This window comes from Hemitrygon akajei, chromosome 4 (assembly GCF_048418815.1).
Source record: "Hemitrygon akajei chromosome 4, sHemAka1.3, whole genome shotgun sequence".
Taxonomy (NCBI): domain Eukaryota; kingdom Metazoa; phylum Chordata; class Chondrichthyes; order Myliobatiformes; family Dasyatidae; genus Hemitrygon; species Hemitrygon akajei.
In genome coordinates, this window is record NC_133127.1 from 192239762 (window position 1) to 192311850 (window position 72089).

The following is a 72089-nucleotide window of genomic DNA, read 5'->3' on the forward strand; positions in this document are numbered from 1 at the left end:
AAGGTTGTCATAGCCGGAGGTAGTGGGGGTGAGCTCCCACTACCTATTAAATACTCCCAATGGCGTGCACCTCAAATAGCATGTAACAACCAAGACCAACTCGTGGCCATCATGTAAGACTTAGCTACTAAGCCCAGCAGAACCATTTCTACTGACAAGAGAGGATCAAAGCTGGGTTACTGGTGCTTTAAAACCAGTCGCTTCAGGCAGATGGGGGTCATCAGCTGTGAATGGCAGCTCATCTAGAAGAAGGAAAATTCTGATCTCAAACTTCCCCTGCCTTGCGGTTATACCCAATCACGGTGAAGGCTTCAGGAGTAGACCCCGAGAAAAAATCCGGAGCTAGGGTCTCTAAGGCAGTCCTACGTCAAATTCAACGCTCACTGGTAACTCCTGCGACACCACCGGTGCCAAATTGTATCAGTCTCTGCCGATCCTTTGGATTCACCAACTGTGTGGAGAAGGGAAGCCTGCTACATGGACAACAGCTTGCTCTCCATGTCGTAATGCCTTGGCTTGCATATGACAGCTAGGACGCCACGTCCATGGTCGACCCAGACCAATGGAGGGCCTCATCGTTGTGAAGAGCTCAGAACACTGTTGAGCACAGGGAAGATGCTACAGAGACATAGGTTCACCCCATCATATCCTTATCCATTTCAGCAGATCTCCTAATCTCTGTGGCTTGTTCCTTCAATTTAAGCTTCTCAAAAGAAACAACTAACATATAAAGTGCTGGTGTCTAGCATCCAATGTAATGGGATAGCTTCGTCTGAGACAGTGTTAAAAGAATTTTCAACAATAACACACAAGCTGAGAGGTTTAAAGATCAAAGTCTTTTATCAGTTAATGATACCCAGATTATCTCAGGTCAGCTGCTTGGTTGCAGTTTAACCTGGACAGTTAATTGTTTGATAGATCATTAAAGTAATAGTTAGCAGAGGAGATTTAAGAGGTGTCCAGATTTATGGAGGGTTCTCACTGAGTAAAAGAGGAGAAACTGTTTCCACTGGTAACTTTAGGATGAAGTTTTTGGTTAATAAATCACAAGAGCAGACATAACATGAGAATTCTTATTACATAGTGAGCTGTGATGCAGAGCAGATGCAATGAAAGACCAGTGGAAGCCAATTCAATAGAAACATTAGTAAGGGCATTAATAAACCTTATAGATTTGGAGAGTTGTGCAGCAGAGACATGGGAGCCTTAGGTGCCACACCACCAGGTTCAGGAATAGTTATTACCCTACAGCCATCAGGCTTCTGACCCAGCGTGGATAGCTTCACTCACCTCTATGCTGAACGGTTTCCACCAGAACAAGAGATTCAGCAGATGATAGAAATCCAGAGTAACACACATGAGAGGTCTCAGCACAAAACGTTGACTGTTCATTCCTCTCCACAGACGATGAGCTCCTCCATTATCCAGCATTTTGTGTCTGATTCCACAACCCACACACTCACTTTCAAGCACTCTACAACTCATATTTTCAGTATTATTTATATCGCTATATACATTACTGTGCAAAAGTCTTAAGCACATATACTATATATAGCTAGGGTGCCTAAGACTTTTACACAGTACTGTAATAATTTTATGTATTGCACTGTACTGCTGCCACAAATAAAAACAAACTTCATGACATATGTGAGTGATGATAAGTCTCTATTGTGGACTGAGAGAGGGAAGAGAGCAGGGAGAGGGAATCATGGTTGGGAAAAGAGGAAGGGAGAGGGGAGGGAGCAGGGAGCACCAGGGAGATGTTCTGTAATGATCAATAATCCAGTTGTTTGGAATCAGATCTTGCTTAATGGGCTGGGTCTATCTGCACTTGTACTCATTTCCCACTCCGCCTCTGGCAATCCTTCTCTGCCACCTGTCCCACATCCCTCAGATGGTGCTCCTCGCTCGCCATTCCCGCCAGATTTACAAACTCGCTCTCCACATTGACGAATACAGTACTGTGCAAATGTTTTACGCACCCTAGCTGTATATATGTGACTAAGACTTTTGTCAATCACACACTCCTTTTTTCATAGTAGAGCCCAAAGCACATGGAAAATTGTTATGCATAAAAAACTAAAAATTCAAGAACTGAAATGTCGGTAGTTCAAAAGTATTCACCCCTTTGCTCCATACTTAGTTGTACCACCTCACGCAGCTGTTACTGCCAGTAATCTTTTTGGATAAGTCTATTAGCTTTGCACAATGTGATGGAGCAAGATTTGCCCATTCCTCCTTGCAAAATTGCTCAAGCTGTGTCTGTTTTGTTGGAAAGTGGCAGTGGACAGCAATCTTGAGGTTTTGCCAGGGATGCTTGAACGGGTTAAGATTAGGATTCTGACTGGGCCACTCAAGAACATCAATTTTCTTCATTTGAAGCCATTCCATATATGCTCTGGCAGTGTGCTTTGGGTCATTATCCTGCTGAAAGATTAACTTCCTCCCCACTTGAAGCTTTCTGGCAGGGGCTAGAAGGTTTTAATCCAGGATCTCTCTGAATTTAGCAGCATTCACCTTTCCATCAATCCTAACTAGATGTCTAGTCCCTGCTTCTGAAAAGCCATGCCATAGCATGATGCTACCTCCACCATACTTTACGGTAGAGATGGTGTTACCTGGCTGATGTGCAATATTAGATTTAAACCACACATGCTGCTTATTGTTGAGGCCAAAAGGTTCCACTTCAGAGTCAAGTTTAATATGGCATATGTTGTGAAATTTGTTAACTTTGTAGCTGCAGTATAATGCAATACACGATAATAGAGAAAAAACTGTGAATTAGAGTGTGGGTATATACAGTATATTAAATAGTTAAATAAGTCGTGAAAAAAAATAGTAATGAGGTAGTATTCAGGATTCAATGTTCATTCAGCAATTGGGTGGCAGATGGGAAGAACCTGTTCCTAAATTGTCTTATCCGACCACGAGACCTTCTTCCACATCTTTACAAGATCTTCTAAGTGATCTTCTCAGGGGGGCCTTCAACAGGTCCACTGGTTCCTGTTGCTGCCTTCAGAGAGGCTGCTGGTTCATGTCACTTCCCTCAAAGAGGCCTCACTTGGAGTATTTTGAGCAGTTTAGGGCCCTTTATCTTAGAAACCATGTGCTGAAATGGGAAAGGTTTCGAAGGAGGTTCACGAAAATGAATGGCTTGTCATATGAAGAGTGTTTAATGGCTCTGGGCCTGTATTCACTACAATTCAGAAGAATGAGGGATGACCTCATTGACACCTATCGAATGGTGAAAGGCCTCGATAGAGTGGATGTGGAGAGGATGTTTCTTGTGGTGGGAGAGTCCAAGACCAGTGGACACAGCCTCAGAATAGAGAGGCATCCTTTTAGAATGGAGGTGAAGAAGAATTTCTTTTGCCAGAGAGTGGTGAATCTGTGTAATTCTTTGCTAGAGGCACCTATGGAGACTAAGACTTTATGTATATTTAAAGGAGCAGTTGATAGATTTTTGACTAGTTAGGGCATGAGGGGAAATGGGGAGAAGTCAGGAGATTGGGGCTGAGAGGAAATGTGGATCAGCCTTGATGAAATGGCAAAGCAGCCTCGATGGGCCAAATAGCCTAATTCTGCTCCTATATCTTATGGTCTTATGGTGTCAGTTCCCTTGGAGGGGCCACTGGTTTGTGTCGCTCCCTCGGAGAGGCTGTTGGTTCATGTCGTTCCCTCAGAGGGGCCGCTGGTTCTTGTCGCTGCCCTCGGAGGGGCTGTTAGTTTGAGTCACTTCCTGATGCTCTTGGAGATGCTATCGAAGTTCTGAGATTTTTGGATTGGACTGTAGTTTATATTGGCTTCTTTCAGTTCTGTGTTTTCTCATGTTCTTGCCCAATCTTTCTTGTTGCAGATTGGTGGGTCAGGGGTTTGGGTCATCTGTTAGTTTTTGTGCGAGGGGAGGGGTTTGCAGGTTTTTATTTCTTTTTCATTTCATGTTGGGGGATTGATGTTTTTCTTTCTTTAAACTACTTCTATTGTTTTCTGTGGGGGAGGGGGTTTTGGGGGAATTGGTGACCACATTGTATTGTGTACAGTTCTGGTCACCGAATTATAGGAAAGATGTCAACAAAGTAGAGAGAGTGCTGAGGAGATTTACTAGAATGTTACCTGGGTTTCAGCACCTAAGTTACAGGGAAAGGTTGAGCAAGTTTGGTCTTTATTCTTTGGAGTGTAGAAGGTTGAGGCGGGACTTGATAGAGGTATTTAAAATTATGAGGGGGATAGATAGAGTTGACGTGGATAGGCTTTTTCCATTGAGAGTAGGGGAGATTCAAACAAGAGGACATGAGTTCAGAGTTAGGGGTCAAAAGTTTAGGGGTAACACGAGGAGGAATTTCTTTACTCAGAGAGTGGTAGCTGTGTGGAACGAGCTTCCAGTAGAAGTGGTAGAGGCAGGTTCGATATTGTCATTTAAAGTAAAATTGGATAGGTATATGGACAGGAAAGGAATGGAGGGTTATGGGCTGAGTGCAGGTCGGTGGGACTAGGTGAGAGTAAGCGTTCGGCACAGACTAGAAGGGCTGAGATGGCCTGTTTCCGTGCTGTAATTGCTATGTGGTTATATGGTTATATTGTTGCCGTTCTGTTTTTCTTGGTTTCGTGGTTATCTGGAGAAGATGAATCTCAGTTGTATACTTCGATAATAAATGAACCTTGGAATCCTTTCTTTTTCAAATACGTCTTCCCTTTCTCCCATTATCCTCTCCTCTCATATCAGATTCCTTCTTCTTCAGGCCTTGACCCTTTCCACCTCTCACCTCCTGGCATCTCACTTCATCTCCACTTCCCCACCGACCTACCTTTCCCCTTGTCTATTCTCACCTATCACCTGTCAGCTTGTACCTCTCCTCCTCCACCCCACTTCCTTATTCTGCGTTCTTCCCTCTTCCTTCAGCCCGACTCAACCATTCTGACCAAGCTAGTCCAATTCCCCTGCACTTGGCCCATATCCCTCTAGTAGAAATGCGATCACTCAAGTCAGCCTGATGCACAGACAGCCACTACATGGTCCTTAACAGATCGGGGCATGGAATGCAAGACAACTTCACTGCTGCAGCCTTCTCCCGTCTTCATGGTGTTGTGATATGTCATCATCTTCCACCAGCTCCACCACTGAGGTCCTGGTTGTCTGGAACCTCCCCTAGGTGACCCTACCTAGAGCTGAGTGCCAGATGGCCATTGCTGTCATCATCTTAGGAACTCACAAGCCTCCCCACTGTGACAAGGTGATGATCCGCAGAGAAGTACCCCTCTAAACCAGAGGTTCCCAACTTGTTTTTAATGCCATGGACCCATATCATTAAGCAAGGGGTCCAAGGACCCCAGGTTGGAAACGCCTGCTCTAAACCTTCCTGTCTACATAGTTTCAAATGTTGTTAATGTACCTGACTTAACCATTTCACTGGGCAGCTCATTCCAGATACTCACAGCCCTCTGTGTGATGTCCTGAGGAAGGGTCTCAGCCTGAAATGTCGACTATTTACTCCTCTCCATCGACGCTGCCTGACCTACTGAGTTCCGCCAGCATTTTGTGCTTGTTACCCTCTGTGTGAGGTTGCACCTCTGCTCTCTACAAAGTCTTTCCCACCTCACCTTAAACCAATCCCTTCCGGTTTTTGATTCTCTTTCACCAAAAAAAAGACAGTTTGCATTCAATTAGGATGATCCCCTCCTCCCAAAGATGAGCCCAGCCAACTTCCGATTGAACTATATAAGCAACACACACAGAATGGTGGAAGAACTCCGCAGGTCAGACAACATCTATGGAAATGAACAAATAATCCACATTTCAGGTTGAGACCCTTCATCAGGACTGGAAAGGAAGAGGTAAAATGCCAGATTAAGAGGTGGGGGAGGAGAAGGACTACAAACTAGAAGGTGAAGCCAGGTGGGTAGGGGAAGGTGGTGGGGGGGCTGAAGAAACAGGAATCTGATAGGAGAGGAGAGTGGGCCTTGGAAGAAAGGGAATGAGGAAGGGTGCAAGGGGGAGGTGATAGGCAGGTGAGTGGAAGAGGTAAGAGGCCAGAGTGGGGAATGAAGAAGAGGAGAGGGGGAGGGAGAGAAAACTTCTTCTATATCCTTCCTTCTGTAGAGAGACCAAAATTGTGCGCAGTACTCCAGGTGTGGCCTCCCCAACGCATTGTTCGGAGTAGTAAGGAGGGAGCGGGTAGGTTGCTGCGTGTTCGAACGCGAGAGGTACTCAGAGAGATCTCTCTGCTCCGTCCCGCTGTGTGAGTTTTCTTAAAAAAAAGTTTAGCGAGACTCTGACTATATGCACTAAATATTCCGACATAACTCGAAAATTTGAACGCAAGCTTTCCTAATATGGTTGAGATTCCGCATCGGCCGGACTCCGGAGATCTCGTTCCTAAATCTCCCCTTCCTCTCCAGTATAGTCAGTGAGATGGGATCTGCAGGCGCTCGGTGAAGGGAGAGGCGCCGACGCTAGTATTAAATGGGTCCACGGCGAGAGAGCTCCGAGAGTGGCGGGGACTTAGACAGACGTTAAAGATGTGAGACACTGTTTGTCCCCTCTCTCCGCCGAGTCCAACCACGATTCAGGTAACAGCCAAATTCTTGTCAAGGGGAAGCAAACTTTTCGGGCAGTTTATCTTTGCGCTTGTTAACTGTTGTTCAGTCGTCCGCTTCGCCTGCTGTTTATTTCCGTTTACCACTGTTTACAAGCTGTGGCGACAGTTTGGAAAAAATACATCTGAAAGTAATCTCGAGTGTTCACTTAAACGCAAGTCTGAAGATTTGCTACTGGAATGGTCCTATGTAACAAAAAGTACCAAAAGAAATGACGAGGGTGTGGACTTCTTCCTGATAAATATCAGCAGGTCGGGGTCAGAACACTGTACTGACTCGTCTGTAGCGCAAAATTCTGGTTGTAGAGTCACAGCCTTGCATTGGGGTAACTGTGCCGAGCGGGTCGGTCATAAATGAACCGATTTATGTCACCTTACTTTTAACTAACGTCTTTCTGACTTTTATTTTGATGTTTGCACTTTACCCCATTGTAAAGCACTTGGAACTACAACGTCTCCAAGAAAAGTGCTCTAAAATTATTGCGTTTTTTTTATTCAGCTCAAGCTGGTAAAACCTGAGATACGGACTTAGCCAAGCACATTATTATTATTATTATAACTATTAGTCCCATCTGCTCGTGTGCTCCCATAGACCACTGAACCTCTCCTATTCATGTATCTAGATGGGTTTTAAATGTGATTACTGTGCCTGCTTCAACCACTGTTCTGACAGCTCACCCTCTGCGCGAAGAAACTGCCCCTTGATGACCCTTTTAAATCCCCCCCTCTAATCTTAAAACTATGCCCTCTCGTTTATAGTGCCCCCTCCCTGGGAGAAAGACTTTGTGTCCTCACCCTGTCTGTGGTCCACGGCGAAGATTTAGTGCGTTTATTTAATATTTCCAACATTCCTTCTATACTTTTCGCGAGCGTTTCACTCGGGAACTTGCACCATGGACATCTGACTTAGCTCGCGTCGTCTGATTTTTCCCAAAGGGACCGCTGCCATATGGAAAACGGGAATTAGTATGCTTACTATTTTTTTGCATTTACACAGTTCGTCTCCTTCTGCACATTGGTTCTAAGTCTTTGCATGTCGTATTTCTGCGTTCTGCTGTGGATGTCGACAGGAAAATGAATCTCGGTATATATATTGATGTTTCTGTACTTTGATAATAATTACTTTGAACTTTGACAGGCGTTAGCGTTGGATCTGAGATTTCTACTGGTGTGTGTGTGTATGTGTGTGTGTGTAGGGTGGGTGTGTGTGTCTATATGTGTGTGTGTGTGTGGAGGGGGTGGGTGTGTGTGGAGGGTGTGTGTGTGTGTGGAGGGGGTGTGTGTGTGTGGAGGGTGTGTGTGTGGAGGATGTGTGTATGTGTATGTGTGTGTGTGGAGGGGGTGGGTGTCTGTGTGTGTGTGGAGGGGGTGGGTGTGTGTGGGGGTGTGGAGGGTGTGTGTGTGTGGAGGGTGCGTGTGGAGGGTGTGTGTGTGTGTGTGTGGAGGGGGTGGGTGTGTGTGTGTGGAGGGTGTGTGTGTGTGTGTGGAGGGTGTGTGTGTGTGTGTATGTATGTGTATGTGTGTGTGTGTGTGTGGAGGGGGTGGGTGTGTGTGTATGTATGTGTATGTGTGTGTGTGGAGGGGGTGGGTGTGTGTGTGTGTGGAGGGTCTGGGTGGGTGGGTGTATGTGTGTGTGTGTGTGTGTGGAGGGGGTGGGTGTGTGTGTGGAGGATGTGGGTGTGTGAGTGTGGAGGGTATGTGTATGTGTGTGTGTGGAGGGGTGGGTGTGTGTGTAGAGGGAGGGTGTGTGTGTATGGAGGGCGTGTGTGTGTATGTGTGTGTGTGGAGGGTGTGTGTGTGTGTGGGGGTGTGGAGGGTGTGTGTGTGTGGAGGGTGTGTGTGGTGGGGGTGGGTGTGTGTGTATGTGTATGTGTGTGTGTGGAGGGTGTGTGTGTGTGTGTGTGTGGAGGGTGTGTGTGTGTGGAGGGGTGGGTGTATGTGTATGTGTGTGTGTGGAGGGGGTGGGTGTGTGTGGGGGGTGTGGAGGGGGTGTGTGTGGAGGGGGTGGGTGTGTGTGTATGTGTATGTGTGTGTGGAGGGGGTGGGTGGGTGTGTGTGTGTGTGGAGGGTGTGTGTGTGGAGGGTGTGTGTGTGTGGAGGGTGTGTGTATGTGTATGTGTGTGTGTGGAGGGGGTGGGTGTGTGTGTGTGTGTGGAGGGTGTGTGTGTGTGTGTGTGTGTGTGTGTGTGTGTGTGTGTGGAGGGTGTGTGTGGAGGGGGTGGGTGTGTGTGTATGTGTATGTGTATGTGTGTGTGGGGGTGTGGAGGGTGTGTGTGTGTGGAGGGTGTGTGTATGTGTATGTGTGTGTGTGGAGGGGGTGGGTGTGTGTGTGTGTGTGGAGGGTGTGTGTGTGTGTGTGTGTGTGTGTGGAGGGTGTGTGTGGAGGGGGTGGGTGTGTGTGTATGTGTATGTGTATGTGTGTGTGGGGGTGTGGAGGGTGTGTGTGTGTGGAGGGAGGTGGGTGTGTGTGTGTGTATATACACATCTCAGACGCCCTGCATTCCAACGAGCGTAGCATCAGCCAATATGCAATTAGAGAATTACCTGCAATTTTAATTTCTTTAAATAGGCATTTAAAGGGGAGGCGTATGTTGCGCGGTGTTCTATTTTGAGAAGGGACGAGTTCATAACCTATTCTGGAAACTTTGGTTACTGAGCGAGGGAGAGAGGGGAGTTGATGTGGAGATGGTGGTGATGGTATGGATTGACGCTCTGAATGGGATCGTTCTACGCTGCCAGTGCCGGAATTGTGTAGGGGAGGTGAACTAGACAGAGCGGTACAAAAACGGGCGTTCGGGGCACGTAACCGCACTCTCTCCTGCATCATGAAGAGTCTCAACCGAAGAGCTAACCTCGAGGGGTAATGGCCCAGCCAGAAGCCCGAGGCTATTCGGGATCTTCCCAGTGAGGTACTGCGGTGGTGCTGCGCTAACGGGGGTGCCGTCTTTCCCGGTAAGAAGCTGAATTGAAACCCAGTGTCCTTGGTCAGGATCCCAAAAATTCTATCCCGTACCTCTCTCACTACTTGGAAAGCTTGTCCCACAAGGACGAGTCCTCCGATCGGCCAACTATTTCTGGAGTCCCCCTTTCCTTTTCAGTCTTGATGAAAGGTCTCGAATGTTTCATTCATTCCCATAGACGCTGCCTGATCTGGTGTGTGTGTGTGTGTGTGTGTGTGTGTGTGTGTGTGTGTGTGTGTGTGTGTGTGTGTGTGTGTGTGTGTGTGTGTGTGTGTGTGTGTGTGTGTGTGTGTGTGTGTGTGTGTGTGTGTGTGTGTGTGTGTGTGTTTGAACTGTTTATTTTTTGCGCAGCGTTGCCGGCAGTGCGCGCATTATCGAATTCCTGGTGGGAATTGGCAGTGGCTTGTTCAATAAGAGGTGTGGGGCACGCTTCGCCACTCTACAGGGATGAGACCGCGCGGTTTTCAATCTCTCAGATCCCTCAATGGAGGAAGAAACATCCTCCGGTAAAGCATTCTGCAGAACGGGCTGTTCTAACATCCTACTGACACCCTTTCTTGGCAATGTGTAGCCCAGCGGAGACTTCTGGTTGAACCTGTTGAGTCTTTTGACAGGGTGTCGAGAGAGATTGATGAAGGTAGGATATTGTCGAACTGGACTTTAGTAAGTTATTTGATGAAGTCCCTCATGGGAAGCTAATCCAGAAGAATGGGGTGAATGGGGTCCACGGCTATCTGAATTCCGAACTGGCTTGCGCGTAGAAGACAAGAGGTAGTTAGTGGTCGAGGGGAGTTATTCGAGCTGGAGGTCTGTAGTAAGTACAGTTCCACAGGGATCTGTACTGAGACCTCTGCTCTTTGCGATATATATGTGACCTGGATGAAAATGTGGATGGGTTAGAACATTTGCGATGGAGCTGTGGATATTGTAGACGACTGGCAAATAATACAGTGCGACACGTACAGAATGCTGGAGGAACTCAGCAGGCCAGGCAGCAGCCGTGGAAAAGAGTACCGTCGACGTTTAGGGCCGAGACCCTCCATCAGGACTGGGGAAAAAAGACGAGGCGGTGTAAGAAGGGGGGGGGGGGAGAGGAAGGAACACCGGGTGTTAGGTGGGGAGGGGAGGAGGGATGAAGTAACGAGCTGGGGAATTGATTGGCTGGAGAAGGGGAATCTGATAGGAGAGGACAGAAAGCCATGGAAGGCAGAAGAGGGAGAGGAGGTGATCGGTAGGTAAGGAGATAAGGTGAGAGAGGGAAATGGGAATGGGCAGTGGTGAAGGAGGGGGGGGGGCATTACGGAAGTTCGAGAAATCAATGTTCATGCCATCAGGTTGGAGGCTACCCAGACAGAATATAAGGTGTTGTTCCTCCAACCTGCGTGTAGCCGCGTCGCGACGGTAGAGTAGGTCAGGTAGAAATGGGAATGGGAAGTGGAATTAAATTGGGTGGCCGCTGCGAGATCCCGCTTTTTCTGGTGGGCGGCGAAGCGCTCTCCCAATCTACGTTGGGTCTCTCAGATATACAGGAGCCCCCACCGGGAGCTCCGGATACTGTAGATGACGCCAACAGACTCGCAGGTGAAATGTCGCATCACCAAGGTTGTCTGGGGCCCTGAATGACAGTGAGGGAGGAGGTGTAGGGGCAGGGCAGGGGTAGCACTTGATTCGCTTGCAAGGTTAAGTGCCAGGGGGAGATTAGTGGGGGGACGAATGGACAAGGGAGTCGCGTAGGGAGCGATTCCTGCGGAAAGCAGAAAGTGGAGTGGGATGGAAAGATGTGCTTGGTGGTGGGATCTGTTGGAGGTAGCGGAGAATTATGTGCTGGACGTGGAGGCTGGGGCTGGTGAGGTGGTCGGTGAGGACAAGAGGAACGAACGCTATCCCTGGTGGGGTGGCGTGTGCGATCTTGGGCCACATCTTTCCACCTGGAACTTGCATGACTGGCAATAGCGAAAACCGAGCTACCGACACGATGAAGGAAGTCCCGCACACCGCCAGAGAGAGAGGACCTTCACTGCTGCCCGAAACGCCTGCGGTGTAACGGGCAGTAAGTAAGTTGAGCCTGGTGGTACCCGCTTTCAAGATTTTTGCATCTTCTGCTCGACGGGAGGAGAGGAAAAGGGCAAATATTCAGGGTATAGTATTGAAGGCGGATTTGCAGTCAATAGACAATAGTAGAATGTACATTTCTTTATTGTCCAGATGCTCCAGAGATGAGTGTAGGGCCAGGGAGATGTCCTGTGCCATAGACCTAGGGACACCGTGTGGGTCAGGGTTGTCTGGAACGCTGGAGGTGATGCATTTCACCACAAGCCTCTCAGAGCCCTTCATAATCTGAATACTTAAGAAGTATTTTAAATGTTGAGTTTTAGCAGAAGGTCTTTACTAAATATTCTGCTATTATGTTTTGTGATCAAGTGAGGTGGAAGAAAGAAACACATATTTCTTCTGTTATTTGAATGAATGTCAGTGATACTTCCTCGGAAATACTCTGTACTGCAAGTGTTCAGATGCCAATGGCTTGGGAACTGTAGCGTGTACCACGGTGGCGCCATGGTAGCGAGGTTGTTGGCACGATGCTCGGGACTTCGAGGTTTAATTCTGGTGTCCTCTGTAAGAAGTTGTACATTTTTCCCGTGTGTATGAGTTCCCTTCCATAGTCCAAAGATGTGCAGGTTAGTAGGTTCAATTAAATCGTCCTGTGATTAGGCTAGGGTTAAATCGGTGGGTTGTTATGCAGTGTGGGCTCGGTGGGCTGGAAGGGCCTATTCTACGCTGTACCTCTAAATTAATAAATAAATGAGTTGGGACATTATGCTGTAATTGAACTCTTGTACCATTTTGGTCACCCTGTTATGGGAAAGATGTGGTTAAACTGGAAAGAATGGAGAGAAGACAGGAAAGATATCAATAAGATTGAAAGAGAACAGTAAACATTTACAAGGATGCTGCCAGGACTTGAGGACCTGAGTTATAAGAGTCATTCAGAAGTACAGCTCACTTTGGCCCATCTAGTCCATGCCGAAACCATTTAAACTGCCTTGTCTTATCAAGCTGCGCCAGGACCATAGCTCCCCATATCCCTACCGTCTGTGTACCTATCCAAACTTCCTTTAGATGTTCAATTCAAGCTCATATGCACCACTTGTGCTGGCAATTCATTCCACACTCCCACAACCCTCTGAGCGAAGAACCCTCCCCTCATGTTCCCCTTAAACTTGTCACCTTTCACCCTTAACCCATGACCTCTGGTTGTAGTCCCACCACCCAACCTCAGTGGAAAAAGCCTGCTTGCATTTACCCTATCTATATCTCTCACAATTTGGATTGCCTCTATCAAATCCCCTCTCAACCTTCTACGTTCTAAAGAAAACAGTCCTAACAGTCCTGCCAAAGAGTTTTGGCCCCTGAAACGTCGACTGTACTCTTTTCCATAGATGCTGCCTGACCTGCTGAGTTCCTCCAGCATTTTGTGTGTGTTGCTTTGATTTCCAGCATCTGCAGATTTTCCCTTGTCAGTCCTAAACTATTCAGTCTTTCCTTATCTCAGCTCGTCCAGAGCCAGCAACATCCTTGTAAATTTTCTTTACACTCTTTCAACCTTATTTACATATTTACTGTAGGTAGGTGGCCAAAACTGCACACAATACTACAAATTAAGCCTCACCAACATCTTCTACTGTACAAAGGTTGAATAAGTTAGGACTTTATTTCCTGGAACGTAGGAGAAAGAGGGAAAATTTGATAGAAGTATACAAAATTATGAGTGGTATAGATAGGGTAAATGCAAGCAGGCTTTGTCCACTGAGGTCATGGGTTAAGGGTGAAAGGGGAAATATTTATGGAGAACTTGAGGGGGACCTTATTCACTCAGATGATGGTGCAAGTGTGAAATGAGCTGTGAGTGGAAATGGTGAATGCAGGGTCGATTCCAACATTGAAGAGAAGTTTGGATAAGCACATGAATGAGTGGAGTGTGGAGAGCTGGCATCCTGGAGCAGATTAATGGGATTGGGCAGAGTAATAGTAGAGTAGATTGGCCAAAGGGCCTATTGCTGTGCTGTCAAGTTCTGTGACTCTGAAAAGCAATGCTTTAATTAATAATGCGTGGCACCTTGATCACATTTCATCTCTAGAACCTTGTTTTATGGAGTCTTGTGTTTCTGATTACTGACACAGGCACTCACTATGTGGTAAGAACAGAAATGCTGGAAATACTCAGATTTCTGTAATGCCAGAACATTGGGGAGAGAGAAGTGACAATATTAATTGAGAGCACATTGAAATGTTCCACAGTGCAGCGCTTGCTAATGTAGTTGAACTGCCAGGTTTAGCTTTTCCGTTCATTATCAATGCCTCAGCAGTTACTTCTCAACACAGTTAAACATAGAACACAGAACAAACACAGAACGGTAGCGTAATAGTCAGCACACGCTTTACAGCTCTAGCGATCCAGGGTCAATTCCCGACGCTGCCTGTAGGAGGTTGCACGTTTTCTCCGTGATCACATGGGTTCGCTCCAGGTGCTCTCACAGTCCAACGACATACCAATTGGGAGGTTGATTGGTCATTGTAAATTGTCCCACAATTGGGTTAGGGTGACATCAGGAGTTGCTGGGCATTGCAGCTCAAAGGGCCAAAAGGGCCTATTCTGTACTGTCTCTCAATAAATCAATAAAATTGTTATGCCAACCTTTTAACCCACTCTAAAATCAATGTAACCCATCCCTCCTACGTAGCCCTCCATTTCTCTACCACCCACGTGCCTTGCTAAGAGTTATGCCCCCTCGTATTAACCATTTCCGCGCTGGGAAAAAGTCTCTGGCTGTCCGCTCAACTTGTATAGTTATCCATTTAGGGAGCCATGGCAACGTATTGCTTAGCGTGACTGCATTACAGTCAGGTATTAAATTTGGAGTTCAATTCCAACACTGTAAGGAAGTTGTATGTCTTCCTGCTGAATGTGTGGGTTTCCGCTGGGTGCTCCAGTTTCCTTCCACGTTCCGAAGGTGTTCCAGTTAGCAGGTTAATTGTTCATTGTAAATTGTCCTGTGATCAGGCTAGGGGTTAAATCAGTGGGTTGCTGGGCAGTGTGGTTTGCTGAGCTGGTTCCATGCTGTATCTCCATTATAAATAAATAAGTAAGTATAATTAATTAACAGCCAGCCCACCCAAGGATTTGCTGGGGGCAGTCCAGAGCAAGTGTTACCACACATTCTGCCGCCCACAATGTGGTTGTGGTTTCAAAGTATGTTATCAGGGTGGATAACATTACATCAACACAGGCTGAGGGAGACAACAACAGAATTTTTCCCTGTGTTAGATCAGCCAACCTACCCTCAGACGCCACTTTATTAGGTACACCTGCTTGTTAATGCGAATATCTAATCAACAAAAGCACGCAGACGTGGTCAAGAGGTCCAGTTGTTGTTCAGCCCAAACACCAGGATGGGGAAGAAATGTGATCTAAGTGACTTTGACCGTGGAATAATTGTTGGTGCCAGACTGGGTGGTTTGAGTATCTCAGAAACAGCTGACCTCCTGGGATTTTCATATACAACACTCTCTAGAGCTTGCAGAATGGTGCAAGAAAAATAAATCCAGTGAGTGGCAGTTCTGTGGGTGAAAACGCTTTGTTGGTGAGAGAGGGCAGAGGAGAATGGCCAGGCTGGTTCAAGCTGACAGTAAAACAGCAGTAACTCAAGTAACCACAGGTTACAACGCTGGTGTGTAGAAGAGCATCTCTGAATGCACCACACGTCAAACTTTTGAAGTGAATGGGCCACAGCCTCAGAAGACCACAAACAGACCCTCAGCAGTCACTTTCTTAGATACAGAATTGGAATCAGGTTTCACATCACTGTTATATGTTGTGAAATTTGTTGTCGTTGCAGCAGCAGCACAATGCATAAAATAATAATAGAGAGAAAATGTGAATTACAGCAAATATGAAGTTAAATAAGTAGTGCAAAAATAAAAAATAAAAAAAGTAGTGAGGTAGTGTTCATGGGTTCATGTCCATTCAGAAATTGGATGGCAGGCGAGATTAAGCTGTTTCTGAATCATTGAGTGTTTGCCTTCAGGCTCTTGTACCTCTTCGCTGAATGTAGCAATGAGAAGAGGGCATGTCATACGTGACAGGGGTCTCTAACAATGAATGCCACATTTTTGAGGGATCACTCCTTGAAGATGTCCTGCATTCTACAGAGGCTGGTGCCCATGATGGAGCTGACTAAGTTCACAACTTTCTGCAGCTTACTTCGACCCTGTGCGGTAGCCCTCCCATACCAGGTGGTGATGCAGCCAGTTAGAATGATTTCCACGGTACCGAATAAAGCGGCCACTGAGTATATTTCCTCCTTGTTTTCCTCATAGCCATTAGCTGGGTGTTGGTTTGTAATCGTTAACTCCAATCAGGGAGAGAGACTGGCAGAAACCTCTTGTCACGAGCTGATAAAGTAGAGTGCTTTTTACTCTTTGATGTCTGGAGTGATGAGGTCAGAGCTGATGTCTGGAGTTGTGATCTACTTCGGCTTGTCTGGTTTCTGCAGCGAGCAGAACAATTGGTCAGTCACGAATAGTGAAAGATGTGGGGAGGTTTGGAGATAAATGTCGAGCCCAACAACACTGCACTGCTGGTTTCTGGAGCATCTCAGGTGTACGCTTCTTGTGATCTGCCAATTTCCAACAACAATCAGAGCTCTATACTACTTGGGGTAAGGATATTCCTCTTTCACTATTGTTTTACACCCACAGAACTGAAGATTCAAGGGAGGCAAGGCTCTGGTAGTCAAAGTCAATGAAAATTTGTAGTCCAAGCATATCTACATTCAGTGGCCAGTTTGTTAAGTACACCTTTCAAACCAGAGTCGTTGTGTGCTGCTCTAGCCCATTCAGCTCAAGGCTTGATGTGTTGTGCATTCAGAGATGCTCTTCTACACATCATGCTGCCTTCCTGTCAGTTTGAACCAATCTGGCCATTCTCCTCTGACCTCTCTCATTAACAAGGCATTTTCGCCCACAGAACTGCCACCCACTGGATGTTTTGCTTTTTCCTTGTTTTTCACACATTCTGTACAAACTCTAGAGACTGTTGTGCATGACAATCCCAGAAGATCATCAATTTCTGAGAAACTCAAACCACCCTATCTGACACCAACAGTGCCAGTCACTTAAGTCAAAGTCACTTAATTCCACAGTCGAAGTCACTTAAGTCACGTTTCTTTCCATTCTGTTGTTTGAGCTAAAGAACAGCTGAACATCTTGACAGCGTCTGCATGTTTTTATGCATTGAGTTGCTACCACATGATTGGCTGATCAGATATTTGCAATAATGCGAAGGTGAATGGTGTATCTAATAAAGGTGCCACTAAGTGTATGTCACCATATACTACCTTGAGATTCATTTTCTTGCAGGTATTTACAGGGAAATAAAGAAATGCAATAGAATTTATGAAGAACTATACATAAGCAAAGATTGACAAACAACCAATGTGTAAAAGAAGACAAGTTGTACAAATAAAAAATAAATAATACTAAGGACATGAGGTGTTCAGTCCTTGAAAGTGAGTCTGTAGGTTGTGGAATCAGTTCAGTGTTGGGGTGAGTGACGTTATCCATCTTGCTTCAGGAGCCTGATTGTTGAAGGGTAATGACTGTTCCTGAATCTGGTGGTGTGGTATCTACCTCCTGTCCGATGGTAGTAACAAGTAGAGAGCCTGGCCTGGATGATGAGGTCCTTGGTGACGGATGCTGCTTTCTTGTGGCAGCTCTCCTTGTAGATGTGCCCAATGGTGTGGAGGACCTTTCCTGTGATGGACTGGGCTCCAACTATTGTTTTCCGTAGACCTTTACATTCCTGGACATTGGTGTTTCCAAACCAGACAATGATGCAACCAGGCAGGGTACTCTTCACTGTGGATCTGCAGACTTTTGTCAAAGTTCAGAATTGGAATCACTGGCATATGTTGTGAAATCTGTTGCTTTGGGGTAGCAGTACATAATAATAAAAAACTATAAATTGCAGTAAGAAATATAATTATATATATAAAATTAAATTAAATTAAATTGAATTGAATTTAATTTAATAAGTAAGAGAGCTGCTGAATCCATGAAAACTTCTAAGAAAGTAGAGGTGCTGCCGTGCTTTATTAACATTGGCATTTACATGCCATCACAAAGAAATTGACCTTATCAAGCTTATTTTTTGACTTGCATCCCTTAAAAGTTTGTAGCAGCGAGACCAGATGTGTGTGCAGTATTCCAGATGCAATCCCACCGGAGCCTTAAATAGGTTTTTTCATTTGTTCAGAGAATGTTGGCTTCCCTGGCTGAGCCAGCATTTAATTTCCCCTCCCTAGTCGTGCTTGAGAAGATGGTGGTGAGCTGCCCTCTTGAATCACTGCAGTGCTTGAGATGTGGCTACACCCACAGTGCTGTTAGGGAGGGAGTTCCAGGGTTTGGAACCGGGAATGGTGAACAAAAACAGGTGATAAGCCCTCAGTGGCCGCTCTATGAGGTACACCTCCTCGTTAATGCAAATATCTATTCAGCCAATCATGTGGCAGCAACTCAATGCACAAAAGCGAGCAGACATGGTCAAGCGGTTCAGTTGTTGTTCAGACCAAGCATTAGAATTGGGAAGAAATGTGATCAAAGTGACTCTGACCGTGGAATGATTGTTGGTGCCAGACGGGGTGGTTTGAGTATCTCGGAAACTGCCGATCTCCCGGGATTTTCACACACAACAGTCTCTAGAGTTTACAGAGAATGGTGTGAAAAACAAAAAAAAAATCCAGTGAGTGACAGTTCAGTGGGCAAAAATACCTTGTTAATGCGAGAGGTCAAAGGAGAATAGCTGGACTGATTCAAGCAGGAAGGCAACAGCAACTCAAATAACCACAGTTTGCAACAGCGATGTGCAGAAGAGCATATCTGAACACACAACACGTCCAGCCTTGAAGTGGATGGGCTACAGCAGTAGGACACCACAAACATACGCTCAGTGGCTACTTTATGAGGTACAGGAGGTATCTAATAAAGCGGGCATTGGGTGTATTTCCAAATCAGGATGGGTGGCTTGGAGGGCAACCTCCGGTGGGTGGTACTCCCCACACGTTTGCTGGCTTTGTTCTTCTTGCCAGTAGAGGTGCCGTCTGACGAGACCTGGCGACGCAGCGCATCCTGAGAGCTGTAGAAGCCGCTGCCGCCGTGTGTCACTTGTGTTGTGAGTGAATCATTGTGGATGGTGTGTCTTTAAACAGGGCTGCTCCATCCCGCTTGGTGTTCCGTTCTGGTTGTGGATGGGGCGCCGATAAACAGAGATGCTCTGTCCTGCATGGTGCCAAGCTTTTTAAGTGTTGTATATATCTGGCCAAGTGGTGGGCGTTCCGTCACACTCCTGGCTTGCTGTAAGACCTTATTATTGAGTATCGGCAACTCCAAAATGTGCGTCGATATCCTATTGTTCATTTTCATGCTCAGTGTACGGGGAGGAGAGGATTAGGCTTTGCAGGCTGACCACAGTAGTTCTTGATGTAACACAGTTTAAAAAGTTGTGGTGATTGTGTCTCGCTACACTGTGGGTTAGTAGCATTGTTTCGTGAACCATTTAGTTTTCCACTGTTTGTGTTATGGTGCAGCTCGTGTGAAACAACTGTTTATGCTATGGACCACTCAGATTACTCCGCCTTTAACAGATAAACATCCATTTATGCAACACCTTCTACATCGCTTTTGTTGTGACATGAAAAAAGTCACTGGAGAGACACTGATGCTAGCGGATATAGAAGTGTTTCATTCAGCAAAAACAACAACAGGCATCATCTTGAGACACTCTTGGAAGAAGAGGCCTGCTCAGCCCATTATTACATGACATGTTTATAGGCTAAAGATCAATGGTACCAGCAGGACAATTCTATAGTTATAATGTTTCTACAATGCTTCCTTTGAATGGCATATAATTTTCAAGCACCTCCTTCTTCACTCTCACACTCCAGACACCTGAAATGAATGTTAGGTGTTCCAGGAGACCGTTTTGCTGAACACCTACGCTCGGTCCACCAGAGAAAGCAGGATCTCCCAGTGGCCACACATTTTAATTCCACGTCCCATTCCCATTCTGATATTCCCACGGCCTCCTCTACTGTCAAAATGAATCCAAACTCAGGTTGGAGGAACAACACCTTATATACCAGCTGGGTAGCCTCCAACCTGATGGCATGAACGTTGACTTCTCTAACTTCCATTACTGCCCCTCCTCCCCTTCTTACCCCATCCCTGTCACATTTAGTTGTTTGTTTTTTTCTCTCTCTCTGCCCATCACTCTGCCAGTTCTCCATCTCCCTCTGGTGCTCCCCTCCCCCTTTCTTTCTCCCTAGTCCTCCTGTCCCATGATCCTTTCCCTTCTCCAGCTCTGTATCACTTTCGCCAATCACCTTTCCAGCTCTTAGCTTCACCCCACCCCCTCCGGTCTTCTCCTATCATTTCACATTTCCCCCTCCCCCTCCTACTTTCAAATCTCTTAGTATCTTTCCTTTCAGTGAGTCCTGACGAAGGGTCTCAGCCCAAAATGTCAACAGTGCTTCTCCCTATAGCTGCTGCCTGGCCTGCTGTGTTCCACCAGCATTTTGTGTGTGTTGTTCAAATTTCCAGCATCTGCAGATTTCCTCGTGTTTACCCTCCACATGTAATAGTTGCTCCTCAGATCCCTCTTAAACCTTTCCCCTCCCCCTAAACCAATGCCCTACTAGTTTTCCCTACCCCGAGCACTCCCTACCTTTTGAGGAACATTAGGTGATAAAATGACATTTTTTGGCTCTAATTCTGTTCTCTATTGTAAAAATCGTACATAATTGATGTTCCTCATATGAATGCTGGGTATATTTACTTATTTAGAGATACAGCGCAGAACAGGCCTTTCCAGCCGTTTGAGCCACACCGCTAGCAACCCACCGATTTAGCTCTAGTCACAGGACAGTTTACAATAACCAATTAACATACTAACCAGTACATCTTTGTACAGTGGGAGGAAACCAGAGTATCCGCAGGAAATCCATGTGGTCACGGAGAGGATGTACAAACTCCTTACAGAGAGCTCCCGAACTGAACTCTGAACTCTGACACCCTGAGCTGTAATAGTGTTGCGCTAACTGCTACAATACTATGGAGCCTAGTCACATAACATATGATGCGTGATGCTGCTACCAGTAAGTTCTTAATTGATAATGCCTGGGATCACCTGTCTTGTAAAGGCATTGCCCAGAAGAAGTCAATGTCATACCACTTCTGTAGAAGTGACCATGATCTCTCACATCATATGATACGGCTCATAATGAATGAACAATCTTATAACAGGGTGACCAAAACTGCACGCAATATTCCAGGTTTTGCTTCACCAACATCTTGAACCGCTGCAACATAACGTCCCAACTCCTCCACCCAGTTCCCGGACTGAAGAAGGCCAAACACCTTAGAACATAGAACATAGAACACTTCAGCACAAGGCTGCACTCCTACACACCTCCTGAATTTACTATTTTAGAGCATCCTCTCAAGCCTTGATGGTTAAGTACATTTCTCCTGATTCAATAATGGTGTCCAAGACCAGAGGGCATGAGATTAAGATAAGCAATAAAACGTTTAGCGAGGATCTGAGGGGGAATGTTTATGTTCTATGCCTTCGGAATCCGGTACGCACTGCCTGAGAGAGTGGTGGAGCAGAGGTTCTTACAATAAGTAGTTTTATCAGGAGCACTGTGTACACAGGACTCTTAGCATCGTCAAGGATCACTCCCATCTATCCCACAATCTCAGTCCATACCATCAGTCAGGAGGTACTGTACCATTAGGATAAGGTCTGTTAGAATGGGAAACAGCTTCTTCCCCCAGGCCATGAGACTGTCAAACTTCCTGCCACCAACTAGGTCTCATCACCTATGAAGTTCCAGTAGTGTTCTACTGTTTTTTGTGATGAGAGGCCCAGGTGAGGACGGGAAGGACCCAAGTGCTGGAGTATCCGTGACTGGAATTGAGACACGATGCTAGATTGAAACAAGAACAGAGTACAAAACTAGACTTTAGACAATGATTCAAGTAGAGCTGACAATTGAGCACTGAACCTTCCTTCAGTTGCTCCTTAAATATTGAAATCCTGGAGCCAAAACATGGCTGCCAATTAGCGAGATAGTCAAGAATCCTTAAAGGGGCCATGCTAGCTATCCATATTCCAGAGAATTAGAGTGGCCTGGTTGTGGATGCATATCATAAGAGTTTTTGACCTGTGTCCTAAATGCACCTTATGCTAAATGTTAATCTTCTGGAACATATTTTATTAATTTTTTGATTTCTATGGTGGTATTATTACTTTATGTGCTGTGTGTGAGTTATATGTGCTATGTGGTCCAGAAGAACATTGTTTCATTTGGCAGTATACATGTATAAGTTCAAAGTTTGAAGTAAATTTATTATCGAAGTACATATATGTCACCATACACTGTACAACACTGAGATTTACTTTCTTGTGGGCATACTCAATAAATCCATAATAGAATTATAGTCATAATAGAATCAATGAAAGACCGCACCAACTTGGGTGTTCAGCCAGTGTGTAAAGGACAACAAACTGTTCAAATACAAAAAGGAAATAATTATAATATATAAGCAATGAATATCGAGAACATGAGATGCAGTGTCCTTGAAAGTGAGTCCACTGGTTGTGGGAACACTTCAGAGATGGGGCGAGTAAAGTTATCCCCTTTGGTTGAATGACAATAAACTTGATCTTGAACTTGAAGTTGATCTGGATGAGTATTCCAATTGCAAGACTGCAGACCAAGTGCTGGGATCTGAATCAGAATCAGATTTATTGTCATCAACATGTTGGGCCGCGGCCTCCTCGTGCCAAAATGAGGTCACCCTTAGTGTGCAGGAGCAACGCCTTATATTCCACCTAGGTAGCCTCTAACCTGATGGTAAGAATATCAATTTCTCCTTCTGGTAAAAAAATTCCCTTCTTTCTTCTTTTATTCCCCACCCTGGCTTCTTACCTCTTCTCACCTGCCTATCACCTCCCTTGGGTCCACTTCTCCTTCCTTTTCTCCTATGATCCACTTTGCTCTATCAGATTTGTTCCTCACAGGCCTTTACCTTTCCTACTCACCTGGCTTCGCCCATCACCTTCTAGCTATCCTCCTTCCCCTCCCTCCACCTTCTTATTCGGGTGTCTTCCCCCTTCCTTTCCAGTCTCGATGAATCGTCTCAGCCCAAAACATTGACTGTTCATTCATTTCCATTGATACTGCCTGGCCTGTTGAGTATCCAGTATTTTGTGTGTCTTGCTTTGAATTCCAATCATCGGCAGACCTTTTCATATTTATTATTGTCATTGACATCAGTTCAAGGTTCAAGGTACACTTATGATCAAAGTATCTATGTAGTGTACAACTCTGAGATTCATCTTCTCCAGACAGCCACGAAACAAAGAAAACTATGGACGCTGTTCAAAGAAAAACACCAACCTCACATGTGCAAAAAAAAACAAATAGTGCAAACAGCAACAAGAAAGACCAAGCAAAAACACAGAGTATAAAAACATAAAATCAAAACAGTCCAACTGAACTACAGTCCAATCCATAAACAATTCTGAAGTTAGTTATTTCGTTGCAGCAGGCATAACAAACCACTATAATTTATGATTTAAAAAATGAGTCATTAGTACAAAAGGGGAATGCTGAGGGAGTGTTCATGGACCGTTTAGAAATCTGATGGTGAAGGGGGATAAGCTGTTCCTAAAATATTGCGTATGCGTCTTCAGGCTGCTGTACCTCCTCGCTGATGATAGCAATGAGAAAAGGGCATGTCCTGGATGTTGAGAATCCTTAGTGATGGATGCTGCCTTTTTGAGACACCACTTTGTGCAGATGTCCTCGATGGTGGGGAGGGTTGTGTCCCTGATGGAGCTGGGTGAGTCTCCAACCCTCTGCAGTCTCTTACGATCCTGTGCATAGGAGCCTCCACACCAAACGGTGGTGCAGCCTGTCAGGGTGCTCTCCGTGGTACATCCATGGCTCCTCCGTGGAGAGAGTTAGGAGCACCAAGTTTCTGGGAGTGCACACAATGGATAATTTCACCTCGTCCCTCAACATTGCTTCCTTTGTCAATAAAGCACAGCAGCGTCTCCACTTCCTGAGGACATTGAGGTGAGCAAGGCTCCCCTCCTCTCAGTCTAACCAATTTTTATAAGAGCGTCATCGAGGGTGTCCTGACCAGCTACATCACTGTCTGGTACAGGAATTAGAACATAGAAATCTACAGCACGTTACAGGCCCTTCAGCCCACAACGTTATGCTGGCCATGTAACCTACTCTAGAAGCTGCCTGGAATTTCCCTAGCACATAGCGCTCTGTTTTTCTAAGCTCCATGTACCTATCTAAGAGGCTCTTAAAAGATCCTATTGTATCTGCTTTCACCACCGCCACCGGTAGTGCATTCCATGCATCCACCACTCTCCATGTGAGAAACTTACCCCAGACATCCCATCTGATCCTACTTCTAAGCACCTTAAAACTATGCCCCCGCATTTTGGCCATTTCAGCCCTGGGAAAAAACCTCTGGCTAACCACAATCAATGCCTCTCATCATCTTCTACACCTCTATCAGGTCACCTCTCGTCCTCCATTGCTCCAAGGAGAAACAGCCAAGTTCATTCAACCTATTCTCATATGACACACTCTCCAATCCGGGCAACATCCTTGTAAACCTCACCTGCACGGTCTCTATAGCAGCTATTCTCAACGGGGGCCACCGACTGAAAACAGTGAGAAGGGGAGCCCCAGGGGTTTATGGGGGTCCTGGTAACTGAACCGATGAAACACCCAAGCAGCAACCTTCATTGGAGTCAATAGTTTCCCTCCTATTTATAATACCTTTCCAACACACCGTTTGAATTTGGCGCAGCTGATAAATTCATTGCTTAAGCTCCTCCCACACAGCCTCACTTCAGAATCAGTCGGGAATCAGACTGCCCTGGGTCAATGTATTCAGTCAAGGGTTCTCCTATCCATTATCGCCACACTTCGTTCTCCGAAGATCAGCGTGTCTTGCTGGGCCTTTTTAAGCCTAGTAACTTTAAAGTATATGTGTTTGGATATATTATATGTTAAGGTAGGTTGTGAGAAGTGTTTATTACTGTCACTGTCTAATTTGGAGCCCAACGTCATGAAACTTGCAGGAAAGCACCGAGCTCAAGGATCGCATTCGGCCTGATGGATGTTTAATTTCATGCAGTCTTTTTAAAGTTTTGTCCAGTATGTTGGAATGTTCAAGTTTTCTTGGTGTTCAGTAATAAATGAATTTCTGTCTATCTGTTTGTGTTGTATCCCTGTTTGAAAGGGGGGCCCTGGAACCTGAGAAGAGCTCCTAAGGGGGCCGTGGCCAAAAAGCGATTGAGAATCACTGCTCTATAGTATCCACATCCTTCCTGTAGTGTGGTGACCAGAACTGAACACAGTACTCCAAGTGGGGTCTGACCAGGGTCTTATATAGCTGTAACATTACCTCACGGCTCTTGAACTCAAGGCATTGCAAGGCATCTGACTGCAAGACCCTATAAAGGATTGCGAGGTCTGCCGAGAGGGTCAGCAAGCTCTCTCTTCTACCTATCAGAGATATTTGTCAAGAGCACTGCGTACGCAGGGGCCTTAGCATTGGCAATGATCCCTCCCATCCATCCAACAGTTTCTTTGACCCCTTATTATCAGGCAGGAGGTACAGTAGCACTAAGACAAGAACTGTTATGATTGGGAACAGCTTCTTCCCCCAAGGCATGAGACTACTGAACTCCCTACCACTAGCCAGATCTCATCATGTACGAAGAGCCGATAGCATTATACTATCTGTCCTGACGAAGGGTCTCGGCCCGAAACGTCGACAGCGCTTCTCCCTATAGATGCTGCCTGGCCTGCTGTGTTCTACCAACATTTTGTGTGTGCTGTTGTTAGCATTATACTATTTACTCTTTAACTTATAAATGTACCTGATGCTAAATGTTAATCTTCTGGAATATATTTTATTATTTGTTAATTTATTTGTGTTAATATTACTTTGTGTGTGGTGTGTGAGTTATAAAGTGTGTACTTTGTTCTGCACCTTGGTCATGGGGAATGTTATTTTCGTTTGGTTGTATACATCTGTACAGATGAATGACAATAAACCAAACTTGAACTTGAACTCAAGTTCATACCAAGTCAAACTCCTAAGTATAGCCACTATTGTGTCTTCATGATTCATTAGTATGGCGGGCCCATGATAGATTCTCCTAGATGTTGATAAGGAACTTGAATACAAATGGACACTATGGTCAGTGTAATGTGATGGGCTGAAGGGCATGTTTCTATGTTATGGCAAACTCTGTCCATCTCAGATGATACCCTAGTTTTAAGCCTCACTACAAGTGAACAGAGTTAAGGGGAAGCTTCTTCATTCAGTGTGCAGACTCAGACACTGAACTTGTTCAATACAGTGAGTGTGGATTTTGGATCTTTCAGGGAATTGAGGGATACAGGGGTTAGTATAGGAAAATGACATTGAGCCATGATCTCGAAGGATAGCAGAACCAGCTCAATGGACCAACTGGCCTACTCCTGTGCAAATCACATATAATGCTGGAGGAACTCAGCAGGCCAGGCAGCGTCTATGGAAAGGAGAGGAGTAAACAGTTGACATTTTGAGTCGAGACCCTTCGTCAGGCCTGCTGAGTTCCTCCAACATTTTACATGTGTCGATTCCCAGCATCGGCAGAGTTTCTCCTGTTTGGCCTACTCCTGTTCCTACTTGCTGCCTGGATTGGTGAAAACATCTTATGAAGCTACGTTCAGCACGCTAGGGCTTTTCTCGTTAGAGTGAGGGAGGATAAAATGTGACTTAATAAAGGTGTACAAGATAGTAAGAGGCATAGATTGAATGGACAGTCAGAGACTTTATCCCTGGGTGGAATTGTCTAATAAGGGAGGTATAATTTTCAGGCGCTTGGAGGAAAATAAAGGGGGTGATGTCAGAGATAGGTTCTTTATATAGAGGGTTCTGGGTGCCTGGCATGCACTGCCAGTTTTAGTGGTAGAGGCAGATATACTAGGGACATTTAAGAGACTTCACTTGAATGAGAGAACTATGAAGGGCTATGTGGAAGAGAAGGGTTAGATTGATCTTGGAGTAGGTTAAAAGGTCGGCACAACATTGTGGGCCGAAGGGCTTGCACTGCGATGTAACATTCTATATTCTGTGTCCTTATGAAACATAAATTTCACATAAGTCCATAAGGTATAGGAGCGGAATTAGGCCATTCAGCCCATCGAGTCTTCTCCACTATTTCATCATGACAGATTTATTATCCTTCTCAACCCTATTCTCCTGCTTTCTCCCCATAACCTCTGATGCCCTGAGAACCTATCTACCTCCACTTTAAATATATCCAGTGAGTTTGCCTCAACATCTGTCTGTGGCACTGAATTCCACAGATTCACCACCCTCTGGCTAAAGAAATTCCTCCTCATCATTCTAAATTGATGTCCTTCTATTTTGAGATGATTCCCTCTGGTTCTAGACTCTCCACATTTACTCTGTCCAATTAAATCATTCCCTAATGTTCAGCAGTTTACCTCGTAGCTTTTGCTTTCTAAAGGAGGCAGCCCCAGCCTGTTAAACATTTTCCCGGAATTATGACTTAACATTCAGTGACTTTTAATGATATGGTGCCTTTAATGACATACTGCAGCTCTGCCGTGATGTTTATATTACTGAGTTGAATGGAATTTATATTACAGCTCTGTGAAAATTCCAGTATCGGCATTCTATTATGGTGCCACTTGTTGTATATTTTTGCTTTGTGTGAGTTTACTCCAGTCTTTATGTCGCTAAGCATCCTTCTGCTTTCATCCAACCTTCTCTGCAGAGACCATGGAAAGTTTCCTTCTCTTCCTTCTGGTGGCTGAGGGGGCAGTAGCGTCATATCGACCAGAAGGTCACCCTCCCTGTGCAACCGTAAGTACCCAGTAACGTTACAACTCAATAACTCCCTAGTTAGACCACACTTGGAGTATTGTGCTCAGTTCTGATTACAGGAAGGATGCTGGAAGCTTTAGAGAAGCTGCAGAAGAGATTTACCAAACTGCTGCCTGGACTAGAGGGCATGTCTTATGAGGATAGGTTGAGCAAACTAGGGACAACATGGCTTCCCTTGTAGGCAAGCAGCAGCAGAGAGCTGTATTTCTTTAGTGTCTCTCAGGTCCTTCTCAGGCCATTCCAGTGAGATCCATGGCCACTCTTCTCCTTTGGTAGTCCCTTAGGGTTGTGGAATGACTGTCTTCACTGCACAAAACAAGGAACACAGAACATAAAACAGTACAACACAGTACAAGCCTTTAGAACATACTGTTGTGCCAACCTTTTAACCTACTCCAAGATCAATCTAACCCTTCTCTCCTACATGGTTCTCTATTTTTCTTCCATCAATGTCCCTACTATTGCTGCCTCTGCCACTACCTCTGGCCGTGCAGTCCATGATCATACCACTTCTTGTGTGAAAAAAAATTACTTCTGCTATCCACTCCCCCACATACTTTCGCCCAATCACATTAAGATTATGCCCTCTCATATTAGCCATTGACGCTCTGGGAGAAGGGCACTGGCTGTCCACTCTAACTATGCTTTTTATTTCCTTGGACGCCTCTGTCAAGTCACCTCTCACCTACCTTCACTCCAAAGAGAAAAGCCCCGGTCGCTCAACCTATCCTCATAAGACATGTTGCTCTAATCAGGCAACATCTTGGTAAATCCCCTCTGTATAACCTCTCTAAAGCTCCCACATATTTCCTATAACAAGGTGGCCAGAATGCCACACAATGCTCCAGGTGTGGTCTAACCAGTTTTTCACTGCTGCTGTGCATGCACGTACTTGTGCAGATAACAATAACCTCCGACTTTGAGTGTATGATCAATCTGGCCGTCAGTGAACAGAGTAACAAGCTTTCATTCAAAGGGCCTAGTGCTCCCTTCATCGACCCTCTCACGCAAAGCTGTGGATGTATCGCTTAATCTATAGGGATGAGCATAGACGTTCCATAACTCTAGAAATGCTCCACTGTTGGAGGTGCTGGGTTCAGAAGAACCTGTCGACACTGAGGTACAAAATACCAGCCACACCAATGAACGAGAATTCATTTATTGAGATAAAGCGGGCAATAGCCCCTTCCAGTTCATTGTGCTGTGCAGCCCAGTGACCTCCAATTTAACCCTAGTCTAATCACGGGACAATTTACAATGACCAATTAACCTACTAACCGGTCCCTCATTGGACTGTGGGAAGAAACCAGAGCACCTGGAGGAAACTCGCGTGCTCACAGGGATGACATACTGACTCCATACAGATGACATCAGAAATGAATTCTGATCTCGGACAACCCGAGCTGTAATTGCGGCACGACCATGGTGAGAATGTAGGAGCCCTCTCTAACTTTAGGTCCTGTTTTTGTAAGAAAGATTAGTTTTAGCAGTATGTGTTCTTTCTGGTAAAAAACAAATCCCTCCCTCTCCCCTCTTCTTCTATTCCTCACTCTGGCATCTTACTTCTTCTCACCTGCTTATCAGCACCAACCCCATCCTCCTTCCCTTTCCCCTATGGTCCACTCTCTTCTCCTATCAGATTCCAGACATCCCACCTCTCCCGGAAGTTCCGGGAGTCTCCCACATACTGATAGCGGCTCCCTGACACCCGCAAATTATATACAATATCCCAGAAATCAATTTTTTTGAGAGGGAGAGGGAGAAGAGGAGAGAGAGGGGAGGGGGAGAGAGATTGGGGGGAGAGAGGGGGAGGGGGAGGGGGAGAGTGAGAGGGAGCATCCTGATTGGTCTCTCTTCGTGCTAAGTAGACCTATCAGTTTTCTCTGTGGGCGGGCTTTACAGTCGACCTCAAAAATACTGACAGTGTTGCTCGCTGTACTGTTTGCAACAGTGACTTTTCTATTGCCCATGGAGGGTTAAAATGTAAAAGACATGTTGAGGTGAGTTTAACAGGTGTCACTCATTCATTAGCATATCTAACGTTATTTAAACTAGCTGGCTAGCTACTAAGGAGCTAGTCTATTGATGTCCTACGTGATGAGGCCAAACACCCTGTAGACTTGCTTAAAGTTGTAATGGAATAAAAAATAGACTCCATGATAATATAAGTACATATTTTAATGTCACATTTTCTGCATATACCCAACTTGGTTTACAGATTAGACAAAATCACTGAACAAAGTATTACATACACCCTTGGCGGTCGACCAGGGGTGGGGGGTTATGGTAGTGCGGGGAAGGGGTGCTACCTCCCTGAAATGAATTTTTGCAGAGTGGGATGTCTGAGATTCCTTCCTCTCCAGTCCTTTACCATACCCACCAGCTTCACCTATCATCTTCCAGCTATGCCCCTTCCTTTTCCCCCATATTTTTATTCAAGTGTCTTCCCCTTTCCTTTCCAGTCCTGATGAAGGGCCTCAGCCTGAAACGTCGAATGTTTATTCATTCCTATAGATGCTGCCTGACTTTCTGAGTTCCTCCAGCATCGTGTGTGTGGGCGTTGCTTTGGATTTCGAGCATCTGCAGAATTTCTAATGTTTATAGAAACATAGAAAATAGGTGCAGGAGTAGGCCATTCGGCCCTTTGAGCCTGCACCGCCATTCAGTATGATCATGGCTGATCATCCAACTCAGAACCCTGTACCTGCTTTCTCTCCATACCCCCTGATCCCTTTAGCCACAAGGGCCATATCTAACTTCCTCTTAAATATAGCCAATGAACCGGCCTCAACTGTTTCCTGTGGCAGAGAATTCCACAGATTCACCACTCTCTGTGTGAAGAAGTTTTTCCTCATCTCGGTCCTAAAAGGCTTCCCCTTTATCCTTAAACTGTGACCCCTCATTCTGGACTTCCCCAACATCAGAAACAATCTTCCTACATCTAGCCTGTCCAATCCCTTTAGAATTTTATACGTTTCAATAAGATCCCTCCTCAATCTTCTAAATTCCAGTGAGTATAAGCCTAGTCAATCCAGTCTTTCTTCATATGAAAGTCCTGCCATCCCAGGAATCAATCTGGTGAACCTTCTCTGTACTCCCTCTATGGCAAGAATGTCTTTCCTCAGATTAGGGGACCAAAACTGCGCACAATACTCTAGGTACGGTCTTACCAAGGCCTTGTACAACTGCAGTAGAACCTCCCTGCTCCTGTACTCAAATCCTTTTGCTATGGATGCCAACATACCATTTGCCTTTTTCACCGCCTGCTGTACCTGCATGCCCACCTTCAATGACTGGTGAACAATGTCACCCAGGCCTCATTGCATGTAACATGCAGAGATGGAAGATGATATATTGTCCCTCAAGCCTGCATTGGGCCCTTCTGTTACAGAGTGCAGTCCACAGAGAATAAGATTGGCTTTTCTAGATCTCTACTGTCCTGAGAATGTCCTGTAAATCCAGAAAGTGCTGGAGAAACACGTTTTTAAAAAAAGTACCTAGGAACTTAATCACAATTACAAAGGTTGCTCGAGCTGCCTTTCATATATACACAAACTATAATATAAAAGCAAGGATGTAATATTCAGACTTTACAAAGCACTGGTGAGGCCTCACTTGGAGTATTGTGAGCATTTGGACACCCTATCTAAGAAAGGATGTGCTGACATTGGAGAGGGTTCAAAGGAGGTTCACAAAAATTATTCTGGGATTGAAAGCTGATCATTTGAGGAGTGTTTGATGGCTCTGGCCCTGTACTCACTGGAATTCAGAAGAATGAGGGAGGACCTCACTGAAACCTATCAAATGTTGAAAGGCTCAATAGATTGGATGGGGAGAGGATGTTTGCTATGGTGGGAGAATCTAAGACCAGAGGACACAGCCTCCGAATAGAGGGATGTCCATTTAGAACAGAGATGAGGAGGAATTTCTTTAGCCAGAGAATGGTGAATCTGTGGAACTGGCTGCCACAGGTGGCTGTGGAGGCCAAGTCATTGGGTATATTTAAGGCAGAGGCTAATTGATTCTTAATTAGTCAGAGTGTGAAGGGATATGGAGAGAAGGGAGGAGATTGGGGCTGAGAGAGAAATGGATCAGCCATGATGAAATTGCGGAGCAGACTTGATGGGTTAAATGGCCCAATTCTGCTCCTATATATTATTAGAATCATAAAATCACCAAGTTATAGAGAGATACAGCACAGAAGCAGTCCTGTCAGCCCACTGAGATGATGCTGATCACCAACCACAAATTTAACCTAATCTAATTTTTTATCCTTCCCATCTTCCCACAACCACTCCCAGATTCTTCCACCCACCTGCATATTTCGGAAAATTGAAAGTGGCCATTTAACCTACGAACTCAAACATCTTTGGGATGTGGGATGAAACAGGGGTACCCAGAGGAAACCCGATGCAGTCACAGGGAGAATGCACGAACTCTGCACAGACTGCCTGGGGCTCCACGAGGCAGCAGATCCATCAGCTGCACCCTTGTCCTGCCCATAAACTTCAAAGCTCAAAGTAAATTTGTTATCAAAGTACGTATATGTCACATTATACTACCCTGAGATTCATTTTCTCGTGGGCATTTACTCAAAAATAAAGAAATACAATAGAGTTTATGAAAAAACATACATAACATAGGCTCATGGACCTTAGAAAAATAGTGGGCTACGTGGTGGGGAAATTCTAGGCAGTCTCTAGGGTAGGTTACATGGTCGGTACAACATTGTGGGCCGAAGGGCCTGTAATGCGCTGTATAATAAAGACAAATGTGCAAAAAAAGAACAAATCATGTCAATAATAAATAAAAAATGTGAATAAATAATACTCGTTCAGTATTTTTGTTAATCTATACGAGAATATATAGCAAATACAGAGTATATATATAAAAAAATTACTAACAATACAGACAATAGAAAAATTGAACTGTATAGGACTGAGTAACATACGAGTATATAGTACTCCGGTAATGATTACTAATACTGCAAGTTTATAAAGAGTATACATAAGGAATTTTATATATATTTTAAAAATAATAAATAATTTTTAAAAATAAAAATAATTTAAAAATAATACTGAGAAAATAAGTTGTAGAGTTCTTGAAGGTGGTCGGTAAATTGTGGAGTCAGTTCAGCATTGAGGTGAGTGAAGTTCAAAGTTCAAAGTACTTAAAAGTTCAGAGTATTTATTATCGAAGTACATATGTGTCACTATATACTACCCTGAGACTCATTTTTTTACAGACATTCACAGTAGAACAAAGAAATACAATAGAATCAATGAAACACTACACACAAAGACCAAAAAACAACCGATGTGCAAAAGAAGACAAACTCTGCAAATACAACAATAAATGAGTAGGTGCATGCATACATAATCCTTCAAACATGAGTTGCAGACTCCCTGAAAATGAGTCCATAGGTTGTGGGATCAGTTCAGTGTTGAGGTCAGTGAAGCTATCCACGCTGGTTCAAGAGCTGATGGTCGAAGGGTAATAACTGTTTCTGAACCTGCTGGTGTGGAACCTAAGGCTCCTGTACCTCCTGCCCAATGGCAGCAGTGCGAGGAGAGCATGGCCTGGATGGTGGGGGACTTGGTGATGGATGCTGCTTTCTCGTGATGCCACTCATTGTTCATGTGCTCAGTGGTGGGGAGGGGTGGGTTGTGTTCTCAACTCTTTTGTAGGCTTTTCCATTCTTGGGCGTTAGTGTTTCCTTACCAGTCCATGATGCAACCAGTCCAGATACTTTCCACTGTGCATCTATAGAAGGTTGTCAAAGTTATAGATGACATGCCATGTCTGAACAGACTTGTAAGGAAGTGGACGTGGTGTTGTGCCTATTTTGTAAATGCATTTACATGCTGGTCCTAGGATAGATCCTCTGATATGGTAATTCCAAGGGAATTTTAAGTTACCGACCTTCTCCAGTTCCAGTCCCCTAATTGGGACTGGCTCATGCATCAAGACCTTTTATTGCTGTGTGGAAATGGAAGAGTTGTGCCTCTGAAACACAGTTCTGAAGCCAGATCTAAAAGAATGGCAGGATGAATGAAATTACCTTCCACTGTTCCGAATAATGCAAGCTAGATTCATGATTCTTGATTGTGATGCTGCCAATCTTCCAGAATCTGTCATAAGAGAGCTGTAAGAAGCTTTTATTATAGACATTACAACAGGGAAAATTGCTCTTGTTGCTTTGTTGAGCCTCATGACTCACACCACAAGCCTCAGTCTCTCAGGTTCAGGACAGTTACTACCCCTCAACCATCAGGCTCTTGAACCAAAGAGGTAACTTCACTCGCCCCATCTCAGAAATGTTCCCACAACTTATGCATTCACTTTCAAGGACTCTTCATCTCATATTGTTCATAGTTATTGTGTATTTATTTATTATTATTGTTTCTTCTTTTGCATTCGCAAAGTTTATTGTCTTCTGCACTTTGGTTGAACACCCTAATTGGGCAGTCTTTCATTGATTGTGTTATAGTTATTATTCTATAGATTTGTTAAGTATGCCCACAAGAAAATAAATTTCAGGGTTGTATATAGTGACATATACTGTATGTACTTTGATATTAAAACTTACTTTGAACTTTGTTACTTGTTGTGTTGGCACCAGAATGTGTGACAACACTTGTGGGCTTCCTCCATCACATCCCTAGATTGTGTAATTTGTAAACGAGACATCTCACTGTAAATTTCAATGTACATATGACTAATAAATCTGAACACCTGGCTTTTCCCCAATTACTAGTGAGTCCTCAACTTATCAAAAATCTATCCATTTGTGTCTTAAATACACTTAATGAGGTAATTTTACTGCTTCAGATGATGCACTTCACTGCACATTTAGATATACATGTGATAAATAAATCTGAATCTGAATCAAATTAGTCAAATGTCAGGGAAACTCAGTATGGTTCCAAGAATGTGACTTCTCTCACTGGCTGAATCAGTCACCTCAGATCCCACAGAACCAGAGTAGAATTAAATCATCCCCCATCCCAAAGGGCTGATGAAAGAGGAAGAGAAAGATGACCCTGATTAAGACCATAAAAGACCTTAAGACATAGGAGCAGAATTAGACTATTCACCCCCTTGAGTCTGCTCCACCATTCCATCATGGCCAGTTCAGTTTCCTTCTCAACTCTATCTTCTTGTCTTCTTCCTGTAACCTTTGATGCCTTGATTAATCAGGAACCTATCAACCTTCACTTTAAGTATACCGAATGATCTGGCCACCACAGCTGTCTGTGGCATTGAATTCACAGATTCACCACCCTCTGGCTAAAGAAATTCATCCTCATCTCTGTTCAAAAGGGGTGTTCCTCTATCCTGAGGCTGAGCACTCTGGTTCTAGACTCCCCTAGTATATGAAACATCCTCTCCACATCCACTCTATCAAGGCCTTTCAATATTTGATAGGTTTCAATGATCCTTTATTCTTCTAAACTCCAGCAGGTACAGGCTCAGAGAAATCAAACACTCCTCATAAACTAACCCTTTCATTCCTGGAATCATTCTTGTGAACCTCCTCCAGACCCTCTCCAATGCCAGTACATCTTCCCTTAGATAAAGGGCCCAAAACTGCTCACAATCCCCAATTGTGGTCTGGCCAATGCCCTATAAAGCTTCAGCATTACATCCTTGCTTTTATAATCTAGTCCTCTTGAAATAAATGCTAACATTGCATCTATCTTCCTTACCCCCCAACTCAACCTACAAGTTAAACTTCAGGGAATACTGCATAAGGACTCTTCAGTCCGTTTGCACCTCTGAATTCTGAATTTTCTCCCCATTTGGAAAATAGTCTCTCCCTTTATTTTTCTACCAGACTTCATTACTATGCACTTTCCTGCACTGTATTCCATCTGCCATTTCTTTGACCATTCTCCTTCTGCAGACACCCAGCTTCTTCAACACTACATGCACCTCCACCTGTGTCTGTATCGTTTGCAAACTTTGCCACAAAGCCATCAAGTAAAGCTTAACTTGCAATTACAACTGTATAAGGAAGCAGAGTGCAGGCAGAGCATTGAGCAACAATGTGAAAATGCCTGGATAACAATACAGAGTTGTTTCTCTGTGGTGACACCACAAATAATTACAGGAGGATGTTATTGCTTTAGTGTTTAGGTTGCCCTGTGCATCTAAGACATGCATCACTCTGCCAAGAATGATTTGCATTGCTTAGAGTCATAGAGCATTACAGCATAGAAATAGGCCCTTTGGCCCATCTAGTTCATGCCAAAATATTATTCTGCCTAGTCCCATCTACCCACACCTGGACTATAGTTCTCCATACCCCTCCAATCCATTTTCCTACCCAAACTTCGCTAACATATTACAATTGAACATAAATCCAACATTTCCGCTGGCAGCTCGTTCCACACTCAAAACATCCGATAAGTGATGAAGTCCCCCCTAAATATTTCACCTTTCACCCAACCTCAGTGGAAAAAGCCTGCTTGCATTTACCCTCTAATCCCCCCTCATTCTCCTACGCTACAGGAAATTAAGTCCTAACATACTCAACCTTTCCCTAAACCTCAGGTCCTCAGGTCCATAAGACAGGAGTAGAATTCGGTCAAGTCTGCTCCACCATTCAATCATGGCTGATACTTTATTCCCCTCCTCAGCCCCACTCCCCAGCCTTCTCCCTGTAACCTTTGATGCCATATCCAATCAAGAACCTATCAATCTCTGCCTTAAATACACCCAACCACCTGGCCTCCACTGTGGCCTGTGGTATAAATTCAACAAATTCACCACCCTCTGGCTAAAGAAATTTCTCCATATCTCTGTTTTAAATGAATGCCCCTCTATTCTGAGGCTGTGCCCTCATGTCCTAGACTCCCCCACCATGGGAAACATCCTTTCCACCTTTACCTTGTCTCGGCCTTTCAATGTTCGAAAGGTTTCAATGAAATCCCTCCTTATCCTTCTAACTTCCAGTGAGTATAGACCCAGAACCATCAAACGTTCCTCATATGATAACCCTTTCATTCCTGGAATCATCCTTGTGAACCTCCTCTGAACCCTCCCCAATGCCAGTACATCTGTTCTTAGGTGAGGAGGCCAAAACTGTTCACAATGCTCAAGGTGAGGAGGCCAAAACTGTTCACAATACTCAAGGTGAGGCTTCACCACTGCCTTCTCAAGCCTCAGCATCACATCCCTGCTATTGTATTCTAGACTTATTGAAATGAATGCTAACATTGTATTTGCCTTCCTCACCACCGACTCAACCTGCAAGTTAACCTTGAGGGTGTTCTGCACAAGGACTCCCGAATCCCTTTGCATCTCAGACTTTTGGATTTCCACCCTGTTTAGAAAATGATCTGCACATTTATTTCTACTACCGAAGTGTATGACCATGCATTTTCCAGCCTTGTTTTTCATTTGCCACTTTCTTGCCCATTCTCCTAATCTGTCTAAGTCCTTTTGCAGCCTTCCTGTTTCCTCAATACTACCTGCCCCTCCATCAATCTTCGTGTTATCTGCAAACTTGGCAACAAAGCCATCTATCCCATCATCTAAATCATTGATATACAGCATAAAAAGAAGTGGTCCCAAAACCGACCCCTGTGGAACACCACTAGTCCCTGGCAGCCAACCAGAAAAGGATCCTTTTATTCCCACTCACTGCCTCCTACCAATCAGCCAATGTTCTAACCATGTTAGTATTACCATGGGTTCTTATTATTGTGGGATATGGCCACAGGGATGCTCTGCGCTAACTGCCTATTCACATTTCCATTTCTCCTGGCATTCACCCAGCCACTCGTCTCCTGCAGCTTCAGGGTGACTACTTCCCTGTAAATCAAATTGATTACCTCCTCACTCTCCATTACAAGCCGGAGGTCATCCAGCTGCTGCTCCAGATCCCAGACACATCCTTGTAAATTTTGTCTGTAGCCTTCCAATCTTAGTGGTCTCTTACCTGTAGGTAAGTGAGCAGAACTCACCAATGTCTCATTCATATACTATATAGCCTCAGTGGGTGAGACTAGAATTTGGCTTGCATTAACACTATCTATGCCCCTTAAAATTTTGTATTTCTATAAGACCATAAGATCATAAGATATAGGAGCAGAAGAAGGCCATTTGGTCCATTGAGTCTGCTCCGCCATTCAATCATGGGCTGATCCAGTTCTTCCATTCATCCTCACTTCCCTACCTTTCCCCAAACCCTTTGATGCCCTGGTTAATCAAGAACCTATTTATCTCTGCCTTAAATGCACCCAGTGACTAGGCCTCCACAGCCGCTTGTAGCAACAAATTCCACAGATTTACCACCCTCTGACTAAAGTAATTTCTCCGCATCTCTGTTCTAAATGGATGTCCTTCAATCCTGAAGTCGTGTCCTCTTGTCCTAGACTCCCCTACCATGGGAAATAACTTTGTCATATCTAATCTGTTCAGGCCTTTTAATATTTGGAATGTTTCTATGAGATCCCGCCGCATTCTCCTGAATGCCAGACGTTCCTCGTACAGGTAACCCTTTCATTCCTGGAATCATCCTCGTGAATCTTTTCTGAACCCTCTCCAATGTCAGTATATCTTTTCTAAAATAAAGAGCCCAAAACTGCACACAATATTCCAAGTGTGGTCTCACGAGTGCCTTACAGAGCCTGAACATCATATCCTCGGTCCTATATTCTCTACCTCTAGAAATGAATGCCAGCACAGCCGATCCCCTAGTGGGCTCAACAACAAGCTATTCTGAAAAGCCATCCCTTAGACATTCTACAAATTCTCTGTCTTGAGGTACAGTGCTGGCCTAGTTTTCTCAATCCACTTTCACGTTATCAACGATTATCATGCCATTGCCCTTCTGACATGCCTTTTCTATCTCCTGCTGTAATTTGTAATCCACATCCCGGTTGCTGTTTGGAGGCCTGTATACAACTGCCATTAGGGTCCTTTTACCCTTCCCATTTTACCCTTCCTCAGCCCTATCACTCCAGTTCCCAGCCCCCTGCCAAATTAGTTGAAACCCTCCCTAACAGCTCTATTAAACCTGCCTGCTAGGATATTGGACCCCTTTGGGTTCAGGTGTAACCCATCCTTTTTGTACCGGTCATACCTCCCTCAGAAGATGCCCCAGTGATCCAGGAACCCGAAGCCCTGCCCCCTTCACCAGTCTCTCAGCCACACATTAATAGGCCTGATATGCTATTATTGTGCTTATTAGCACATAGCACAGGTAGCAATCCTGAGATTACTACCCTGGAGGTCCTGCTTTTCAGCTTCCTACCCAACTCCCTGAATTCTCTCTTCAGGACCTCCTCCCTTTTTCTACCTATGTCATTGATACCAACGTGTACCGAGACTTCTAGCTGTTCAACCTCTCCCTTCAGAATACTCTGCACCTGATCTGAGACATCCCGTACCCTGGCACCTGGGAGGCAACACACCATGCGGGTATCTCTATCAGGTTGACAGAACCTCCTGTCTGTTCCCCTCACTATGGAATCCCCTATGACTACCGCATTCCTCATCTTCTTCTCTCCTTTCTGCACCATGGAACCAGGCTCAGTGCCAGAGACCCGATTGCCATGGTCGTCCTCTGTCAGGTCACCCCCCCTCAACAGCATCCAAAGCTCTTCCCATCCCTTCCCTGACAGTCACCCACTTATCTAACTCCTGCAGCCTCGGGGCGACTAATTCCCTGTAGCTCCTATCTGTCTCCTGCTCACCTTCCCTAATAAGTTGCAGGTCATCAAGCCGCAGCTCCAGATCCCTAACACGGTCTCTCAGGAGCTGCATCTCGGTGCACCTGGCGCAGATGTGGCCATCTGGGAGACTGGAAGATTCCCAGGATTCCCACATCTGACACCCAGAGCGAAGTACTAACCTTACAGACATGCTCTGAATTCTAGTAAACAAAAATGGAAAGAAAAGAAAATGAAGTCCACTTACCTCGCTGAAGCCCAAATGAGACAAAGCCCTACCACTCTGCCTCAGATCACTCCATCGATGACCGCTCCGCTAGGCAGTGTCTCCCTTTTATGCCCGAACCTTCCCTGCTATCTAACTCACAATTGGTGCTTCAGTTATAGCTGCTGATGGGCAACGTACAATGGACAAATGCTCTCAAAGCTTCCCTTTTAAATAACCACCACCGACCTGGGAGAAATCCCTCTTGGTAAAGCTCTGTTGACACTGCTGACAAGCCACGTACAATTTCCTCCATCAAATCTCCCCTCATTCTCCCTCACTACGGTCAAGCAGCGTCTGTGGCAATTAAAGAATTGTCAACATCCCGAGGCTGAGCAAGGATGGACTTGGAACTTGATACATCACCTGTTCCTTTCCTCCCACCAGTGGCTCTCTGCCCATTGCATTCCTCCAAGAGTTCAGCGGAGAAGGTAGAATGTCTAATCCTGTTGCCGGTGGTTGGCAGCAGGATCAGACAAAATTAAAGATTAAAGTGTCACCACGCTTTCGAATGCCCACAACGTATTCACCCTAGCCATGACCATACGTCTTTGGAATGTGGGAGAAAACCGGAGCACCGGGAAGAAACCCACCTCATCACCGGTGATGGGGAGAACATACAAACTGCTTACAGACAGCGGTGGGAATTGAACCCCGGTCACTATCACTGGCACTTTAAAGCCTTTACACCAAATGCTATGTTATCGTGCTGCCCACACAGTAGAGGACTAAAGAGGAGAAAGATGGGTGGGGGAGCATGCCAAGGTATTTTTAATTTTGTTTATAAATGTAATCTAATAAAATGCAAATTGTACTCAATTTTCCTTTTTAATTTTAGGTAGAGTCGGAAGCACTATGTCAGAATAAATCCCTTAATGTAATCCCTCTGGACCTGCCTCAAGACATATGGAAGCTGGATTTATCTGTTAACCACATCCAAATGCTAACCTTGCACAATTTGACTCAGTACCCCTCCATCCAGCACCTGGACTTGGAGTCCAACGAACTGGAGTTTATTGAGCCTGGATCATTTGCCTCTCTACTACACCTCAAGGAGCTTAACCTTGCAAATAACCTCTTGGACCTGAGCAAAGATGGACTTGGGAGACTGCCGCGTGTTGAAAGGCTGGACTTATCCGGAAACAGTTTGTACACTGGTGTTGTCGAGGGTTTCCTAAAGGAGGCACCTTCGCTTGAGCAGGTATCCTTGGCCAGGAACAGCATCACCAAACTCTCAGACCATACGTTTCAAGGGAACCCGTTGCTGAAACATATAAACTTACAGCACAACATCATCATCAAGATAGAATCGGGGGCGTTTCAGTCACTTTCCAATCTGGTCGTCCTCGATCTCGCCATGAACTCCATCCCCTGCATCACCGAGTTCGACCTCAAAAACCTTCAAGTCTTGAACTTGAGTAGAAACAGCATTGAGCTTTTCATCGTGAAGGAACCTGGTGTAGAGTATCAACTTCGGTGGCTGGACCTCAGCGATAACAATCTGCCCTATTTTCCCACCTTCCCCAAGAAAAACCACCTCAGGCACCTCGACCTGTCACGCAATTGCATCCAAGGGTTTTCCCTAGACGCCGTTAGTCACAGGATGAACCATCTAGGAGAGAGGCTGGACCACAATGCCAAGGCTAACCAAAGCTGGACCACCCCAACTGCTCACCTGTCCGATCTGGTATACCTGGACCTGAGCTACAATGAGATAACCTCCATCCCGTGGGATTTCTTCCGGAGTATGAAGTCCCTGAGGTTCCTCAACCTGAGCAAGAACTGCCTCCAAAGCTTTGTGGTAGATGAGATGAATGTATTGAACTCTCTGGTGAGACTGGACCTGAGCTCCAATGCCCTGCAGAACCTCTTGCTCTCCAGCAGAGGCTTCCACCATCTGAAATACCTCTACCTTCAGGACAACTACCTTCAAAGTCTGCCTTCCAATATCTTTAGCAGCCTCTCCAGCATCCAGATCCTTAGCCTTCAAAACAACAATATCAGTGTGTGTCAGGGGATTCCCAGGTATGAGAGCCCCACCGATGACTGCATGTTCTTCTCTGAAATCACAACGCTTAGGTATTTATATCTGCACAACAACAACATTAGATATTTGCCACCTCACGCATTTCATCAGACTCCTCTTTCCGAGTTAGATCTGTCTCTGAATCCTGGGATCCATATCCACCCTGAGGGATTTTCTGGTTTAGAATTTCCCCTGACGTACTTGTCCTTGGGAGGCAATGGTCTCGCTTCACTCAGCATGAACCTGTCGCACTTTAACAACCTCAGAACGCTGGATGTGTCCAATAACCGCCTGAGGGAGTTCCTGGTCACCACCAGGAACCTCTCTTTGGAGCATGTGGACTTGCGCAACAACATGTTGGACAGCTTGCAAGAGACGTCCATGGAGGTGCTGAACGGGACGCTGAGGACCTTGCAGCTCTCGGGGAACCCGTTCAACTGCTGCCAGGTCACCTGGGTCAGGTGGCTGGCCCAGGTCGACGTGCTGGACAAGTGCTCAGTCTTGTGCTATTACCCCACCGTCAACGGGCACTCGCAGGCGCACCTGTTCACCGCTCAGCCCGGTCTCTGCCAGGAGCTGCCACTGGACTGGACAAACTGGGGCATCTTAATGCTCATCTTAGTGACTGCGCTCTTGGGGTTTGCCACACTTCTCGGCTGTTGCCTGGCACACAGGCAGCGAGTCAACAAAATGTTTGTACACCATGTAAAAGCTTAGCCAACTGATGTAATTCTTTGTTGATATGTAAATGAAATGGAATGAGGTGAATAAATCTTTATATAGTTCTGTATATAATCTCCTTTTTCTCCTTCCAGCCCAACTCCAAGCGATTCTTTTGGTGAAAACCCCTTATTCCCTAGTATAGGAAGATGAGAGAAGAATTGATTGAGGTACTGTATACAAAGTTACGAGGGGCATTGATAATGTAAATGCAAGCAGCATTTTCCCACTAAGGTTGGGTGAGACTGAAACGAGGTCATGGGTTAAGGATGAAAGGTGAAATGTGTAAGGGGAACAGGAGGGGGAGCTTCTTCATTCAGTGAGAGTGTGGAGCGAGCTCCCAGCGGAAGTGGTGGGAGAGGGTTCAATTGCAGCATTAAAGAGAAATTTGTATAGGTACATGGATGGGAAGCGTATGGAGGGCTTTGGTCCAGTGACAAGTCAATGGGACTAGGTAGATTGTTTGGCATGGACTAGGTGGGCCAAATGGCCTGTTTCTGTGCTGTAGTGTCCGATTATTTGATGACTCTATTTCCCACTGACCTGCCCTGGAGGAATTTATTTAACCAGAGGGTGGTGAATCTATGGAATTCATTGCCACAGACAGCAATGGAGGCCAAGTCATTGGGTGTATTTAAAACAGAGGTTGATAGGTAAGTGTGTAAAAGGATATGCGGAGAAGGCAGAAGAATGGTGTTGAGAGGGATAATAAGTCAGCCATGATGGAATGGTGGAGCAGATTTGATGAGCTGAATGGCCTAAATTCCTCCCCTATGTCTTACCAGCAACCAGTCCTCAACAGCTACCTTCAAGATGACCACAGATGGGGTGAGTGGCCTCAGTAGCGATTCTATGAACCTGTACCTCCTTGAATCTATATTGAGGGTGGGACATGTACCTGACAACAGGGGAATTCATTTAAAATGAGCAGCACACTCAAAGTGCTGGAGGAATTCAGCAAGTCAGGCAGCATCTCTGGAGGGGAATGAAGAGTTGATATTTCAAGCTGAGACCTTGCTTATCAAGTGACTCTTCTTGCTCCAAAACATCAACTGTTTATTCCTCTCCGTAGACGCTGTCTGCCTTGCTAAGTTCTTCCAGCATTTTGTGTGTGTGCTACTTAAGGTTCACAGAATCTGCAAATGCTGAAAATTCAAAGCAACACACGAACAAAATGCTGGAGGAACTCAGCTGGTTAGCTTGCATTTGTGACCCTGAAAGCATCTTATCCTGAAACATTGACTGTTTATTCCTCTCCATAGATGCTGCCTGACCTGCTGAATATCTATCTACATAATCTCTAGTGTTTATAAATAAAAATAAGTCAAGATAAATATTAGCATCTTAATTCAAAAATCAACAGGTGGTTTGCCGAGGGTCAATGGGATTTTGGAAACTCAGTGTTAACTTTCAAAGCAACACACACAAATTGCTGAAGGAACTCAGCAGGTCAGGCAGCATCTATGGAGAGGAATGAACGGTCGACATTTTGGGCTGAAATTCTTCATCAGGACTGGAAAGGAAGGGGGAAGAAGCCAGAAGAAGGAAGTGGTGGGGATGGCCTGAAACACCTACAATATGTCTGAGGGAACAAGAGTATAAACTTCAAGAGAATGTCCCCCTTATGTGAAGAATCTCAAACTAAATGGCATAATTTCAGAAGAATGGTAACCCACAGACTGCTGGAAGAATTCAGGAGGTCAGGCAGCATCTATGGAGAGGAATAAACAGTCAATGTTTTGGGCCGAAACCCTTCTCAGCCCGAAACATAGACTGATTATTCCTTTCCGTAGAAACTTCGTATGTGCTATGTTTTGCACCTTGGCCCCAGTGTTTCATTTGGTTGCATACATGTGTATGGTTGAATAACGATCAGTTAGTTAGTTAGTTAGAGCTATATTGTCATTGCTGAGGACAACGATATTGCCGTGCTACTTCTTTCAGCATACTGACAATTCAGTTACTAAAACACAATGACTGAATTTAAAATAACATTTGAATTACTTACAGTGACATCTAAGCTACAACTGAATTAAAAGCAAGCACCTCTAAAACGGGGCATTGTTCAGTTGCGCGACAGCCCCTGGGGGAAAAAGTTGTTCTTCAGCCTGGATGCCCGCGCAGAGATGTTGCTGTATCTCCTGCATGACGGTCAGAGATTGAACAGGTGATTACTGGCGTGGGATGAGCCCATCACGCTTTTGTGAGCCCGCCATAGACATCATGATTTCCTGTCTGGCAGTTGAACTTGAACTTGAGGTAAACATGAGAAAGTCAGCATATGCCGGAAATCCAAAGCAACACACACAAAATGCTGAAGGAGCTCAGCTGGCCAGGCAGCATCCATGGAAATGACCAAGACCCTTCTTCAGGACTGGAAAGGAAGAGAAAAGACTCCAGAATAAAGAGGTAGGGGTGGGAAGGAGGATAGCTAGAAGATGGTAGGTGAAGTCAGGTGGGCTGCACAGGAAAGCCTCTGATAGGAGAGGAGAGTGGACCATATGAGAAAGGGAGGGAAGAGAGGGCCCAGAGGTGACAGGCAGGTGAGAATAGGTACGAGGCTAGAGTGGGAATGGAAGAAGGGGGAGGGAAGGGAATTCTTTAAAAACCGGAATGAGAAATTAATATTCATGCCATCAGGTTGAAGGCTAAGCTGTTGCTCCTCCACCCTGAGGGTGGCCCATGGACCAACATGTCGGAATGGGAATGGGAATCAGAATTAAAATGTTTGGGCACCGGGAAGCTCTGCTGTTTTGTGGATGGCCCGTAGGTGCTCAACAAAGCAGTCCTCCAATTTACAACAGATCTCGAGATCTGAGTTACTGCCTGACCTGCTGAGTTCCTCCAGGATTTTTTGTATAACCTCGGATTTCCAACGTGCAGAATCTCTTGTGCTTTTGACTTTCAAAGTAAGTGTTTGGTTGGCGTGGATGAATTGGGCCAAAGAATCTGTTTCCATGCCGTATTATTCTAAGAGGGGCACAAGTGCTTAAAGAGGTTAAGAAGACTGGGTGCTGAGAAATAAACAGAGAAGGGAGACAGCAAGGTCAAATGCTGTGGATGAATCACCTCATTGTACACTCAAGAGTTATACTGAAGCAAGATTGCATTTCTTCCCTATAATTATTTTAAGGAATTATTTTGTTGTTCCTTAGTAACTATTGGGAATACTGTCATCATACTTAATCATAATTTGGGCAGATGGGTCTCATTAGCCGTGGTTGGCAGCTTATCTAGGCGATGGAAAGAACACTGATCTCATATCTCCGCTGCCTTGCAGCTATACCCACTCACGGGGAAGGCTTCGGGAGTAAACCCCGAGGAAAAGTCCGGAGCTGGAGTCGCTGAGGCTCCATTAAGCCTACATTAGTCCTACATTGAGTTCAACACTGACTGGTAACTCCTGCAACACTGCTGGTGCTAAACGACCTCTCTCTCTCTGCGGTCCCTCTGGATTCATCAGCTGCATGGAGAGGGGGAGCTTGCTCCATGGGCAATAGCTTGCTCTTCATATCGTACTGCCCTGGCTTGTGTTTCTAGACAGCTAGGACATAACATCCATGGTCGACCCTGAGCTATGAAGGCTTGCTTAATCATAAGGAAAAAGGAAAAACTTCTTCTCCCAGAGAGTTGTGGGGGTCTGGAACGCACTGCCTCGGAAGGCAGTGGAGGCCAATTCTCTGGATGCTTTCAAGAAGGAGCTAGATAGGTATCTTATGGATAGGGGAATCAAGGGATATGGGGACAAGGCAGGAACCGGGTATTGATAGTAGATGATCAGCCATGATCTCAAAATGGCGGTGCAGGCTCGAAGGGCCGAATGGTCTACTTCTGCACCTATTGTCCATTGTCTATTATCTATTGTCTATAAAGACTCAGAACCAGAATCAGGTTTCTAGCAATGATTTCACGATCAAAGCCACTGAGATCACATTTCTTCCCCATTCTGATGTTTGGTCTGAGCAACAACTTGACCATGTCCGGATGCTTTTATGGAGTGGTTTGCTGCCTCATGATTGGCCAATTGGATATTTGCATTAACGAGCAGGTGTACAGGTTTGTGGCCACTGAGTGTGTGTCCACTGATATGCCTTCTTTGTAATTGCATCAATATGTTGGGACTCGGATAGATTTTCAGAGATGTTGACACCCATGAACTTAAAACTGCTCACCCTTTCTGCTGCTGACCTCTCAATGAGGACTGGTGTGTGTCCTTTTGATTTTCCTTTTCTGAAGTCCACAATCAATTCCTTGGTCTTAATGATGTTGAATAGCAGTAAAGCTGTTGTTGGGACACCACTCAACTAGCCAGTCTATCTCACTCCTGTCCTCATTCTGATTCTGAAGCAGCATCGTAGGGAGAAAAGGTGGAGAAGAGATCATTTGGCATGCTGGCCTTCATCAGTCTGAGCACGGAGAATAGGAGTTGGGACAGAGTGAAGTTGCACACGATGCTGGTGAGGTTACAAGAGTATTGTGCACCATTTTGGTTACCTTGGTAAAGGAAAGATGTCATTAAGTTAGAAAAAGTTGCAACACATTGTTCCAAGGCTCTTCTTGTGCCACGATGAGGCCACCCTCAGGGTGGAGGAGCAACACTTTATATTCCATCTGGGTAGCCTCCATTCTGGTGGTGTGAATATTGATTTCTCCTTCCAGTAAAAACGTCTTCCCCCCACCCCTTCTTCTATTCCCCACTCTGGCCTCTTACCTCTTCTCACCTGTCTATCACTTCTCCCTGGGTCTCCTCCTCCTTCCCTTTCTCCTATGGCCCATTCTCCTCTCCTATCAGATTCCTTCCTCTCGAGCCCTTTACCTTTCCTACCCACCTGGCTTCACCTATCGCCTTCTAGCTTTTCTCCTTCCCCACTCCCTACCTTCTTATTCTGGCATCTTCCCCTTTCCAGTCCTGAAGAAGGGTCTTGGTCCTAAACGTCGACTGTTTATTCACCTCCATAGATGCTGCCTGACCTGCTGAGTTCTTCCAGCATTTTGTGTTGCTCTGGATTTCCAGCATCTGCAGAATCTCTTGTGCTTATAAAAATATTGCCACGATTTGAAAGCCCAAGTTATAGGAAGAGGTTGAGGAGGCTAGGACTTTATTCCTTGGAGTTTAGGAGGCTGATATAATGATGTATAAAATCATAGGGGCATAGATAGGGTGGATGCACACAGTGTTTTTCACAGGGAGAGGGAATTAAAAAACCTAGGGGGGCAAATGCTTACAGGGAGGGGGAAAGAGGGGTAACTACTTCACATGGAAATGTGGATAAGGAATGAGCTACCAGGAGAAGGGATTGAGGTGGGTACAACAACAACATTTAAAAGGCACGTTAGAATTAAATTGTTTTATCACTGACGCAGGTACTGAATGACAGTGAGAATGTTTGTTTCACATGCCATCCTTACCATATCATCACATCACTGCACTGAGATGGTACAAGGGAAAATAGTACCAGAATACGGAATAAGGCAGGACCTCCTGCGGGCTACCCATTTCATTCGATTCCCATTCTGACATGTCTGGCCATGGCCTCCTCTATTGCTATGATGAGACCAAAGTCAGGTTGGAGGAGCAACACCTCTTATTCCATCTGGGTAGCCTCAAACCTGATGGTATGAACATCTATTTCTTCAACTTTTGGTCATTTCTCCCCTCTCCTTTTTCCATTCTCCGTTCTGTCTTCCCTCTTAACCATTCTCTTCTCCTCACCTGCCCAACTCCTCCCTCTGGGGGCCGACTCCCTTCCCTTTCTTCCATGGTCCACTCTCCTCTCCTACCATATTCCTTCTTTACCTTTTCTACCTATCCCCTCCCAGTTTCTGACCAGAGGAATCCTCTGTGTCACGTGGAGAACATAGAACCTCCTTACAGACAGTCATGGGGACTGAGCCGGGTTGCTGGTGCTGTAATGAGAGTTACACTAACCACTATCTACTGTGCCACCCATAATCTGTTTTTATGTAATGTGGCTGCAAATAGAGCATCAGACATGGGGTGTGGGGGGGGGGGGGGAGACCAGGCCATTCGGCCCATTGAGACTGCTGATCGCTGATTTATTATCCCTCTCATTCTCCTACCTTCTCCCCAAGACATACATCAGCAATAATAAATCAAATTCTGATTCTGACTCATGAACTTTAAAGGAAATTGTGTGAGGATTTAATTCCTCTGATTCACTGAGATTTTTGTGGGTCTTGTAATTTCTATTTCACCCACAGGATGTGGTGTCAATGGCAAGAATATCAGTTGCTACAAAGCTTACACTCAGCGGCCATTTTATTTGATACATTTGTGTACCTGCTCGTTAGTACAAGTATCATATTAGCCAATCATGTGGCAGCAACTCGATGCACAAAAGCATGCAGTCATGGTCAAGAGGTTCAGTTGCTGTTCAGACCAAACATCAGATTGGGGACAAAATGTGACCTAAGTGACTTTGACAGTGGAATGATTCTTCGTGCCAGATGGGGTGGTTTGAGTATCTCAGAAACTGTTGGTCTCCTGGGACCTTCACACACAAAGTCTATTGTAGAGTTTACAGAAAATGGTACCAAAAAAAACATCCAGTGAGCAGTGGTTTTCTCAGCAAAAATGCCCTGTTAATGAGAGAGGTCAGAGGAGAATGGCCTGACTGGTTCAATCTGACAGGAAGGTGACAGTAACTCAAATAACCACTTGTTACAACAGTGGGGTGCAGAGGAGCCTCTCTGAACACACAATATGTTGAAACTTGAAGTGGATGGGCTACAGCAGCAGAAGACCATGAACATACACTCAGTGGCCACTTTAGCAGCTACAGGAGGTACCTAATAAAGTGGCCACTGAGTGTACATTGTCCCTAAAGTGGAATGACTTCCTGGCCACTACAGGGGGCAATTATAATCCAATGTACTTTGTTAGATGTAGAGTCACATGCTGGCTTGACTGGTTAAAGATGGCTGATTCCTATCCCAGGGTGCCACAGTGGAATAGCAGTAAGCACAATCTCTTTATAGTACCAGCAATCTCAACTAGGGATCTGATTCCTGCGGCTGTCTATAAGGACTTTGTGCATTCTGCCATGACAGTGTGGCTGTCTTCTAGGTGCTCTGGTTTCCTCCCACATTCCAAAGATGTAGGGGTTAGGGTTAGTAAGTCATCGGTACGCTATGTTGGCGATGAGCGAAGGCAAGTGTCTTCTCACAAATCTGCTGAACCTGAGAAGATTGATAGGTGGTCCAAAGAGGTCCCACCAGAAGCCTGGCAACAACTGCAGGCTGGCCAGCACACTCCTCGGGCCTGTGCTGGTCACTGGTGCAAATGCTTCATTTTACCGCATGTTTCCATGTTTCGATGTACATATGACTAATACAGCTAAAATTTGATCTAATCCCTGAAGGATGTTAGTGAATCAGATCTGGTTTTGCAATGATCCACCAGTTCTGTGGTTATTGCTATGAACTTCTATAAATTCCAGATTCTTTTGTTCACATGAATTTCACTTCTAGTTCCGCGGTGGTGAGATTTGATCTCAGTCTCTGAATGATAAGGAGATGACTGCATGCTCCATCAGCTATGCACTGATTTAGCAAAATCCAGAACCACATCTACGGCCGCCTTGTTACATATCTCTTCTACCTACTAAAGTGGCCACTGAGTGTATGTTCATGGTCTTCTGCAGCTGTGGCCCATCCCAACTTCGAGGTTTGATGCGTTGTGCACTCTTCTGCACACCTCTGTTGTATGGCGTGGCTATTTCAGTTACTGTCACCTTCCTGTCAGCTTGAAACAATCTGGTCCTGCTGAAGGGTCTCGGCCTGTAACGTTGATTGCTCTCTTTTTTCCCCCAGATGCTTCCTGCCTGCTGAGTTCCTTGTATGTCGTTCGGATTTCCAACGTCTGCAGATTTTCTCTTGTTGGCCGTTCTCCTCTGACCTCTCTCATTAACAAGGCATTTTCACTCACAGAGTTGATGCTCACTGGATATTTTCTTTTGTCTTTTGCACCATTCTCTGTGGAGATCAGCATTTTCTGAGATGACCCAGTCTGGCACCGACAATCACTACATCGTCAAAGTCACTCTTCCTCCTGTTATGTACCCTGTAACTGGGTCACTTACCAGCAAAGATAGAGAGGTCCGTTGAAGTCTGATGGTACTATTTTTAACAGTATTTATTGATAAAAATACAAAAAAATATATCAATGCAAACACACAGATAATATACGTCGTCAATACTAAATCTAAAAGCGCGGGTATAATAATAATCAATAAGAAATAGCTCTATCGTTGTCTAGGGGATAATGTATTGTCTGATGGAAATATAAAAGTCACTTTAGTTCAGCCAAGCTGTAGGCTGCAGCCTTTTTGGTTGGAGAGAAAGACGGAGGTTTAACTTGCCCATTCCTTTTATGATGTCAACCCTTCGAGGGTCGTTGGGGGACTGATTTCCCCTTTGAGTTTAGCTAAAGCCGTGCTTCCGTGGCAAGACCCACCAATTCTGAGGCAAATGGAAAAGGACGCATGTGGGCTGGTTCCACTGGCTTTCACTGTTACGCTGTTACAGGAGTTCTAGCATTTCTTCTGGTGCGTCTGAGGGGCTGTTCCTCAGACCCTCTTTTATCCTGACTCATAGGGTCTCAGATGTCAATCAGGTTGGGATGCTGCAATCCCTCCACCAAACCCCCCCCCCCCCAGTTCATTGCCTGGGGGCTTCGATGCATCGTGCAGGATGCAATACACAAGTCCGTCTCCAAGAGACAATAGCCGTTATCAATGGTTCAGCCTCTCAGAGGCCAGGACACATTCCAAACTCTTTGTGGATTCTGCATGTCTTTCTCTCATTTCCTGGGTCTCCTGACTCGAATCAATAGCGATCCTGCCATTCTCAAAAAGGAGGGGGCCACGGGCGTAACACTCCCCAGTCTGATGTTTGGGCTAAACAACAATTGAACCTCTTGACCATGTCTGCATGCTTTTATGCACTGAGTTGCTGTCACGTGACTGGCTGATTAGATATTTGCATGAACGAACAGGATGTACAGATGTACAAATGCAAGGAGTATTGTACAGAAGGTGTTTGAGCTCATGGATCAGCATGTGGAATCATGACATTGTAGTCATTATTGAGACTTGGTTGCAGGAGGGCAGCTTGTTTTAGATGTGATAGAGTGGGAGGGATTAAGGGGGAAGGGTGGCGATACTAGTCGGGGAGAATGTCACGGCAGTGCTCAGCCAGGACAGACTGAAGAACTCATCTAGTGAAGCTTTAAGGGTAGAACTGAGGAATAAGAAAGGTATGACCATATTACTGGGATTATATTATAGACCAGAGACCATTGCAAGAAATGTAAGGCTGTGATAGTTGGTGATTTTATCTTTCCACCTATGATTGGGACTCTCACACTGTAAAAGGGCTGGATGGGAAAGAGTTTGTCAAACGTGTTCAAGAAAGTTTTTCTTAATCAGTATATAGATGTTCCAACTAGAGGAAATGCAATACTAGATCTCCTATTAGAGAATGAGACAGGGCAGGTGACTCAAATTTGTGTAGTGGAAACACTTTGCACCTAGTGATCATAAAGCCATTAGTTTCAAGGTAATTATGGCAAAGAATAGGTCTGGTCCTTGGGTTAAGGTTCTAAATTGGAGAAAGGCCAATTTTGATGGTATCCGAAGGGTTCTGGTAAGTGTGGATTACGACAGGTTGTTTTCTGGCAAAGTGGGAGGCCTTCAAAAGTGAAATTTTGAGAGCACAGAGTTTGCATGTTCCTGCCGGAATAAAAGGCGAGGATAAGAAATTTATGGAACCTTGGTTTTCAAGAGATATTGAGGCCTTGGTTAAGAAAGGGAAGGAGGTGCATACCTGGTATAGGTAGGCAGGAACTATGTGGATCTTGAGGAGTATAAGAAATGCAAAAGAGCACTTAAGAAGGAAATCAGTAGGGCTAAATGAAGGTATGAGGTTGCTCTCGCAGACAAGGTGAAGGACAATCTTAAGGGCTTCTACAGATATATTAAGAGCAACAGGATAACAAGAAAAAAAACTGATCCTCTGGAAGTTCAGAACGGTAATTTATGCAAGGAGCTGAAAGACATGGGGGAGATCTTACAGTGATTTTTTTCTGCATCTGTATTTAATTGGGAGATGGACACAGCGTCTATACAAGTGAGGCAAAGCAGTAGTGAGATCATAGACCCTATACAGATTACAGAGCAGGAGGTGTTAAATCACCAGGCCCTGACAAGTTGTTCCCTCAGATCCTGTGGAAGGCAAGTGCAGAAATCGCAGGGGTAGTACATTGGATTAGACATTGGCTTCATAGAAGAAGCCAGTTATGTGTTTGTAGATGGTTGCCTCTCTGACCGGAGGCCTGTGACTAGTGGGGTGCGCTAGGGTTCAGTGCTGAGTCCACTGTTGTTTGTCATCTATATCAATGATCTGGATGATAATGTGATAAACTGGATAAGCAAATTTGAGGATGACACCAAGACTGGGGGTGTAATTGACAGTGAGGAATACAATCAAAGCTTGCAGCAGGATCTGGACCAGCTGGTGAAATGGGTTGAAAATGGCAGATGAAATCTAAAGCAACACACAAAATGCTGGAGGAAATCAGCAGATCAGGCAGCATCTATGGAATTCAATGCAGAAAAGTGTGAATCGTTGCACTTTGAGGGGACCAACCATGGTAGGTCTTACACAGTGAGCAGTAGGGTACTGAGGAGTAAACACAAAGTGCACTGCAGATGCTGTGGTCAACTCAAGACGTACAAAAAGGCTGGATGAACTCAGCAGGTCGGGCAGCATCTCGGATGTTCATCCAGCATTTTTGGGTACTGAGGAGTGCTGTACAACAGAGGAATATGGGAATACAGATCCATAATTCCTTGAAAGTGGTGTCACAGGTAGACAGGGTCACAAAGAAAGCTTTTGGCACATTGGCCTTCATAAATCAATGTATTGAGTGAGTACAGGAGATGGGATACTATTTTGAAGTTGTATAAGATGTTGGTGAGGCCTGATTTGGAGTATTGTGTGCATTTTGGTCACCTACCTACTGGAAAGATGTAAATAAAACTGAAAGTGTACAGGGAAAATTTACACCGATGTTGTCATGACTTGAGGTTTGAGTTATAGGGAAAGGTTGAATAGGTTGGGATTTAATTCCTTAGAAGATTGAGGGGAGATTTGATAGAAGTATACAAAATTATGAGGGAAACATGAGGAAATCTGCAGATGCTGGAAATTCAAGCAACACGCACAAAATGCTGGTGGAACACAGCAGGCCAGGCAGCATCTATAGGAAGAAGCACTGTCGACATTTTGGGCCGAGACCCTTCGTCAGGCCTAACTGAAAGAAAAGATAGTAAGAGATTTGAAAGTGGGGTTGGGGGGGAAATGTGAAATGATAGAAGACCTGAGTGGGTGTGGTGAAGCTAAGAACTGGAAAGGTGATTGGCAAAAGGGATACAGAGCTGGAGAAGGGAAAGGATCATGGGACAGGATGCCTGGGGAGAAAGAAAGGGGGAGGGGAGCACCAGAGCGAGATGGAGTATAGGCAGAGTGACGGGCAGAGAGAAAAAGGGGGGAGGGGGGGTAAATAGATCAGGGATGGGGTAAGAAGGGGAGGAGGGGCATTAACGGAAGTTAGAGAAGCCAGTGTTCAAGCCATCAGGTTGGAGGCTACCCAGACGGTATATAAGGTGTTGTTCCTCCAACCTGAGTGTGGCTTCATCTTGACAGCAGAGGAGGCCATGGATAGACATATCAGAATGGGAATGGGAAATGGAATTAAAACGTGTGGCCACTGGGAGATCCTGCTTTCTCTGGTGGACCGAGCGTAGGTGTTCAGCGAAACAATCTCCGTTTATGAGGAATTATGAGGGATATAGATAGGGTAAATGCAAGCTGGCTTTTACTAACGAGTTTGGGTGAGACTAGGTCATGGGTTAAGGTTGAAAGGTAAAATGTTTAAGGGGAACACAAGTGGGAATGTCTTCACTCAGAGGGTGGTGAGAATGTGTAATGAGCTACCAGCAGAAGTGGTAGATGCGGGTTCAATTTCAACCTAGAGAGCTGGTGCAGTGACAACAACTTGATGCTTAATGTCACCAAAACCAAGGAGATGATTGTCGATTTCAGACGGTCTCAGCCTGAGCACACACCCCTCAGCATCAGCGGCTCCACAGTGGAGAGAGTGGAAAACATCAAGTTCCTTGGGTTGCAGATCTCGGACAATCTCACTTGATCCAGGAACACCACTGGGATTGTGAAACGAGCCCAGCAGAGATTGCACTTTTTATGGAAGCTTAAACGAGCATCACTCCCCACTAACATCTTAACTACATTCTACAGAGGCGTGGTTGAGAGTGTGCTGACCTTTTTCATCACAACCTGGTACTCCAGCTGCAGTGCTGCTAACAAAAAAAGCCTTGCAGAGGGTGGTTGGGGAGCAGAGAAGGTTATTGGGGTCTCCCTACCTTCTGTCCAAGACCTCTTTCAGAGTCGATGCCTCCAGAAGACACGATACATCATTAAAGACCCCTCACACCCTCTCCATGAACTGTTTGTTCTTCTGCCATCAGGTAAACATTACAGGAGCATCAAAACCAAAACCACAAGGCTACTAAACAGCTTCCTCCCACAGGCAGTCAGACTGCTAAATAGCTGCTCTACCTGACTCTGCTTTGGACACTTTTAACTTGCACTGGACACTTATAACTTGTTTTTGACTGACATGTGGCTGTTGTGTTTTACTATTTATTGTTATGTTTATTACTTAGTGTTGCGTTTGTTATGTTATGATTGCACTGCTCCTGGGAAACGCTGTCTCATTCTGCCCTGCAGAGCTGATGTACGGTTAGAATGACAATAAAGTTTTTGAATCTGGAATCTTGAATCTTGAACATTTATGTAAAGTTTGAAAGATACATGGATGAGAGGAGTATGGAGGGCTATGGTTCAGGTACAGGTCGATGGGATGAGGCAGATTAATGGTTTGGCACGGATTAGATAGGTCAAAAGGCCTCTTCCTGTGCTGTAGTGTTCTGTGACTCTAAGTACCTAATAAAGAGATCACGGAGACACCTCAAGGTTCTTCACTGGAAGGTGATCAAACAACAAGCCACATAATATGAATCTCCTTTCTCTAAAGCTAATAAAAGACTTCAAAATGATGAATAGTTTTAATCAAGCAGTTAAAGACGGAATAAACCGGCTGGGGTAGCCTTAGGCTGTCAGTGTAAGATGGTCACCATAAAAAAACCCCAACAGGGATTTCAGAAGAAAAACTTCCTTACCATTGTGGTGGTGAGAATGTGAAACTAAATATCACAGAGAGTGATTAATTTTGTTTTTTATTTAGAGAAACACCACAAAACATGCCCTTCCAGTCCAACTAGCCTCAGCGCCCAGCAACCTACCTATTTAACCCTAGCCTAATCACAGGACAATTTACAATGACCTTGGAAGTAGGTACAGAGGTGATATCAGGGGTAAGTTTTTTTTACACAGAGAGTGGTGAGTGCGTGGAATGGGCTGCTGGCAGCAATGGTGGAGACAGATACGATACAGTCTTTTAAGAGACTCCTGGATAGGTACATGGAGCTTAGAAAAATAGAGGGCGATGGGTAAATCTGGATAAGTATGTGTTTAGCACAACATTGTGGGCCAAAGGGCCTGTATTGTGCTGTAGGTTTTCGATGTTTCTATACCACCTGTGTCAGTTTATAGACATGCAATCAATCTTTGTGTATAAGCTATCTGAAGTATTTATATTTATTGTGTTTTTTTATTATTATTGTGTTATTTATCTTATTGTGGGTTTTTTCGTGTTGCATCGGATTCAGAGTAACAATTATTTCGTTCTCCTTTACACTTGTGTACTGAAAATGATACTAAGTAATCTTGAAACTTAACCTATTAACCGGTACGTCTTTGGAATGTGGGAGGAAACTGGAGCACCTGGAGGAAACCCACACATTCATGGGGATAACATACTAATTCCTTACAGAGGGTGCTGGAATTGAACTCCAACTCTGACGGTCTGGACTTCAGTAGTGTTGCGCTAACCACTACACTACCATAGCAGTTACGGCAGATGTGTCAATAGACAATAGACAGTAGACAGTAGGTGCAGGAGTAGGCCATTTGGCCCTTCTAGCCAGCACCGCCATTCACTGTGATAATGGCTGATCATACACAATCAGTACCCCGTTCCTGCCCTCTCCCCATATCCCTTGACCCCGCTATCTATAAGAGCTCTATCTAACTCTCTCTTGAATGCATCCAGAGACTTGGCCTCCACTGCCTTCTGGGGCAGAGCATTCCACATATCCACCACTCTCTGGGTGAAAAAGTTTTTCTGCATCTCTGTTCTAAATGGCCTACCCCTTATTCTTAAACTGTGGCCTCTAGTTCTGGACTCACCCATCAGCGGGAACATGCTTCCTGCCTCCAGCGTGTCCAATCCCTTAATAATCTTATATGTTTCAATCAGATCCCCTCTCATCCTTCTAAATTCCAGTGTATACAAGCCCAGTCGCTCCAATCTTTCAACATAAGACAGTTTTGCCATTCCGGGAATTAACCTTGTGAACCTACGCTGTACTCCCTCAATAGCAAGAATGTCCTTCCTCAAATTTGGAGACCAAAACTGCACACAATACTCCAGATGGGGTCTCACCAGGGCCCTGTACAGCTGCAGAAGGACCTCTTTACTCCTACACTCAATTCCTCTTGTTATAAAGGCCAGCATGCCATTAGTTTTCTTCACTGGCTGCTGTACCTGCAGGCTTGCTTTCATTGACTGATGTACAAGAACACCTAGATCTCATTGTACTTCCCCTTTTCCTAACTTGACTCCATTTACATAGTAATCTGCCTTCCTGTTCTTGCCACCAAAGTGGATAACCTCACATTTATCCACATTAAACTGCATCTGCCATACATTTGCTCACTCACCCAACCTGTTCAAGTCACCCTACATTCTCATAACATCCTCCTGACATTTCACACTGCCACCCAGCTTTGTGTCATCGGCAAATTTGCTAATGTTACTTTTAATCCCTTCATCTAAATCATTAATGTATATCGTAAACAGCTGCAGTCCCAGCACCGAACCTTGCAGTACCCCACTGGTCACAGCCTGCCATTCCGAAAGGGACTCGTTAATCACTACTCTTTGTTTCCTGTCAGCCAGCCAATTTTCAATCCATGTCAGTACTTTGCCCCCAATACCATGTGCCCTAATTTTGCTGACTGATCTCCTATGTGGGACTTCATCAAAAGCTTTCTGGAAGTCCAGGTACACTACATCCACTGGCTCTCCCTTGTCCATTTTCATAGTTACATCCTCAAAAAACTCCAGAAGATTAGTCAAGCATGATTTTCCCTTCATAAATCCATGCTGACTCAGACTGATTCTTCTACTGCTATCCAAATGTGTCATAATTTCCTCTTTTATAATTGACTCCAGCATCTTTCCCACCACTGACGTCAGGCTAACCGGTCTATAATTCCGTTTTCTCTCTTCCTCCTTTCTTGAAAAGTGGGACAACATTAGCCACTCTCCAATCAGCAGGAACTGTTCCTGAATCTATAGAACATTGGAAAATGATTACCAATGCGTACACGATTTCTAGAGCCACCTCTTTAAGTACCCTGGGATGCAGACCATCAGGTCCCGGAGACTTATCAGCCTTCAGACTCAACAGTCTATCCAACACCGTTTCTTGCCTAATATAAATTTCCTTCAGTTCATCCTTTACCCTACTTCCTTTGGCCACTATTACATCTGGGAGATTGTTTGTGTCTTCCTTAGTGAAGACAGATCCAAAGTACCTGTTCAACTCGTCTGCCATTTCCTTGTTCCCCATGATAAATCCACCCGTTTCTGTCTTCAACGGCCCAATTTTGGTCTTAACTATTTTTTTGCTATTCACATACCTAAAGAAGCTTTTACTATCCTTCTTTATATTCTTGGTTAGTTTACCTTCGTATCTCATTTTTTCTTGGCGTATTACCTTTTTTGTTATCTTCTATTGCTCTTTAAAAGCTTCCCAGTCCTTCGGTTTCCCGCTCATCTTTGCTATGTTATACTTCTCTTTTATTTTTATACTGCCCTTTACTTCCCTCATCAGCCACGGCCGCCCCTTACTCCCCTTAGGATCTTTCTTCCTCTTTGGAATAAACCTATCCTGCACCTTCTGCATTATTCCCAGAAATACCTGCCATTTTTGTTCCACTGTCTTCCCTGCTAGGGTATTGTTCCATTGAACTTTGGCCAGCTCCTCCCTCATAGCTCCATAGTTCCCTTTGTTCAACTGTAATACTGACACATACGATTTTCCCTTCTCCTTCTCAAATTGTAGGTTAAAACATTTCATATTATGGTCACTACCTCCTAATGGTTCCTTTACCTCCAGGTCCCTGATCAAATTCAGTTCATTGCACAACACTAAATCTAGAATTGCCTTCTCCCTGGTAGGCTCCAGTACAAGCTGTTCTAAGAATCCATCTCGGAGGCACTCCACAAACTCCTTTTCTAGGGGTCCAGTACCATTCTGATTCTCCCAGTCTACCTGCATGTTGAAATCCCCCATGACAACTGTATCATTACCTTTGCGACATGCCAATTTTAACTCTTCATTCAACTTATACCCTACATCCAGACTGCTGTTTGGGGGCCTGTAGATAACTCCCATTAGGGTCTTTCTACCCTTAGAATTTCTCAGTTCTATCCATACTGACTCTACATCCCCAGATTCTATGTCCCCCTCGCAAGGGACTGAATATCATTCCTCACCAACAGAGCCACCCCACCCCCTCTGCCAGTCAGCCTGTCCTTTTGATAAGATGTATATCCTCGAATATTCATTTCCCAGGCCCTGTCCGCTTGAAGCCATCTCTCTGTTATTCCCACAACATCGTACTTGCCAATTTCCAACTGAGCCTCAAGCTCATCTACTTTATTCCTTATACTTCGTGCATTCATATATAATAATTTTAATTCGTTACTCCCCTCTCCTTTCATATCAATTCCTATTTCACTTGGCCATACTGTATGATCTCTTCTTGAGATTTCTACTCCATTGATTCTGTTGTCCTTTTTAACTTTTCTTATTTTCACTTTCCCTTTAACTCCATCCTTATATTTCCAGTTCATCCCCCCCCACCCCACTACTTAGTTTAAACACATCCGTGTTGCAGTGGCAAACCTGTCTGCCAGAATGCTGGTCCCCTGCCTACTAAGGTGCAACCCGTCCCTTTTGTACAATTCATCCCTACCCCAAAACAGATCCCAGTGGTCCAAGAATGTAAATCCTTGCTTCCTGCACCAGTTCCTCAGCCACACATTCAGATCCATTATCTCTCTGTTCCTGCCCTCTCCAGCACAAGGAACTGGAAGCAAACCAGAGATAACCACCCTGGAAGTCCTGCTTTTCAGCCTTCTTCCGAGCTCTCTGAAGTCCCGCTGCAGAATGTCCTTCCTCTTCTTCCCGATGTCATTTGTGCCGACATGCACTACCACTTCCGGCTGTTCACCTTCACCCTTGAGGATTCCCTGCAATCGGTCCGTGATGTCCTGGATCCGAGCACCAGGGAGGCAACACACCATCCTTAAATCTTGCCTGTTGCTGCAGAAACCCCTTTCTGTACCTCTTACTATGGAGTCCCCTACTACCACGGCTCTTCCTGATGTCTGACTCCTTGTCTCTGCTTCTGCACCAATTTTCGGCTCGCAGACCTGTCCGCCTCTCAGACTGGCTGTATCTTCTGTCCTGACAGCTTCCAAGAGGGTGAACCTGTTTACGAGAGGTACATCCCCTGGGGTCTCCTGTACTTCAAGCATCCTTTCCTTCCTCATTGTCACCCCCTTTCTCTCTTCCGGTATCCTCGGTGTAATGACCTCACTGTAGGTCCTGTCCAGAAAACTCTCGTTTTCGCGGATAAACCTGAGGTCATCCAGTTCTTTCTTCAGTGCTGCAACATGCTCCTTCAGAAGCTGAATCTGGACACACTTTCCACAGCTGTAGCAGCCGGGGGCACCATCAGTATCCCTGACCTCCCACATCATGCATGTAGCACACTGAATCAGCTTAGCGGTCATGTCTTCACCCTCTCCAATTGTGCCTGGCGTAGTCTCCTCGCCGAAGACTCTCGAGCCAAAGACTAGCACTTTTCACACCAGGCACTTCCCTCGACCAGGCCGCTTCCATGTCAGTATACTTAAGGACAGAACGGACAGATATCTTAGGGTACACACAGAAAATGTCGGAGGAACTCAACAAGCCAGGCAGCATCTATGGAAAATAGTACAGTTGAAATTTCCAGCCAAATATCTTGGGGAAGGATCACAGTATTAAATTAGAATGAGGATAGGTGAGAGGATGTTTGGATGGACCACAGATTAGTTGTGCTAAATGGGTTTTTTTTGTGTTGTAACAAAGGCAAAAGGGCAGTTCTCGGTGACCACCTATGAAGGATAAGATGTTGGGGGAAGGAATTCTAGAGCTCAGACCCCGCATAACTGGAGACGAGGATGCCAGTAGTGGTGTGATTAAATCTGAGGATGATTAGATGGCCAAGTTTGGAGGGAAACAGGATCTCAAAGAGCTTCAGAGCTGAAGCAGATCACAGTGAGAGGGAATGATGAGTGCAGAGATGTTGAAAACAATTTTTAAAATTGAGGCTTAGCTTAATCAGTAGCCAAGGTACGTTAGTGAATATGGTGTGAATGGGAGTTGGCCAACATCTAAAGATAGAACATAGAACAGACCAGCACGGTACAGGCCCTTTGGCCCGTGATGTTGTGTCAATCTTTTACCCTATTCTAGCTTTCCCTCCCACATAGACCTCCATTTTTCTATCATCCATGTGCCTATCTGATAGTCCTGCAAAGCCCCAAATGTATCTGCCTCTACAACCACCCCTGACAGTGCAGTCCATATACCCAGCAGCCTCTGTGTAAAAAAAATATCCCTGTCATGCCCACATAATTTCCTCCAATCACCTAAAAATTATACTCTCTTGTATCAGCCATTGCCAGCCTGGGAAAAAGGCACTGATTGCCCACTCTATCTCTGACTCTTATCATCATATACTCCTCTATCAAGTCCTTTACTCCAAAGAGAAAAGTTACAATGCATTGCCAACAGTGTGGTGGTAAAGACAGATTTATTAGGGAAATGTAGGCACATAGATGAAAGAAAAGAGAGGGTTTTGTTTTGTGAAAGGGAAGCATTGGATTGATTTTGGAATAGGTAAAAAAGCCATCGGGACCATCAAAGAGGCAGCTGAGAGAGCTTCCAGGAGGCTGTGGATCAAGAGGTGTGACCCATGCACCAATGCTGCTGGGACACAAGCCAGAGCCTGATCAGCCCTGGGCTAGGTCGCCTGGACGAGAGTATCTGATGTGGAAGCACCCGATGAACCCAGGTTACATCACTGATGATAATGTGTCCCAGCGCATGTACCTCAGTGTCGAAAGGTCAGCACAACGTTATGGGCCAAAGGGCCTGTACTGTGCTTTGCTGGTCTATGTTGAGGGAGATGGGATAGTAAGAGATATCTATCACTACCTTCCCACAATACCCCACCTTACCTGCCAGCACTTCGCCCTCCTTCCGTTCCATGCTAGCTCAGCCCCCTCTACATCATCAGTCCTCAGCGCACCAACACAAAGAGTCAACAATTTATTTCATTCCCAAATGGAGATCCGTCAGCAGGTGGCTTCTTTATTCCTTAATTCCAGAATTATTTTTTAGGCTGCCTGTCTTAACACGTTCAACACATCAATATTTCAGCATTCGTTTATTAAGTCAAGGTGCCCTGGATTGTTTTTAGCTACCTTACAAGTTCCCTATAAACACTCTGTTTCACAACAGCTATTGTTTTACAAGGCATTTCTAGATAATGGTAACTTTCTTCCTGCATTTTCCTCCATTTCCTTTTCAATTCAACAAGCTTGAATTCCCCTATCTGTAAAATATTAAATTACATTAAAATTAAATTAACTCAGTTCATTATTGTCACATGTGCTGAGGTACAGTGAAAAGCTTTGTTTTGCCTGCCAACCATACAGACGCTGTGACATCTGTTGCATTCCTTACACGTACCGTGGGTTACTCATAAAGAAACATATTCTGGAAGAACATAACTAGAACTTTTATTTAACAGCAAACAGCAACCATGTTCTAACATACAAGCTTCTCGATCATTCTGTCATTTCTGCGCATGCTCCGAACTCTGTCTAACCATGTTCTGACATGTGACACATGATATCACCACATTTTCCTTTCCTTAAAAAGAAAAACAATTAGCAACATTGACCAGAGCAAATGCATAATTTAACGTCTTTATCAGTCTCTCTGGGGGTTTATGAACATGAGTAAACCTTCTAAGTGGTTCACACAGTTCTTGTGTTTCGTTATTATTTCCATGTTTTGTCTGGTCTGCGTCAGTTAATGGAAACTCTGAAGTTGGCTCTTTCTTGAGGTCTTTTCGATTTCTTCTTAACACTGCTCCTTCTTCTGTTTGGACCATGGGTTGTACTTCTTCAAGTACTGTAGCTTTCTGTGTCCATGTGTTCATTTGTCTTGTATCCTTACTTCATCTCCTTGGTGCAGTTCAGGTAATGGACAAGAACATCTGTCAAAGTATGTTTTCTGCTTTGCCTTGTGTTCATCTTTCCATTTTTTCACTTGTTCACCTCCCTCTGTTCTCAGAAGGCTTTCATCTATTGGCAGATTGGATCTCCAACGTGGTCCCATCAAGAGCTGAGCTGGTGAAAATCCACATTCAAGTGGAGTACTGTGATAGGCTAACAAAGCTTTATAAAAATCACCTCCGCTATCTTTAGCTTTGTGCATCAGCTTCTTGATAATTCCTACCGACTTCTCAACTAATCCATTGGACTGAGGGGAAAATGGATTGGATGTTGTATGAACAAAGCCCCATTCATGAGCAAAATGTCTCATGTGTTCACCATTGAATTGTGGACCATTGTCTGTGAAAACTTCATCAGGTACACCATGTCTGGAAAAAACTGATTTCATGCATGTAATTACATTTTCTGCAGTTGTTCTGCCCAGACAACACACTTCAGGATACAATGAGTAGTAATCTGTTATTAATAGATAGTCTTTGTTGTTAGTTATAAAAAGATCAACGCCTACCTTCTGATTAGGTCTATGAGGATTCAAATGTGGATGCAGAGGCTCCTTTGGGTTGCTAGGTTGGTATTTAAGGCATGTTTGACAAGAAGACACCAATTCTGCAATTTCTTGATTCATCCTGGACCAAAACATCACTTCCCGTGCAATTCTCTTACACTTTTCAATGCCTAGGTGGCCCTCATGAATTTTATCAAGCATTTCTTTTCGGAGACTTTTAGGTATCACAATTCTGCTACCTTTGTACAATATCCCATGCACAACAGACAGTTCTGATCTGTGGTTCCAATAATCTTGTACTTCTGAGGTACAGTCATGCCTATTATCTGGCCATCCATCCATCACCACTTGTATTACCTGACTGAGAATTTTGCCCTTCTCTGTCTCAAAACGCAGCAGTTCCAACTTTTTGGGAGCAACAGGTACAGTCTCTATGACCATATCAACAAATGCCTGAACGTCAATAACGTCCCTGTGACTGTCTTTTGTTGTTGGATCCACGGCTCTGGAAAGTGTGTCAGCTGTGTACATGAATTTTCCAGGTGTGTATGACACATTCAACGCATACCTTTGCAATTTGATCATCATTCACTGAATTCACAGAGGACAGTCGCTTGAAGGTTTGTTAAACAATGCAATCAACAGCTTATGATCGGTTTCAACATCAATAGATTGCCCTGACACAAACTGATGAAATCTCTCACAAGCAAACATAATACTGAGGAATTCTTTTTCAATTTGGGCACACCTTGTTTCTGGATCGGATAATGAACGAGATGCATATGCCACTGGTAGCCATTCCTGATCATGTTTTTGGAGTAATACTGCTCCTAAGCCCACTTGAGATGCATCACATGAGATTTTGATGGGTCTCTCAGCATCATAGAATTTCAACACAGATTCTTTGGTGAACACTTTCTTGAGATTTTGCCATGCCTTCTCCTGTTCATGACTCCAGCTCCATTCGTTTTTCTTTTCTGTTAGCTGCCTCAATGGAGCAAGCTGTCCCAAAAGATTGGGTATGAATTTTCCCATGTAGTTGACCATTCCCATAAACCGCTGAACATCCTTTTTACATTGCAGTCTTGGCATGTTCTCGATAGCAGGAACCTTCAATGGATCAGGACGCATACCCTCTTTGCTGGTGATATCACCCACAAAGGTAATTCAGTCACTCCTAGCTGACATTTGTCTTTATTCAACTTCAGGTTTGCCTTGCATGTTGCCTCAAAGATTTGTCTGAGTCTGGAGTCATGCTCTTGTTTAGATGATCCCCAAACAATAATATCATCCATGGAAGTATCCACACCCTCAATGTGCTCATATAGCATGTGAATGGTTTTATGGTACACTTCAGGAGCTGATGCAATTCCAAATGGAAGCCGAAGAAAACAGTATCTGGCAAAAGGAGTGTTAAAGGTACACAACTTTGAACTCAGTTCATCTGGTTTAAGTTGCCAGAATCCAGAGGATGCATCTAATTTACTAAAGTACTTTGCATTAGCAAACTGTGACATAATTTCTTCACGAGTAGGCAATTTGAAATGCTCTCTTTTAATGGCTCAATTCAAGGCTCTTAGATCTAAACAAATCCTCAGTTTTCCATTTTTCTTATCAACAATAACAAGAGAATTGACCCATTCAGTCGGTTCATCAATTTTTTGTATGACTCCTAATCATTCCATTCTGTCAAGCTCTGTTTTCAGTTGATGACATAATGCAAAAGGCACTTTTCTACATGGATGCACTACGGGTGGCACTGTGTTGTCAGTTTTAATCGTGTGTTCTCCTGGAAGACAACCAAGCCCTTTGAACAAGTCCTCATGCTTTTTCATCAAGTCACTGTTTTCTGACTCTGTGTCACTGTCCAGGACTTAGACTCTTTTCACCAAATTCAATCTCTCACAGGCAGATAAATCAAGTATTGACTGTACATTCTTAGGCACGACCACAAATGAAAGTGTATGCACAATATTTTTGTGTGATACTTTTGCCACACATGTTCCTATAACTGGAATGTCTGCACCTGAATACCCAGTCACTTTTATATTTGTCTGATGTAACTTTGATCTCGGCTTTAATGCATTAAACTCAGATTCTGCAAGAACAGTTACTTGTGCTCCAGTATCCAGTTTAAACAGAATATTGTTTTGGTTCACTTGCAATGGAATAGTCCAGTCATTCTTACTTTGTTTGTTTTCACAAAGCACATCGATATAAAACTCCTCAAGTTCATTTTCAAGCACTGAATTTGCTTGTATTATTTACTTTCTAATTCTGCAACAGCGTGAAAAATGATTACTCTTACCACAGTTGTTGCACACTTTCCGATATGCTGGACACATTTTAGGTAGGTGCTGCAACCCACAATGATCAGAAAGTTTTTTTCTTTCAGATGACGTCTTGCTCCCCGTCTGTTTCGTTGTTGCTTCATTATTTTTTCTAATATGTTCATGCTTTACAACGTCTACGCTGCCGTTCTCGATAAAAAGCTCTTTATCCTGCGACATCACAGTCTCCAAAGCTTTGCAGAGCACCACAGCTTTTTCCAAATTCAAATCTTGTTCTAACAGACTTTCTCTCAGACCATTATCCAGAATGCCACAAACAATTCTGTCTTTAATGAGAGAGTCTGTAAGCTCAGCAAACTCTCATGTTTTACTGTGGTTTCTCAACTCAGTAACAAATTGATCAATCGTTTGACCAGCTTTCTGCTTGCATGTAAAGAATTTGTACCGTTCATACATCACATTGCACTTCTGTGTACAAAATGCTTCAAACTTGTCAATTATCGCTTTTAAATTAAAATTATCTCCATTCTCAAAAGTAAAATAGTTATATATCTCAAATGCGTCATCCCCAATCACGTGGAGTAGAATTGTAGTTTTTGTTTTCTCTGTTTTATTATCTGCTCCGATCGCCGATAAATAAATTTCAAAACGCTGTTTAAATCTTTTCCAGTTTTCAGCTACATTTCCAGTCAGCTGAAGCGTCGATGGGGGTTGCAAAGCTTCCACTCTTAAAGCTGTTAGCAAACAACGAAAAAGTTCGTGCTCTTTTTTTTCCGATTATCTTCACTTCTCCCGTGTTAGCGAAACGAATTATTCTTCCAGACCGACTTCTGACACCATGTTGTGTTCCTTACACGTACCGTGGGTTACTCATAAAGAAACATATTCTGGAAGAACATAACTAGAACATTTATTAAAAGCAAACAAGCAACCACGTTTTAACCTCCAAGCTTCTCGATCATTCTGTTATTTCTGCTCATGCTCCGAACTCTGTCTAATCACGTTCTGACATGTGACACGTGATATCAGCACAACATCCATACAGACAAGGCTGTGGACTCATTTTGCAGGACTTTGAGATGCTTGGTGCATGTATTTCTGAATTCTGGTTACTCATTTCCTGCCGAAGGGTTTCGGCCCAGGACGGCGACTGTGCTTTTTCTCCCATAGATGTTGCCTGGCCAGCTGAGTTCCTCCATCCGACACCAACATCACATGCCCGCACCTCGCTAACCCTGACCCTAATGTACGTCCTTGGAATGTGGGAGGAAACCCGAGTGCCCAGAGGAAACCCACGTGGTCACGGGGAGTGGGGGTGGGGGGCATACAAACTCTTTACAGACAGCGGTGGGAGTTATCTCCCACCATAAAAGGATCAAGAATCAACTTAATTTGCCATATACATTTACATATGATAGGAATTTGCTGTGGTGTGTTGGGACGACATGTGGTAAACCGCATTCAATAATTATAAAGAATATAGAATTATATAAAAAATGAAGTTAGTGGTAAAAGGACAGATATGGAATCAAAAGTGCATAAATATATAAATATCAACATGTATTTATAATGTCAACAGCATTATAAAGAGGTTTAAAGTGTTCAGTGACTGAGGTAATAGATAGAGGGGGATATGCCGGTTATCAGATTAATTGTCTGTGGGAAGAAACTTTCAGGATGATGTGGTTTTTGTTTTAAAAGCCCTATAGTGTTTTCCAGAAGGGAGAGCTGGCACTGTAAAGTGTTGCACTAACTGCTAAAAGGGGGAAAAATAACAAGCAATTAAAACATAAAACATAGAATGCAGAACATAGAACATACAGCATACAACAGAGAACAGGCCCTTTGGCTCATAATGTTGTTCCAAACCAAATAAATTAATAATCAAATGGTCAACTAACCCAACCCCTCTGTCTACACACAGAGTCCATCTCCTTCAGTTCATAGGTAGAAATCAGTTCACCACACTGTACGTCAAAATCGTACAATGGCAGCACAGAAGCACAGAGATTAGCATAACACCTTACAGTCCAGGCGACTGGGTTTAATTCCCACCGTTACCTGTAAGGAGTTTATACACTCCCCCATGAATGCACGGGTTCCCTCTGTGTGCTCAGGTTTCCTCCCACAGTCCAAAGACGTACCAGTTGGTAGGCTAACCTGTCATCGTCAGTTGTTCCGTGATTAGGCTAGGGTTAAATCGGAGGATTGCTGGACGGTGCAGCTTGAAGGAGCTGTATCTTAATAAATAAATAACAGACTGCAGAATAAAGTGTTACAGTTACAGAAGGAGCAGTGCAGAGGACAATAAAGTGCAAGGTCATGACAAGGTAGGGTCTGAGAGTTTTAGACTTTGTGTGATCTAAGAGTTCACCTTAATGCGCTTGGGGACTGCTCAATAGTCATACCAGCTGGGTGGAAGCTACCCTTGAGCCTGGTGGAACATGCTTTCAGATTTTTGCATCTTCTGCCTGACGGGAGGAGAGAGAATGTCTGGGGTGAGTGGAGTCTTTGATTATGTTTTTTTTATGTTTTGGTTTTTCTGCTAAAACTTTATTTTGCATTCCATACATATAACTCATTTAATCACAACAGAGCAGCGAGGAAATACAAGGGGAAACAACTGAATTCAGAATAAAGTCAGGTTTATTCAGAATCAGGTTTAATATCACTGTCATATGTCATGAAATTTGTTGTTATGTGGCAACAGTATATTGCAATACATAACAAAATACAATAAGAAGACTAAATTAAAAATAAATTCAATGCAAAAAAGAGGGGAAAATAGTGAGGTAGTGTTCATGGGTTCAATATCCATGAGGGGAAGAAGCAGTTCCTGAAATGTTGAGTGTGCGCCTTCAGGCTCCAGTACTTCCTCTCTGGTGGTAGCAATGAGAAGAGGGTGTGGTGAACTAGATATACCTGTCTGACTGCTCCTGTGGCTCCTCCCACAGACCCCTGTATAAAGGTGATGGAGGTCTGAGCCCGGCCTCTCAGTTATTTATGGTGCATCAGGGACTGACACAGGTCTGTGGGGAGAGAGTGGGACCGTGGGATTAGTTTGGGGACTGTGGTGAACTAGATATACCTGTCTGACTGCTCCTGTGGCTCCTCCCACAGACCCTGCTGACTGCTCCTGTGGCTCCTCCCACAGACCCTGCTGACAGCTCCTGTGGCTCCTCCCACAGACCCCTGTATAAAGGCGACTGTGGGCTGCTGCTCTCCCTCATTTTCCCCAGGATGTAGTGCTGTTTATTCTTCCAGTCAATAAAAGCCGATATCTCACTTCCTAAGTCTCAGCGTGAGTTATTGATGGTGCATCAATTTTATTGACTGGAAGAATAAACAGCACTACATCCTGGGGAAAATGAGGCATGACCAGGAACGCAAAGTTCCAATATTCTGTGCCCTGCACCACCAATGTTGCTACACAACCCTCCCGGATGTCTGTGGAATGCGACCCAGAAGCCAAGGTGATCTTCTGACGTGCCGGCCGTGTCACGAGTCCACAGCGTTTCACTGTGGCCGGGTCAATAAAACTCTCAGTGCTGCCCGTGTCAAACAGGCAGCTAGTCCTGTGCCCCTCCACCAGGATGTCCATCATCGACCTGGCGAGCTGGTGCGGAGCGCTTTGATCGAGGGTCACGGTAGCCAGCGTTGAACGGGGCGAGTTGGGGGCGGGGCCTCGTGACGCCGGCAAAGATGGCCGCTCACATCTGGGCATGCGAGATGGCGAGTCGGTGGCGGGGCCTGGTGACGCCAGCAAAGATGGCCGCTCACATCCGGGCATGCAAGATGGCGGCTCCCAGGTCGCACACGGGTAGGTAGGGGCGGGGCATGGTGACGCCAGCAAAGATGGTTGTCCACATCCGGGCATGCAAAGGCGACTGTGGGCTGCTGCTCTCCCTCATTTTCCCCAGGATGTAGTGCTGTTTATTCTTCCAGTCAATAAAAGCAGATATCTCACTTCCTAAGTCTCAGCGTGAGTTATTGATGGTGCATCAGAGGGCACGTCCTGGGTGATGGGGTCCTTGATCATAGATGATGGCTTTTTGAGGCCTCACCTTTTGAAGGTGTCCTGGACGCTGGGGAGGCTAGAGCCCAGTGTGGAGCTGACTGAGTTCACAGCTTTCTGCAGCTTTTCCCAATCCTGTGCAGTAGCTGTTCCATTCCAGATGGTGATGCAACCTGTTAGAATGCTCTCCACAGTACATCTGCAGAAATTTTTGAGAGACTTGGATGTTGCAGAGTCATAGAGAAGTACAGCACAGAGAAGGCCCTTTAGCCCATCTAGTCCATGCCAAAACCATTTAAACTGCCTACTCCCATCGACCTGCACTGGGACCATAGCCCTCCATACCCCTACTAGCCATGTGCCTGTTCAAACTTCTCGTAAGCATTGAAATCGAGCTCTCATGCACCATGTGGGGGCAGCTCATTCCACATTCTCACAACCCTTTGAGTGAAGAAGTTTCCCCTCATATTCCCCTTAAACTTCTCACCTCTCACCCTTAACCCATAACATCTGGTTGTAGCCCCACCCAACCTCAGTGAAAAAAGCTTGCTTGCATTTACCCTATCTATACCCCTCACAATTTTGTATACCTCCATCAAATCTCCCCTTAATCTTCTATGTTCCAAGGAATATAGTCCTAACTTATCCAATCTTTCTATATAACTCAGCTCCATCAGACCTGGAAACATTCTTGTAAATTTTCTCTACACTCTTTCAAGCTATTTCCTGTAGGTAGGTGACCAAAACTGCACACAATACTCCAAATTAGGCCTCACCAATGTCTTATACAACTTCAACATAACATCTATCTCCTGTACTTAATCCATTGACTTATGAAGGCATTTGTGCCAAAAGCTTTCTTTACGGCCCTATCTACCTGTGACACCACTTTCAACAAATAATGGATCTGTACTTCCAGATCTCTTCGTTCAACCCCACTCCTCAGTGCCCTACGGTTCACTGTGTAAGCCTACCTTGGTTGGTCCTACTGAAGTGTATAACCTCGCACGTTTCTGCATTAGATCCCACCTGCCATTTTACAGCACATTTTTCCAGCTGATGCAGATCCCTCTGCAAGCCATGATCGCCTTCCTCCCTGTCCGCTGCTCCCCCAATCTTGGTGTCATCTGCGAATTTGCTGATCCAGTTAACCACATTATCATCCAGATCATTGAATTAGGAGAAAAGCACCAATGGACTCAGTACCAATCCCTGCTGCATACCAAGTCTCCTCAAACTCCTCAAGTACAACTTTAATTCAAGTAGTCATGGATTAATACAGCACAGAGAGAGATCCTTTCGTAAATTCAACCCTGCCAGCCACGATGTCCGTCTAAGCTAATTTTGTCTTCCAGCCTTTGGCCTATATCCACTAAGCCTTTCCAATACATGTACTTGTCCAAGTTTCTTTTAAATGAAGTCGTTATGTCTTGTAACTTTACAACATTAAACTAAATCAACGGAAGGCACAGGAGTCCAAAATGTAAGTCTAACTTCAAATTTACTTCAAGCGAGGTGCGCAAATATCACATGGTAGTGTGATGGCGTATGCAGTTCACGTATTTATACATATAACTCTTAATGAATAATTTAAACTTAATATTAAATATTTTGCCTGCCTTAAACTTAATCCTGATGAAGGGTTTTGGGCTGAAACATCAGCTGTTTATTCCCTTCCATAGATGCTGTCTGACCAGCTGAGTTCATCCAGCACTTTATGTGGATAGATAGTTCGTTTGACAAAACTCCTGTTCTCGATACTCGTCACAAGAAAATGAAACTCAGGGTTGTATAAGGTGATTTATACTGTATGTACTTTGTTAATAAATTTACATAGAACTTTGAGCTTTGAAATTCCAGAATTTTCTGCCTCAAGGGGCTGTGCACACTCATACAGTATTGATATAGATGTATTTGAGGTGGAGGTAGATACTGCACGTTTTAGAGAGGCTGGGGAATCGAGGGTTGTAGAGAACTGGCAGACAAAAGAGAATTGAGTGTATTGTTGATCAGCCGTGGTCATATTGAATGTCAGGGCAGAACTGAGGAACTGAATGGTGTATTGTTGTTCCTATATTCGTGATTCAAGATTTACAATTGTTTAATGTCATTTCCAGTACACAAGTGTAAAGGGGAACAATATAATTGTTACTCTGGATCTGATGCAGCACAGAAAAAAACCCCACAGTAAGATAAAGAACACAATAATAAAAAATACAGTAAATATAAATATATAAGTTTGTTTATATCCATGATTGATTGTATGTCCATCGTGATGTTAGGCAGAGAGTGGCTGTACACAAGGTGACTCTGACAGGGA

General features: G+C 44.6%; 1 protein-coding gene across 6 annotated transcripts; it reads left to right on the forward strand.

The window, feature by feature from the left end:
- The first annotated feature begins 6228 nt into the window (after positions 1–6228).
- Positions 6229–42369, forward strand: LOC140727059 (transforming growth factor beta activator LRRC32-like). 6 transcript variants are annotated; one of them, XM_073044274.1, is made up of 4 exons: positions 6229–6567; positions 27504–27592; positions 31915–32150; positions 40398–42369. In XM_073044274.1, exons 3-4 carry the CDS (start codon positions 31995–31997, stop codon positions 42300–42302), a joined length of 2061 nt encoding a protein of 686 aa, XP_072900375.1. In that variant the 5' UTR covers positions 6229–6567; positions 27504–27592; positions 31915–31994; the 3' UTR covers positions 42303–42369. The 6 variants fall into 6 exon arrangements, with proteins under 6 accessions (XP_072900375.1, XP_072900379.1, XP_072900378.1 ...); XM_073044276.1 differs by lacking the exon at positions 6229–6567 and adding an exon at positions 9138–9545; XM_073044278.1 differs by lacking the exon at positions 31915–32150 and having other exon boundaries at positions 6232–6567.
- The last annotated feature ends 29720 nt before the right edge of the window (positions 42370–72089 follow it).

What these genes read in the sequence shown, in the direction of transcription:
- LOC140727059 (XM_073044274.1), top strand. Translation starts at nt 31,995, where the DNA reads ATGAAACAGGGGTACCCAGAGGAAACCCGATGCAGTCACAGGGAGAAT. An exon ending in AAAGTAAATTTGTTATCAAA is followed by an intron (nt 32,151 to 40,397) that starts GTACGTATATGT and finishes TTTTAATTTTAG; the next exon opens with GTAGAGTCGGAAGCACTATG.